Source organism: Diorhabda carinulata, chromosome 5, assembly GCF_026250575.1.
Source record: "Diorhabda carinulata isolate Delta chromosome 5, icDioCari1.1, whole genome shotgun sequence".
In the NCBI taxonomy this organism is placed as follows: domain Eukaryota; kingdom Metazoa; phylum Arthropoda; class Insecta; order Coleoptera; family Chrysomelidae; genus Diorhabda; species Diorhabda carinulata.
Window position 1 is genome coordinate 16,909,566 of NC_079464.1, and position 53,922 is coordinate 16,963,487.

Sequence of the window (53,922 nt, forward strand, 5' to 3'; positions counted from 1 at the left end):
AGCGAATAAACTCAATGTTTTAACTTGACAATTAGTTTCTTGAAGAAGTTTTGTTTCTTTGTTCTGAATGTAGAGTGGGTAGGGATCTTGTGCTATTTAGATGACCTAACGTCAAATTTTTTTAATAATGTTTTACACAATTTTGACACAATTAAGTGACTAAATCACTAAATAAACAACTAGTTTATTATTTTTTCGTTCACACGGTTTTCCATAGCGACTTCGAAGATTTCGTTCCAGATGTCTCTTCCGTGTAAAGGGAGAAAAGTGTATTTTTACTTTATGGTTTTTATATTTTATGTACTTTAAACAATGATTTTATAAATAAAATACTCCAGAACCTATAATATAGAAGAGATTTATTAAATTTGACAAAACTATAATTTTACAAATAATAGAAAAATATATAATTCATAAACTATCATCTTCATTCTGCCACGCTAAAATAGAATTCATATTCGCGATACTTTTCGTACTCCACGGTTCTAATGGATCAGGAGAACTTATATTATCAGAATCATCACCTCCATTAGTAGTTTTAGCTGATTTACATGTTCTTTGATCCAGAGCTGGCGCAACCCTAAAAATAAGAAAAATGTTAATGCATTAAAAACATAAATGGATAGTGAGGGTATGTATTGCATCGTAAATCGCATCAAAAGTTATGTTTGCCATTAAATGAATACAGTATATATATACAGGGTGTCCCGCGACGAGTTAAAGCTATCTGTATATGGCAAAATACTCATAGTTAAATCCTGAAAATTTCTACGTTTGGGTTTTCGGATACTATCTTTTTAACTAAAATATTATCAAAGATGGCCGACTTCTGGTTCTATCGGTAGATTTCTTATTATCTCAACATCATTAAGGTAGATGTATGTTGATGACCGAGCTATTGCTTTGGAGATGTAAAATAAGCATACCCTGGCTAGCTTAAGGCTGGTTGCAAGACAACGTGCAATGCAATGCAAGGTGCAAACTTTTTTTTATCAAAAACGGGCGCAGATAATATTTAGCTGAATGTTTCATGCAAGATCTCGCACTTGCAACGTTATCGGTTCGATTTTTATTACGTGCAAGTTTCTTGTGTTTCTTCTAATTTAATTCCAGTGCTTATTCCACCATCGCCTAGGTGCTATATCTATCCATGAGAATGAAAAATCAAGGCAGCAGTAGATATAGTTATTACGATTGTAACATCGGCTGGTGCCTACAGATGGGAGAAAAGGTACAGTGATTTTAGTTATTCTTAAAGTGGTGGTTAATACAAGAAAAGAAAAATTATCCATACTGATTTTATAACAAAATAAAAATTGAATTAAACTAAAAAAATTATTCAAGTGTAGTGATCAAGAAAGAGTTTGTCGAAACAAGTGATGCATTAACCAAATTACTGTTTAATGAATTTGAGAAGTATTTATAATTTGAAATTTTGGAAGAAAAGACATTGTTCATGATTCGTTTTTTATTTTTTGGTTTATCTAAAAATGTTATCAAAGTTATGTTTATTGCTTTTATTAAATCTTTCGTGTTGTATGAATTTTTCAAATAAAATTTATGGTAGACATAATGTTCTATGACTAATAAAGTATTCTTATAAATAATTTGTGTTCATTTGAGCTTCTCATTCCAATACAAACCAGAAGAAGAATCTAATTAGAAATATGTTAGGCAATCATGATTAGAGCAGTAAAGGAACCATTTATAAGGTTATCCTGATAAGGATCTTATGAAGCAATCCTGATCAGGAACATAAAAAGTAATCCAGTATATAGATCATATAAAGTAAACCTGATCAGGACCTTATTACTGTTCTGCGTTATATCCTCATCAGATCCTTGTCAGATTATTCTTACCTACAACTCACCAGCTTGCGGAATTACCTCATGAGGTTCTTATCGGGTCCTCACAAAAAATTCTATTTGGGATATACGTTATAGATTCCCAATAATATTATTAGATGTCATATTATTGGGTCTTCTCGGCTAAATATTCTTACCGATCAAAACTTCGTAGTAAGTTTATGGATCTTACCTGTTAGTTTTTCCAGTGGCAGGTCTTTTCTTCTTTTTCGTTCTGATTTTTACGTTCCCAGACTCCGTTTCAACACCGCTACCAATACCTTGAATAGTAACTGTTTCGGAGAAAGATATTGATCTAGAACAAATTGAATTCAGTTTTATTGAGCAGCAATTTAATTAGATTACCGAGACGTATTTCTAGACGTTCTATTTAGATAAATTTCATATATCTATGGATCTTTTCCAAAAATCTTGAAAGGCAGGTAAAAATAACTGTTGGAACTTCCTTAGTTTGATAACCCTTGTTAAAATATTTTAGAAAAACGCTAGATAGCTAAAAAATCTTTATAGTTGTGAAGCAAAGTGTCGAAAGACGAAAAAAAATCCATTTACTAGTCAGCTGTACGTGATTAGTTGATTGAAAAAATAGCAATAAAACCAAATTGATTTATGGATGTGTAGAAAAAAAAGGTAAACGATTTAAGTAGTTTACCGCAGTTCTATATATTCAAATGAAGTAAAAAATTAAAAAGGGTAGAAGTAAATATTTCTTAAAAGATTTTGGAACCAAAAAATACTAATTAAAACGCGAAATGTGAATGGCCATGAAGAAAGAACATAGAGCAAGTATAAAATATAATAAATTATATATAAACGGGGAAATATATACAGTAGAGGAAGACGTGAGAAATATCTAGGTGAGAAATAAAGTAATAGCAGATAAAAAAGTAATGAAAAATTGAATAAAATAACTAATACTAATGAAAAAATACTAAAAATGTGGAAAAACAACTAATAAACTACAAGTAAATATGAAGCAGAAACTGAAATCAGCCTATATCACTCCATGAATACATTTTTGAAAATCAATGTTGAAAAATCCTTAATATATAGAGTGAGTTTTATGTAAACGGCTTGTGATATAGCCGGTATTATGGTGGTATCTACATTGTTGTCAAATCATTCCTTGTTCCGTAAAAATCTGCTACAATAACAAATTTGACGTTCCAATAAATTATTATTGTTGAAATTTAGTCAATCTCACAATAGAATCATTTATCTGAAAAAGAATTGAAGTTTTAATGATATTAGGATATGGTGATAGACGTAGAAGTCAACAAGAAACGTGTTAGATCTTTAATAATTTGTATCCTAATCGAAATTCCATAACAAGATCTACTGTCAGTAAATTAGTAAAAAAGTTTAACGAAACTGTTTCAGTAAAAGATTTATCCAAAACAACGAATTGATATTTCAATGATATTAAGATATGGTGATAGGCGTAGAAGACACCAAAAAACGTCTAATATCTTTAATAATTTATATCCCAACCAAAATTCCATAACAAGATCTCTACTGTCAGTAAATTAGTAAAAAAATTTAACGAAACTGATTCACTGCAAGCTTTATCCACATCAGGGCGCAGGAAAACTGCTTTAATTGAAAACAAATCTTTAGATGTTTGTGTCCTGTTAGAAGATGATCCACACTTGAGTACTTGACAAATATCCAGGGAACTTGATATTTCGTAAACATCCGTAATGAGAATTTTACGTGATAATAAATTCCATCTATACAAAGTAACGTTGATTCAAGAGTTGTCATATGACGATTTTGATAGACATGAAGAGTTTACAGAAAATAACAATATTCCAAACGACATTATTTGGCTACAACAAGATGGTGCCCCACCTCACTATGCGTACCTAAATAATGTGTTTCCCAGAAGATGGATTGGAAGGCATGGTTTTATCGAATGGTCCCCGCGATCCCCCGACATAATTCCTTTAGAATTATGGGCAAAGCCTGCCAATATTCACCAATTAAAAGATAGGAGTACCACAAAGATGAGAAGAATTAAGCAGTCAGGGATGTTGCAAATGTATTGCAAAGTTTTAAAAATGGCATGCCTTATTGTATTGAAGTAATTGGACAACATTTTGAGCATCTGCTGTAATCGCTTCCACTGTATGTTTTCTTCAGTTGTTGTAGGTTTCTGTGCGATGAACTTTTTACTAAACTGACGGTAGACCTTGTTGCGAGATTTGTATTAGTACATAAATTATTAAAGAATATTCAAATCAAACTAGTTTCACGCTGTAATCACCCTGAAAAACTTCCTGAGTCATCAGGACTACTAATTTTTATAATTTTCAATGGGACTGACTCTACAGCAAGCTTTTTCTACATATAGTACGACATGAATAGGCAATTTATTTGGACCTCGATGTCCAATTCCTCTACCATAATAGGTAGTCTCTATCTTATTACATTATAATAGAGTAAGAGAAACCGGTCTAACAAACACAAAGTATGATTTTCCAAACTAATTTTTTTGGGTAGAAATTAGAGCTTGCTATCAATTTTGTCTACTAAAAAATGAAAGCAAGTTGCTCGAAATTGTACCCAGAAACATACCAGCAAATAAGTGGCTTTTTGATGAAACTTCATGAATTTTCCCCAAGAATGGATTCTTTCAACACAAATAATAATAAATTTTCAATGTCGTTGTCATAAAACTTTTCTGTTTAGTTGATTCACGAGCTTTTGTTCTATTTGCAAAGTTACAATATTTTGTGATACTCATTATTCGATTATTATTTATTTGTTTTACAGTTTGTAGTTCTCCTTCATTCATTTTTAAATGATCATACGTCTATTTTCATTAAAACTGCTATAACTTTCCAACTTCTCTTGTTATAAAAGAACAGACTCTAATTGTTTAGTATGGATCAGCTTCGAAACCACTATTTTACACCAAATTCTTTACCTTCACCAAAAGTTCTTGAATTGCTTGTTGAGATACTCATATACTCCAGATATTCAAATCAACTCAAACATCGACCTGCTCTTTTATGACATTCTACAAATCTTCTGTTCTATTTTTTAGATTCTGTACTTAGCTTGTTCAAATTTAACAGACATATACGCAGATCTCAACGAACCAATAAGTTAAATAAAATTAAAGATCATTACATTATAAGTAAACAGTAAACAGTCTTTAATTTTCATAGAAATTACTTTTCATGTAAAGTATGGCCATCTATTAGATTTTGTGAAAACATTTCAGTTCAGTGGTAGAGAACATTACGTCCCAGACGGAACGAATTCCCATCGTCGTCTTGCTAAATTAAATATTGACAATCGATTATTCATTCAGTGCACCTCCAGTAGGTGGCACTAGTCAATAGAGCAGTTTACAGTTTGTCGAGGGACCGCTCCATCAACCTAGCAGCCAAATTTCCGGAAAAATTACAAAAATATATGACACGAAAGGATTTTCAATGCTCGTTCTGAAAATCCAAACCCCGAATTTTCTCGTTGATTCGATAAAAAGATATCAATTAAAACCGCGGTTTCAAATTCAGATTAGAAGAAATTTTTTTCCGCCCCAAAGTGTCCTCTGGAAAAACTAAAAATACCTATCAAATACCTAACCCGAAAAAAATTAACTAATTATTCCGGATTATTCATTGCGCACAGGCCTGTGAGTTGGTCGTTTGTTTAGGTGTTTGAATCAATTTGAATTAAGTGATTGAAATAGTGTAGACAATAGGAGATCGTTCTATTTACTAATTAAGTAACGTAATTACACAAATAAATGAATCTCTCAAAAGTCATCGGCGTCATTAGATTATACCTGTACACTTTTTAGAAACCAAGATTCTGTTGGTTAAGGTAATGTTCGGACAATTTCAGTGAATTTCATAATAAGCAAAAAAGTAAAACAACAGCTCTATCAAGGACTTAGGCAAAATTGTGAAAACGTTACTGGAACATGGGGCTAACAGTACAATGCTAAGGTTTAACTCCTCTGCACATCGCCATCAAGGCAAAGTTGCCAAAAGCTAGTCCCATGTTCCAGTAACGTTTTCACAATTTCTAGGTAATTTTTATATACTGCTAAAGGCAAAGGAGAGTAAATTTTGGCTTTTGACTTGTTCATACAACAAAGGTTGTTTTACAGCAACTGAACTATTTTTGGATTTCCATTTCTTAGAGGGGCACACATAATTTCATAATCAATAAAATTGTCATCTATTTTCAAACAAAATTCTTCAACTCTGCAATTCTTTTGTAGTTACCCGCTTTCAAAGCTGATTGTAAAGTTGTACAGTTTGATTGGTTCCTGGTTTTATAATTTCAATTCTGTAAACTGCAATTGCAAGAAAAAGTCATAAAATACACTCCTCTTTTACTGTGTTGTGGATTGGTCGTGGAAGTGAGTTTGCTTGACCACCAAGAGGCCCTGATTTAAATCCTTTGGATTTTTCAATTTGGTCGCAAATGAAGGCATTAGTTTACAAAGAAAAAATTACTTCTCTTCCATGACTGCGACGGAAAATAGAAGAAGCCGCGGATGTAATTAAAAATAATAGACAAGGATTATTTGATATTAAGAGATCTTTACGAAAGCGGATCATAAAGTGTATTGAAGTAAATGCTGGGCATTTTAAGCATTTGCTTTGAAGTTTTTTATTTTTGTTTACAAATTTTTTATTGTTACATATTTAAGGAATAATAAAATTTTTTTATGAAAAAATTAAAATTTATTGAACTTTTTAGAAGCAAATAAATCGATAACCGAATGAGTTACACGAATCAAAGAAGAGTAACTTATTTTGTAGAATTTAACGCTTTTTAATATTTTTTTATTATTTTAGTTGTAAGTTTAGCCCAAAAAAAGTTTTCTTTGATTTAATTAATACAAACAAGTGTAACTAGCGCCCTCTATTAGCAAAGTTAAATTAAAGTGCAAATTATGATTCCTCATGTCAAAAAACGTAAAATGTTTTTCAAAGAGAAATTGCGAAAACAGAAAATTATTGCGAAAATCAAAATTTAAATTTAAACTTTGAGCACCCCACCTCGTATCTCGGAAACTAGCAAAATTTGCAAGAGGCAGAATCATCATATTTTGAGGTCTAGAATCTACAGTTCAAAGATTCAGATATATATATATATATATATATATATATATATATATATATATATATATAAACAGGGTGAGTCAGGAGGAGCGCACCAAATTTTAGGAGTATATTATACACGTGAAAATAATGTAAAAAAACTCATATGTTCTTATCCGATTTTCATTTGTTTTCAAGTTATAGCATATTAACAAATAAACAAATTATTACATAAAAATTTTCTTAATCATAGCGTTCTTTCAATAATGTTCAAAAATACATTCGTCCAAATGTTGCTTGACCTGATGAGTGACATGTGCAGGAGCTCCATCGTGCTGATATCTGCATTCTAATATTTACAGGAACATCTTCTAGTAGGCTTTGTAATTCATTTTGTGAAAAATTTAGGTAGTTGTCAGGCCAATTAAATAACCGTCAATCATACCACACCGCACGTTTACAGAAAACCGATGTTGAAAATTGCTTTCGACTGTTGCGTGGGGATTTTCCTCCGACCATACATGATAGTTACGAGTATTATTAAATGGGTAAATGTAGACAAAATCAACTACAACAAGTATACGTGGCAGATATGTGAGGACATGAAGGTGATTGGAATTTTAATGGGACTTCAGGGAGGGTTTACGAAACACTGCTGTTTCCTTTGTCTATGGGACATTCGGGCAGTAGATCAACACTATGTGAAAAAAATTGGCAAGCAAAAAGTGAGTTTCAACCAGCATCTCAAAATGTTGAGCTCATACCCCTTGTAGATCCCAAAAATGTCCTTCTGTCCGCCTTCACATTAAAGTTGGATTGATGAAAAACTTTGTAAAGGCTATGGATGAAGAGGGTGGTGGATACAAATACCTTAGAAAAATCTTTCCCCATTTAGACTGAAAAACTCTGCACTCACTATCAACTTTACGTTTTTGTGACATTATACTAAAATCGTGAAATCGTAAAAGCTCTAAAAAACTTGATTCTTCTTTTCGTGACACATTGCGATCGCGGGCCTTATTGATATGGCTCGGGGGCCGGAAGCGGCCCGCGGGCCGTATCTTTGAGCTCACTGTAATAAGTAATTCTTAATGAACACCTACGAGGTGGATTTAATGCAATGAAGTGGCAATCTAATTTTAAATTTTATATTTTCTCCCTAACGATGTTAATGGTGGAAAAGTTGAATTTTCTTTATGACGAAAGCGAGTTGTGGACAAAAATATTTTTTTTTTTACTTAGTAAAGAAATTATTGAGAAGCCTATTATGAAATTACTTATTTTAACAATGGGGCACTGCTAGAGGGATAGATCCGTCTTTATTTCCTACTTTTAAAGTTATTTTCTGCTCCTAGTAAAAATAGAAATACTATACAAACGCCTGTTAGATCCATATCAAATAAGCAAAATAAGTAGCAAAAATTGAAAAATATCTTATTTGTAAGCTCTTTTCCCAATGAAATAACTGGTATGTGTTGAGACAATCATTTTTCCCAAGTGATCTAAACAGATTAAAGTTACACAATACTTACAAATCAGGTTCACCCATAGCAACATCAAGTACTTCAAGACCTGATTGTAATACTGCTGCTTCAGTAAAGTTTTTCTCTTTATTTTCTCTTGTCGATATTATCTCGGTAGTATCTGATATGCTGGAATCTGAGTCCAAGAACAGTTTTCTTTTATCGGAATTTCTAGATTTTGCTGAAGAATTCCGCAAATGAGCAGATTGTGATCGCCTAGTTCTGGAAACTTTTCCTAGAAGTGGAGCCTCTGAAAAAATGTCAAGTTGAAAAAATAGCAATATGAAAATTCAATATTTTGGTTATACAAATTTCCTTCCAATATTAGTTGGTAATAAATGAGATTGATTCTTGCTATTTAAGTTTTGAGATGGAAAAATGAAAACAAATATTTATAGTCCGGTCAAATTGGATCAAAAAATAAGAGTGAAGCTACATAAATTCCCATCAATCAGTAGAATTGTTCAAAATATAAATAAAAATTCTCCAAGTTCCCCATTCTCGTATAAGGAAAAAATTTTATTCAAGGTCGAAGGTAAAAAAAATACTTTTTTCCTAGAGGTTATCGTTTTTGAGATATAACGATTCAAAAACTTCGTAATCGTCATAAAACGCATGTTTACGCTACGTATATACATCTCTAGAGTTGTAGTATATTTTTCTATCGGTCATTGTAACTGTGGTGAATATGTAAATTTATACTGCTCGAACTACAACTGAAAAAAACTATTTTCTCCTTAAAACCAGGAAAAGTTCAACATCAAAAAGTTTATCTACTTTTGCAAAGTGTCAAAATCATGTAGTTTTTACACGCAATAACTGGCTGTGATACGACATCTGCATTTTACACTTTTCAAAATGTTTGAAAAACAATATTTAATTGAATGTCCTGAAATTTTTAAAAACAATAAGTCAATTCGACAAGAAGTTATTACCAACGGCATTCGCTTTTTTCTTCTTTCTATGTACGGAGCTCCTAAAAAAACTAGCTGCTTAGAAAAGTATCGATATGCATGTTTCCTTAAAAAAACTAAAAGTAAAAAACAAGTTCAATTGGCTTGTCTTCTCCAACCAGTTTTGATTTCGCCACTTTGTAATTTTGTGATGTCTTGGTGAGATAGTGCGCTATCAATAAACAAAACTGCCTTATTTGGCAAGTCGATTTTTTTATTGAAACAGCCTTTATAAACTCGTTATGAAACCAGAGTTAAAATAGAGCCATGTCCATCCACTCAGGGACTTCATGTTTACATGCTTATATGCCCTCAGATTATTTTATGTACCGATTACCATCAATGGTAATTTATTGTTTTCGGCTACATGTTATCAATGTTCCTTGCTCGTTTTAAACCCGGGTTTCCTACTGTGAAGTTAAACTTTTGTTTGGCAACGCCTTGAAATTTAACTTGGTTTCGTCAGCATTGTAAACCTACTGATGAGAATATTCTCCTTCGATAATAATAACAGTGAACTTATCCAGATAAGCTTGTGCCACGGCTTTATTTGAAGGTAATTGCTCTCCAGTTAATTTCAACTGGCGGACGTCATGACGAACTTTCCAACGGTTCAACCACCCATTGCTTGCAGTAAACGATTGATCACCATTCATCAAATTGTTGAGTTGCACAGCTTTTACTTGTACAAGAGGGTACTTAAGGGTGTTCCTTTTTCTCCCTCTTGGACAAGCTATAAATAGAGAGCTTCACTAACTTTGTCGAACTTAGAAACTTTGGATGTTTGAAGATTTCCGAGAATTTCAATCAGAAATTGTAGCCTTGCCTACTCCAAATTCTACTACTAGTTTTTTAGCACTCTTGCCTTCAACCAAGTGATTCAAAGCATTGAGTTTTTCTAAAGTACAAGTGTATGTGTAGTCTTGAACAACGCAGATAAAACAGCTGTAAGAAAAATGTCTGAGGTAGGAAAGGAGGAAACAAGCACGCGACGCAACATCGATGACTCAACGCATGGTCAGAAATACTTGGTTACATACCACTTTTTGTAGATTCTTTCCATTGTCCTGTTCCTCGAATTCATTCCTCTGCATGTTTTTGGAATTTTTTTATATTGAAATCGATTGTTCGGTTAATCCGAATTTTCGGCAAGCCCCAGTTCCAATTAGTTCGGATTAGCGAGGTTCCAGTGTATTTATTAAACATTAATTAGCAGTGGTAATATATCTTCCAATAAAGAAAGAAACTAGGAAGTAATAAAGATGAAGTTTCACTGGAGAAATATTTCTTACCTCCAAATCCTTCACTGTCGCTGGGATCCAGAGCAGCAAATTTCTTTTTTAGATTTTCTTCAACTTTTTTTATCAATGTCTCTGTGCCTACAAAAATTCCTGCTAAGGCTTTAACATTTATACTAGTAGACTGACTGGATTGCTTCGGAGAAGGTTCTTCTTTTACTAAATTGGCAGCAGATAAAGCCAAAAATTTTAATTTTTCTGGATCAGCATCTTTCTCTTCACACAAAACTAATTCTCTCAATGGATCTTCAACTTTCGGACTATTTATTGGTATTTGTTGGAGTAAATTAGAGTTTACTGAAGACGCTGGGATCGGATCTGGGTGTGGAGACTGTGAAAGACACTGCGATTCACTGAGATGAGTGAAGGCGCCAAACATTGACATGTCTAAAATTAGAAAAATCATAACAAAGCAAATAACGATCTTTTAACGTATATTTTTTACATGTTAATTGATATCCAGGTACACAATGTCAAGTCAAAACTAAATATTAATCAAAAATTTTTTTTATTTTGGATATTAATTATACTGATCCCACTCTAGTTCAGCCAGCCATAAAGTGGTTGATACCCTTTTGATAAGCATCAAGTAAATGCTACATCCGCCTTACCAGTATCTTTTTCATACAAATTTTGTATACTTGTTGTGTTGAAATATGTATGTTCATTACGATCGCTAGGAATAAAAGCACAGATTTTATTAAAAATTTCTAAAAAAATTATAATAAATGGCCCCGCAATTTCAACGACATTGATGTTCATATCGCGACTTTTGAAAGCAAAGTACACTTACAAATCATTGCAAGTAACGGAGCACTTTCAGGATAATAATCACATAACACAAACAAGAACCGGTTTCTTTCAAATTGATGTGAAATTTTGACAGATGTTATCAGAAATACAAATACAAATGTATTCTCTACTTCTGTAAAATTACTTTTACTTATAAATTATATTTATCATATAAATATGTATGGGAAACATCCTTTTATTCACAATACCCTTTATATTTAAAATCAAATTAAAAGGAATTTCATACAAGCTTCATATAGCAAGAACAATCAAAGATTATCATAATACTAATCGCTCCTAACAAAACGAGACATCCGTTGTTTCTAGATCTTCTTCTTCTTCCAGTGCCTACTTCATTCTAATCAAAGTTGGCAATCATCCTTTGGAATTCCTCATGATCTTCAGTCATGCGTATTAGATTCACGGCATCGTGTACATGAAACCAATCTCGAAGGTTTTTCAACCATGAAAATCTTTTTCTACCCAGGCCGCGCCTGCCTTCTATCTTCCCTTCCATGATCAGCATATTTTTGATTTCTAAAAATGTGGCCAAAGTAGGAAGCTTTCCTTCTCTCTACAATGGTAAATAGTTCTCGTTCTCTGTTCATTCGTCTTAGAACCTCGTCTTTGGTCACCCGATCCGTCCATTGTATTTTAAGGATCCGCCTAAAGAGCCACATTTCAAAAGCTTCTACCTTACGCATGCTGGAGACCTTCAAAGTCCAGCTCTCAACACCACAAAGTAGGGTAGTCAAAACATAGCATTATGTTATTCTCCAGCCTGTTCTCAGGTGGTTAAGGTCATTACTTGTGAGAAGCAACTAATTTAAAAAACGTGCTCCTGGCTATCTCTATTCTTGTCTTAATTCCCGCATCTGGGTCCCACTCGTCATTCAGTCAGCTTTCCAAATGCTTAAAACGGTGTAATCTCTCTATAGGTTGGTTATTAATACTAGTTTTCGATAATACCATGAATTTCGTTTTAATGTAGTTCATTTTAAGTCCGTAATTTTCACTAATAGTATTTACTCTGTTTAATAGCTGTTGAATATCTTGAATGGTGTGGGCTAGTATTACAGTGTCATCTGCATACCTAATATTGTTTAAGATTTTCCCATTAATTTTAATTCCAATTTCAATGTCTTCCAGAGCCTCCTGGAAAATTGTATCTGAATATATATTAAACAGGATCGGGGAAAGAACGCAACCCTGTCTTATTCAATTTGATTTTTTATTTTTTTAAATTTAACGTGAATCTGAGTGAATCTCATCGCCTTGTGAATCAGTCTCTTCTGCCTCCGCCATATCCGAAGGAGACGAATCGAAGGTTGGGTCTTCTTGGATTCCGTTTCCGATGGCATCTAATATGTCTGACACGTCTATAATTCAGTTACCGCCATTTTTAATTTATCATTGATCAACTAAATATTTAGCAAAAACCATATCGAAGAAAGTTTGGAGCGCTATAATTGAAAACCTATGCGTTATACAGATAAAGTTTCAAATAAAAAAGATGGAAAATATTATCTACATAATAATGATCTGTACAATTTTTGTCGTACGATACGCGGTTCGCGAGATATCTGATAAAACGTGTTTTTCAAGATGGCGGCTGAAGTGAAGCCTCCCTCATGACGTCCACTTGGACTCCCACTCTGGGGACACCCTTGAACATATTCAAAATAAAAATACCTGTTCCACGTTTTTTTTCAGAACCTACTTTTTTGGTTGGGGATCTTGAACTATCAATACATCGAAAATAACTACACCACACTAACTTACCTGGATTTGAAGTATTTTTATTGTCTAAAGCCGTCATGTTAGAATTAGTTCGATTATTAATCGGCGTAGTTTTCTCTGAATTTATTTCGTTGTAACTAGGTGGTGGTATCGATGGCTTATTAGCACTTGCCAAATTCAAACCTTGCGCCGCTCCATTTATGTCAACTTCGTGAGTAAATGCCATTACGTCCAGAGCGCTCGACAATGCATCACCAAAACCACCTGTTAAATCTGGTCCTTGTGGATTTATAACATAAGGATTATTATTTTTCCTGAAATCAAGTGCAAATATTGATTATTTCATGAAGATAGATTTGGGAAAGATGCCGACAAAAATATAACAGTATTTAGAGATAAAATCAATGGAATATGAGATTTTTTGAAATGCAAAAGTGATAGTGATAAAATTCAAGACTTAGGTGGAAATAATTGAATAAGTAATATTCTCAATAGGAAAAGAGAATAATAGAAACAGTTTATGTACAAGTGTTAGATGGATATGCGCCTTAATATGCTATAAAAAATTCGGGGTCACTGTTAGGCGCTTGTTTGCATTGATATGTGATAGTTGAGAATATGTTTTATCACTGAGGAAAAACATATTTTTTTTGGAAAATTATTTGAGATCGTACAGTACTCGTAAGTTACGTATAGAAAAAAGAGAACAATTTTTTAAAGAGGTAACAACCAATATAGTTAAGCTTTCTATTTCTGAGAAATTTCGTCGTTATATCGATGGAAAAGTTTGGTAGGTTAGTAGATATAAGAAAAATGAACATGACGTCAATTAGGTTGAATACGTTGAATATCAGCAATACTTCGATTTGGCGTTTATTTAAAGACGTGGATGCCGGCATCGAATTCAAGTTGAGGACCGATTGACAAACCAAGATATGGATTCCAGGATTTTATAAACAATTTTTACACTCTATTGTACGATGATCCATATTTCACTTAGTTCACGGACGAAAGTCACATCCACTTGCAGGCTTACAATTAGCAAAAAACTCGCTTGCTTGGTTTTGATAGGCTGACTGCTAATATCCTAAAACCATGTGACGATATGGTGCACTCGTGTGATTGGACTGCATTTGATTGAGGATGGCACCATTTGTTTGGTATTTCAGAAGGCTTCATGGTGCCGAAAACTAGATGTTTTAACAGAACGGAGCGATCAGTTATTTGTTTATCAAAATTGAAATAAAAAAAATGAATTTAGACGATTCTAGTGATAGTGAATTGAAAGAAGAAGAAATTGTTATAAACTTGGAAGAGGAAGAACTAGCTATTAGTAGTGAAATTGAGAATGAAGTAATTGATTCCGCGTTCAAAAATTGCGAAGTTAAACAAATTATCATAGATAATTATAAATACGATACCAAGAAAGAAAACAATGTGATTATGTTCAGCATTATTTTTTATATTTGAAAAATGTGAACTGTATGTTTAATTCATGCAAAGAGAAAAATACTTTTAAAGTTTAAAAAAGATTCAAGCATTTATTCAGTGAGAAGCTCGGGCCCTGCAACCCCTTTGTTCGTTAGAATAATCCAAGGACGAACTTTTCATCCCGCCGGGAGAAAAATTAGTATACGCTCAACGGAAGAGAAGTAGGGAATTTTTGTCACCCCAGCCGAAGGTGAGAATGCCCTAGTTTTCTCTGTAGGTACCTAATATACTAGTCTATCAGTAAATGTGTCAGGTTGTCTGGAGGATCACAAAAAACTCGATCTTTTATTGAAAGTCGCAGTTCGGAGAAGTTACGAACAGAGAAAATCGTAAATTATTTGCCTAACAAAATATGCGTAAATGTACCCACTATTTTTAATACGTACCCTTTTGTTTTAATGGGGGTATTTATGGATTCTCTTCCCCACATTAGACATCTCATTTCTTCACCAGTCATTCCTTTTTTTTTCAAAGCGTTTATTGTTACTTTTCCGACCCGCTACAATAAAATATGCAAAAATATGAAAAATTTGTTCACATATTAACAAAAAAATAGATTTTTTCATTACGTAAGGTAAACAAAATGAAAAAAATAGTGCCAGAGATATAGCAACTGATTTTTTAATGTGCAGATTTCAAATATACGACTACCAGCTCTTGTTTTTGACATACTTAATGTTAGTTAAAAGACTATTTAAAAATTAATAATAAGAGGAATAAATCTTTAACCCCACCAATGCTTGATTCATGCCTCATTTTCACTAATTTTTAAAACCAGAAACTTTTTCTGGGTCATACTTTATACATTGTGTCTAATTAAGTTGGAAAACTTTTTTATTAGTGGCTTTATGAAAAAAAGTTTTTCTCAATAAAAAGCCCCAAAAGTTGAAATGCAACCATCAAATATTATTTTTTGAAACAGTATACGAGGTTTGTCAAAAAGTTTAAATTTTGTGCAATAGTATGTTATAAAGTTGTTTTGAATTAAAAGTTATATTCAAATATGCAATTACAGTCATTTATCATGAAAATACAGGTGTAGTGATTATTTACTAATCATTCTATATTAATTATTCTGGCGGAATAAAATTTAACGCAATCTAGGATGCCTTGACGTGAATTTTTAATAATAGACATCCGTATAGAAATATTAGGCATTCAACAGTTACAAAAATTTGAAATACATTCAAGACTAGTGTATGTATAGAAAATAAATTTAAGAATAAACGCCGTAAACGGGTTGCGAATAAATACACTGAATTTGAAATGATGCTTTCTGTCGTCGAAGACCCAAAATGTCATTAAGAAAAAGGGCCTCTGCAATCCAAAATACTTCAGTAAGTAAAGATACAGTGGCAAATATTTTGAAAGGTAATAAATATAATAAACAAACAGCTATTTGTACATACGTTACTACCAAGGGATTACGATATTCGTTGTGAATTCTGCCCTCTGATCCAAAGTTGGATGAAAACCTGTTTTTCACAAAAACTATAATATTTTCCGTTTATGCAACGTCTTCTTCAAACGGAACTGTCATTATAAAATTGTTTTTGGTGGTCTAACAGTAATCCAAACTTTGTGATAAAAATTCGGAACCAATATTTTTTAAAACAAACGTATGGTGTGGTGTATACAAAAATAGATATGATGAATTAGATGTTACAAAGAGAAGGTGGATATTTCGAAGCTGTAGGACATTGAATTGAAATTCAGTTGTTTGTTTCCGTTTAATGAATAATCTTTGTATGAATTTTATACATTCATTACATATGTAAATTGCGAAGTTGTTCAAAATCGGTAATAACATTTTTCTGAATTGTGAAAAATAAGGATTTTGTAATAAACCTCGTATACTACTTTAAAAAGTTGATATCTAATAGTTGCATTTTAACTTTTGGACCATGCAGAAGTTTTTATCGATAATAACTTTTTTTCATAAAACCACTAATAAAAAAGTTTTTTATATGGTTCCAAATTAAGTAGACATACTGTATAATAAATATTGAGTTTTCGCAAGTCATGTTGCACTATAATATTGCTGACATATTCGTCGTTTTATGATATACTAACAAAACACTGAGTTGCGAGCTCCTTGTGATTCTTGGGACCATTATTTCGTATGTAAACTATATAAATATATTTTTCAAATTCACTTCACAATTTACTTTTCCTGTAGCCATTGCTGGATATGAGATTTTCATCTGTTCAAATTAGGAGAAGGTACGTTCCCTTTCGAAGTACCCACGCAGTTCGAAGCACTCTTCATTTGATGGCGGCTTTCTGGTTCTGGTATTCTCATGAAAAAAACTTGGGAGGAAGAACTAAATCCAACGATGTTTGAACAGTTTTGCACAAATATCATTATTATTCGTTTGTAATTACCTTCAAATATTACCAAACAGGCCAGCTTTTGTAATGGAAAACATTTCCTCTCATTGTCATCAAAGTAAACGTACCTACTCTTACTTTAAACAGACGAAACGTTCAAATCGAGCAATGGCCACCGATTTTAAATTGAATACTACAATACTGCAATTGGGATAGAGTTGATATTATAGAGTATTCGTCAAATATCAAAAATAACAGGAATATATAGGGTATCCCACTACGATTTAAAACTATATGTATATGACAAAATACTTTACTTTACTACTAGTAAAATCATGAAAATTTCTTCGTTTGGGTTTTTGAATACTATCTTTTTAACTAAAATCTTTTCAAAGATGACCGACTTCTTTTTCTACCGGAAGTCGACTATAACTTTGTTATTTTGAATAGAACACCCTGTATCTTCATACATTTTTTGAATCTACGTGAAATTTCAGTTTACTTTTGTCTAAGAACTTTTTTTAAAAAATGCATACTTTTTGAGATATTAATTTTTTTTTAAAATTGACCGTGGCAAATCCTTGAAATTATTTTTTTACGAGGATACCCTCAAAGATATGAAAATTATTTCTATTCGGTTGCTTTTAGAAAAGGTCATACGTATTTGAGGTTATGCTGGAAAATTTTTCACTTTATACAGGGTGTGTATAAAAAGTGTTCCATAAATATCAAATTTCTTAATTATTTTTAAATAGAACTACCCGATTTTTTCTATTTTAATACATTCGAGGATAAAAAATAAGGCAAATTCATGTATACTTTCCCAATATTATGTAAATTTGCTTTTAATAAATGGTGCATCTGAAAAAGTTGTTACAAGAACATGTACTGCAAGATATCCAGATAGACCACGACCAAACTCACAAACTGTTAAAAGAATCCTCAACAATTTGAAGCTATACGGTTCATTTGAATCAAATTTATCGGGTGAAAAATTTAGACCACACCTGCATCTCTAAAAGTTTACAGATATTTAATATCTAGATAACGGTAAGGTTTGGGCATAGAAAAGTATATATGAATTTACCCTTGAATGCATTAAAATAGAAAAAACTGGTTTTATTTAAAAAAATAAAGAAATTTGATATTGATAAAGTTAAAATTGAAACACTTTTTATACACATCCTGTATAGAATGGAAAATTTTTTCAACATTGATTCGAATACGTCTAACCTCACTAAAAGCAACCGAACAGAAACCATTTCATTTTCAATTTCTTTAATTAATAATTCAAAAAGTATACATTTTACGAAAACAAATGTATTAATATACAGGGTGTTCTATTCAATATAACAAAATTACAGTTCGGTTCTACCGGCCATATTTGAAAATATTTGAGTTGAAAAGATCGTAGAACCCAAACGTAGAAATTTTCATGATTTTACTATAAGTATTTTGCCATATAATACACACAAGGTGTCCCTAACTCGAGTACAAACGCTCTAGGAGTCAAATTATGTCTATTGGGATAAGGAAGTTATGTCCGCAAACGCATCCTTTCCACGATACAGGATGTTAAAGATTTTAAAATTAAAACGACTACGCTGAAATTAACCGTTTTCGAGAAAAACATCATTTTGCGACTGCTGTGTTTAAATTTTATAAGAAAGATAAATTTTGATGTTTCGACATTTCTTTAAGTCTTTATCAAAATATGGTATTGACACTAACAATCAGCTTATTTATATTGATTTATAGATCACCTTCCTTCATTATGAATATCAAAATAAGGATAAAATCAACTTAGAACTTTTAGAACTTATCAAAAAAAAATTAATTTTAAAACAGAAGAGACCTAAAATCAAGAACATTTAGATGCGTTAATATATCAAAAGGTCTAAGAAATAAGAAATAAATAAATATATGCACCTTCCAGTTTGCAACAGCTCCTTTTCTTTGTTTGGCTCGCGTTTTATTTTTAGATTTTATAACCATAACTCCCCTCAATTCGGTATTGGGGTCATCTCCTCCCCCAAGCGATATACTATATTCTTGTAAATAATGATGAGCATCAGCTTGAGGTATCGCTCTTTCCAACGCAATTACTATCTTTGCCCACTGCAAAAGATTACTTAAAGTTAGATATTCATTCATAATATTAATGAATGAATTTTATATTTTATAATTTACATTCGTTTTTTTTTTCATTATATTTTGATTCACAAAGACGTCAGGCAGTTAAGTCTTGATATAATAGTGAATGATCAGAACACTTATAATATTTTCCAAATGAAATTGCTTCCTGGATGTGTGAAAGTGAGCACATGAAAAATCTTATAGTATTGTGAATAAGAGATTGCAGCCATAGGCATTGAATATCTTTGTTTCCGTGTGCTATGGGAAACCACAAAGTTCATAGTTTTTAATGTGTACACGTCCATTGTACATTACTTAGAAGGAAGGTTCCCGTTTAATGGTTTTGTATTACCATATTGCTTAAAGAGGAAAGCGATGACAAATCAGTGGAAAAAAAATCAGTTGAATACATTTACGATAAGAATGTATATGTGTAAATATACACTACAAAATTCACAAAGTTGATCCTGTGCCTTGTTCTCGTGATTCTTGACTTATTTAAAATTAGTTTTGACTCAGATATATACCTCATTATTGTGTCCATGAACGGGAAATCTCAGAGGCTCGAGGTTAATTCTGTTACTAAGTACATTTTGTTTCCTGTTGAGACACAGAAAACTAAATATTGCGTTTCTATTTTAACCCGTCAACGTAATTCTGGGCGAAGCGGTCGTCGTTGCCACTTACAATGAAGAGAAAATGGTTATTGCTCTTAAAGTAGCAACCACCGACTCCGAATTTCTGTAGTAAATTTTCAAGATTTGCAGACGTTGCTCGTTCGTGTACTTCACTATGATGAAAAGGTTATGTCTACTGAATAAACTGACAGTGATGTTAAGTGAAAAAGTGCGGTCTCAAACTAGATTCGAAATTGTCAAGTCCTTGATTTTAGGTCTCTTCTGTTTCAAAATTAGTTTTTTTTAATAAAAGACTTAAATAAAAGTCGAAACGTCGATATTTATCTTTCTTCTAAAAATTATTACAAAACAGAAGAGACCTAAAATGAAGAACATTTAGATGCATTAATATATCAAGAAATACGAAATTAAAGAAATGATTATTTTATAAAAAATTAACAATTTCCAGGTCCGTAAATCGTAGATGGTTGACTAATGTGGATTATTCATATAATTAGTTTTTAGGTATTTACCTGTTTCATCCATTCCTTCTCACTTTGTTCAATAACATGAGCATAAGTATTTCCCATCATAGCTATCAACATGTTTAATAGTAAAATAGGAACAAAAACCATAAATAGAGCAAAAACAGTTTTTGCTACTCCAGGGTAAGTTGTCGATCCAAGCTCTTGATACTGAAATTAATTGTAAAAAATGGGTTTCATTCGCTCAAATTGTTGGATTCACGTTTGGCTTACAAATAAAATCTTGATTGAAAACTGAATTTTTTAAATTGAGTAAGAATATAAATATAAAGCATGGAAAAAATTTCGATAAATTTTGATTCTAAACTCTACTTTTTCTGTTAATTTCTTATCAAATTTCAAACCGTAAGTGGCTCTATAATCGAACCACTAATTCACAAAAATTGACTGACCTTTTTTCGGGAATAGCGTTCTCGTATTTTACTATGATTTTACCGATTTTTAACAGAATCGAAATGTTAAGATAAAAATTTAAACAACTGAGTTTAAACGCATCCGTAGAAATAGTATAGGTTACGACACGTGAGGAAATGACATTTTTCTCCCCCCCCCTTTGTTTTTTTTTATTTGAATGAATAATTTTACTTACTTACATCATAATTTCCTAAAGTAATTTGGAACAAAGCCATCCAAGTAGAAGGATAACTATAATATAATGTGGAATTGACTCCAGGGAATCCTTTATATAAGAAGAAAAAAGATTGCGAAAATCCAAAGAGAACTATTGTATAAATAATTCCGAAAGTTAACATATCTCCTGTTATCATACTATAAATCATCGTTACGAAAGGACCAGTTAAACGGACTGCTCTGAAATAATTAAGAATTAATTGAAAATTTGTTATCACTTTATAAGCTTAAATCAAAAATTTTTATTTCTAATAAAAAATGCATGTGGATATACAGAGTGCTCCGGGACTTGAAGCAAAAAATTTGGGAGTGAGTAGATGACGTGAAAGTAATGCTGTGACATGAAAAAAATTTTCTCATACGACCCCTCATTTATTTTATTATTATAGGCATAGTTGCAAGGTCAGAATTTATTTAATTTCAATTTTCAATGTATGTCAATGTAGTGTTTTGGACGAATTAAATAATTCTCTACTATCTGAAAGTCAGGAGCGGATCTTGCTCAATGTTTACCTATCCGCAACTTTTACAGGGACAACCTGTACAATCTAAAAAAGAAATAATTAATTTTTCAATCGATTATTTAACAAAACTTTTCGTTTAATTCGATAAAATTTATGGTTTACGAGATTTTTAGATCGTTGTACACGCCAAAGAAACCATTCGCTATAAAGAGACGTTCTGAAGAAAATTATTATAAATTGTAATTATTCGTGGAAAATACTTACAGGAGGCATTAAAACGCAATCAAAATTTCTAATTGACCAGCATACTGTCGAAAAGTGTAAACTTACATAAGGAAAAAATTGAAATGTAGAAATTTTATTTGATTAGCCTACAGCTAATCAAATAAAAACAAAAAAATATATTAAATACTGAAAGTGGGCACCTGCATTTCTTCACACTTCTGGGGTTTAAGCTAGAAGATCATTCCAAGATTGTACCTTATAGCGTCACAATGGAAGATTTTTTTATCGATAATCTCTTGTATTAACCCGTGCTGCATATACCAAGTTTTTAAGATATCCCCAAAAATCCATTGTATTTTATACAGATTAACGTGATGGCCGTGCAAATAGACCTCCCGAACCAATCCAACTATTAGTAAAAATGGTATTAACATGGGTTTTTACACGCCTTTGCGAATATCTAGAGATGGGAAATCATTCTGGAGAAATTCTTAGTATCCTTGACCACTTAGGTTATTATCAAAAAAATATGGACTCACTAAATTATTACTATTCCTACCACACATTAACTCAACATCGATGTTGATTTTTTTTCTTTGAATTGTACCGTGAGGATTTTCATGTCCATAAATGTAAATTATGGGAATCAATAAAACTGTCTTGTGTGAAACCAGCTTCATTAGTGAACAGTACTTTTCCAACAAATGTATTATCAACTCATTGTTTATCTAGAAACCAACGAGCTTGGGCCAGTCTTGGTGAATAATCCTCTACTACCATGGCATGCACTTTCTGTATGTGAGAGGGTTAAAGAAGTTGCTCCTGGAAAATCTTATGAAGAGTTGTCGTTGATACGTTAAGTTGTCGGATCAGCATCAACTGCATCTAATGCATTTGTTCTTAAGCTGGTGTTTGTATAGTTCATTGTTGCCCTTCGCCACCTTATTTAGATGAGACACTTCCTAAAATATCATTTTATAAAAAATAATGGAAACTAGATGACTCAATTTTTGTAAACACACCTTTTTCCCGTAAGCTGCAATCAACCCTCACAGAAGCCGAATACAATTCTGCCCAGAAAGCGTTCATTATACAACCATTTGGCGTCTGACGAGTTACCAGAAGCCAAACTATACATCAAATGCACTTGAAAATACGACGTGATAATTATTGATGACAGGTTTTGAAAATATTAACAGCAAACTGACATTAACAAATCAAGTCGCTTGCAATTTTTGATTGAATATCAAGTAGTAGCTTATTTGACAGTAGCCTACTAGATAAAAAATTTTCTTAATTTCTTTCAAGTTTTTTCTTATGTCAGTAATATGATCTTCGATAGTATATAGTACAAATGTTTTTATATTTTGTTTATTTATTCATTAGTTCTTCAAGAAACGTCTGATTATGTTTTAATATCTCCTGTTAGTGTTTTCAATGAATAATTACAATTTGTGATAATTTACTTCAGAATGTTTCTCTTTATGGTATGTACAACGATCTAAAAATCTACATATTTCCCAAAAAAAATTAAAACATATAAAAATAATATTTGAATAAAATAATTGAAATGAAATGGAAATGAAGTATGTAGTGGCTAAATACAAAACACAACCACACGTCACCAAAGATCAAGTCAAAATAAATGTTACCGACAAAATAAAACACTTCCAGCACACGCTTCTAAGTTTCATTCATTTTCTTTTTCTAATAAAACATTTTGGAAAAGGACAGGTCTGTAGTAACTAAAAAAAACTTAAAAAATACACCTTGGCTTGTGAACCTTCTTTTAACGTCTTAAAGAAGCTTCTACTTAGAGACCGTTACAAATCGTTATTGGACCACTTCACTTTAATAACTAACTTAAAGGGCCCTTTAATCTAAAAGAACCTTTAGTTAAAGTGCCAGTTAAGGTAGGATTATGAAGCCGGCCGTAAAAAGTTTTAACAGACATTATAATGATTATTTTGTCTTACCCAGCAAAAAACATCAAGAGGAACCAAGACCCGGGTACCGCAAATAATAAGATAGCTTCTTCTGTATTTCTATCTCCAGATAATCTAAATGGAATACAGCAAAGTATAAGAAGATTTGATATCAAAAATATCGTTTTTGGAGGAGAGTTGGACTGAAAAATAAAATAAATTTGTAAGTATTTTTTCAACATAAAAAAAATGAAAAACGATTAGTTTTTCCGAGAGAAAAGATACAATTGAACGCTGTAAAAGCGGAATGTTTCATTTCTAATTAATTTTTTAATAGTTTTTTAAGATTATTAGCAACCAATAGATTGAAAAACGATTATTTTCTGATTAGCAGATAGTACAACTTCTTTCAATCTGAGGTGTTTCAGACACTCAGACCATTTTTGTAAATGACACTAGGGCTGTCTTTGAGTGGTTTAAGTTCAGACTCTCATTGATATACCATGTCTAAGTGATAATAGAACAAATTGCATTTGATCCCACAAAGTATTATTATCATTATTACCCTGCACGATGATCCCCAGATTATCAGTTTATCTGCAGATTTCATAGCCTATGCTGGTTAGCTCTGTAATAAATTGAACGACTATTAATGACCATAGTAGCCGACTCGTAGGTATCCGTCTCCCGACTTTGTAGTTATTGCTTTGTCACCAAGATTGATTTTGTTGTGCCTCTCCAGGGTTGCGGATATTTCATGGATGGAATAGCTTGACGTATTGAAGAACGTACCTTCAATATTTATAAAATTCCAACTCTATAGCATTTTCTAGTTGTCTGATTATGCAGAGCAGATCAGTCGGCTCCCCTCAAGAAGGACGATAGACTGATAGAAACGATAAGATTTAACTTATGACCTGGATCCTCTCTCCGCCTTAAAGATGAAACTCTCTCAAATATCTCTCTTTTTAGTATTCATGCCTCGAACATTTTGATAGAAGATGGTGAACCGATTTTTTTAGGTGGAAAGTTAAATAGTTGTGTCCGGTCATAAGCAGAACCTCCGCTTGAGTCTACAGGACCATTCAAATCCGGTCGTAATTGCTATTTGATGCCAAACAAATCAGATTTAAATTTTAAGAGTTTATCTATAAAACATGGGCATTGTGAATCCCACAATTGGAAATACAATTAAAACAATTAAATGAAGTTGAGTCTGATACATTACAGTCACTAATTTTGTGGTCACCAGCGCATTTGGGACAGTTTATTGCAGCTTTTATCGAAATGCGCAAAACCACAACACTTGAAACACATCCTTAACTCAATGGCGTTATAAACTGGGCAGCAATCATATCCGACCAGTAAATTACCTTCTTGCGTAGCCTTCTTATAGGAGTTATCTTCCAACGATACCTTTGCTTGAAAGATCTTATCATTTCTTTTCAGAGCACAGATGTTTATTACATCAATAATAGAATTTTCCGAGAAAACGTTCCCATTTTGCTTAATTAGAAAACTAATCAAGCTATCAGCTCAGTGCTTCTTTGTCTGTCCAGAGATCCTTATTCGAGGATTCAGTGAACCTTAATATCATAATTGCCAGATAATTCGTCATTTGCAAGCTGTTTAAACTTTTTAATTCATTTAATAATCGTGCACTCAACGACTACGCCACCATCTCATAGATTCTTAAGTTTTGCAAAGTTGAGACCTTTGTCAAGAGTATTCATTAGTAGCAAGATATCCGATCGAGTTTTAGAGTTAGTCAGCGCTGAATCTTTGCGTTTGATCATAACATTTGAACCAGACTTCTTTAAGATCGCTGAGTAATAAGCTCCGCTTATATTGGTAAGGGTATAATCACAGTTTTTTATTACACCTTGCAGCTATGGACTTTATTCTCCACCATATTTGACAAGTGGTTTTTAAAAGATAAGAGAGATTCATCGATTTTTTGGTAAAATTCCTCTATTTGATTCTTGATTATATTCACCAAAACAGTTTCATTGAAACTTCTCTTTAGAGAGTTCATCTTTAAATTTACTAAAATAGGCTGCTTCTGTCACTTTACCTTTTTCTATCATCAATTCATCAAAGCCAGTCCAGTTGGCTGATAAATATGTGAAAAAACTCGTAAGATACAAATGTTCAAAACAACAATTTATTGTTTTCGCAAGATGGATTATTTATACAAATTTAATCATGCAGAAGCGTACATCGGCTCTCATAGACTTCAGTAATTGTTATAAACTCACTAATTAATGTTTTAATATTTATTTCTATATATTTCTCAATAAATTCACTTGTAAACAATGAAACTAAAGGAAACTAACTGATACACACTAATTCTACTTGATAGGGGGATGTCACTCTATGAATTTACTTAACCATGTTTGAACTAAAATATTACAAATAGTACAGTGAACCAAGCAAATCTCTTCGCAATTTTAAAGACCTCCATGGTTAGTTTGAAATGTTCAGAAGCTCAAAAATGATGCAAATAACAAACCTGATTTGGTGCCAATGTATGCTTCTAATTCACCCCAGGGGTGAATGCCCCCCTAATTCGGGCGTGGAAATTTAAAATTTGAAAATAACCGGGAATCGATAGAGAATTGAATTTTATGAAGAAAATGTGGAATGAAGTTCTTTATTTAACTCAATAATTTCTGAGTTATTCGCGATTGAAAATTAAAAAAAAAACACGTTTTTCGACATTTTTTTCATTTTTTCAGAAAAAACTCGAAAATTACGCATTTTCTAGAAAAAGTCTAGTCTAGTCTAATCTAATCTAGCATGAAAATTAAGCGAGTTATGACGAAAATAAGTTAAGTAACTCGAATTTGAAAAAAAAAATGTAACTTTGATACCATGAGCGGCAAAATTAAAATTTATCGTAGCCCATGTGAAATTATCTTTGTTTAAACAATAGCAACATGTTCCAAAAGTTTGAATGGTTTGGAACACGTATATTTTGAAAAAATTTGCTTAATGTGGAATTTTTTCTGCTTTTTTTTAAACTCCCCAAGCTTGAAAATTAAACAAGATTTAAGCGTTTAAAGTATTGATTTCAATGCTAAAGGAGAATGTTTTTACCCTTTTATATTAAAATTCTCGCAAAATCGAAAATGAATTCATGCTTTCAGCCGTTTTTTAAATAACTGTATTAGGGTAGTTTTTTAAGGGTAGTTACATATAAAAAATAAAAATATTACTTACATGTAAAAAAACAACAATCATTTCACATGTTTAAACATAATGAGCCCTATAATTGCTTCCATTTAGTGATTTGCAATTTTTTCCAATCAGAGGGGTGGTTTTTGGTGGTTGCGTTATTAAAAATATTAAGGGTCAGATTTCTTATACTTGAAGAAAAAAAAATTCTTCTATTACGATCCAAAATAAAACAAACTTTCATGGTTTTTACCACATTTTTTAAATAATTTTTGTATAAGGGGTTGTTCTAAAGGGTAGTCATGATAAAGTAAAGTGATAAGGTAAAGTCATGATACAAAACAATCAACATTTATTATATTTGAACATAACTATAGCCCATTACCGCTTTAATTCATTAATTTTCAATTTATTGGAGTAAGGGGTGATTTCCACCCCTTAAAAATAAAAAGCATACTTTGCGACCAAGTCAGGTTTGAAGAGGAGGGTAAGATGAACTTAATTCCAAATTTTCAAGAAGATCAATGAAGGTCTTTAAAATTGCGAGGTTTCGGTCGATTTTAAGCTTGAATGGCTGTACTAAAAGCTACTAAAAGTGGTTTGTATCGTTTGAATCAATATTGAGATCACCTTCTAGGTTTACAACAAAATTTTATAGTTACCAAAACGTTGAAACATTTTTCTAAAAGTATATTGGAGGGCGGTAGCATGTCAAAATAATACTAGTTTTAAGTTAATTCCATAAGAAATGCTACAAAACCCAAACTTTTGAACAGAATAATAATGTTTTAGGTCATATCTTAAAGCTAAGTTCTTCAAAAGTATCTCTGTCATAAAATGCATGTAAATTGATGTGTGATATAATATGAAATCGTATGAAATGAGTGAAGATAAAATTTAAATTCTCGTTAGAAATATTCACTTCCAAAGACTTAATAGTTGAAATAATTGAAACTTTTAATATCAAGAAATCTTAATGTAGACCAAGATTGTAAAATAAATATAGCAGCACAAGTTTGAGAATGACTTCAATAATAAATCGTAAATTAAAGTGAAATGTAATGTACATCTCAATATATTTAAGCATTCTGTTGTTTGAAAAATGGAAAGAAATATTATGCTTTTTAGGGGAAATCATATTTAAACAGTAAGTAATCTAAAAATTTACCTGTTGTTTCAGAAAAGCCCAAATGCCTTGATTTCTGATTTCATCTCCTTGTTGTAAAATTACGTAGCTCAAGACACCTAATATTGTTCCCACTTCCGCAGAATATCTACAATAATTGATATAAAATTGATTGCCCGATATTGTAATCAAGAATATTTTCAGAAATAAGGAATGCAGAATGTGTATTATGGTCAGCTTCGATGCTCGCGGTTCTAAATCCAAACATTTATTTTATATCATTTATTTCCATATCACTTATTGATTTTTCCGAAAATATTATCAAAAAATTTCAAAATTTATATCTTTAACTTTTAGGTATGTAACTTCAAATTTTCATAAAGAAGTTCAAAGACAAAGAATTTTATATCACAAAAATTATTATTTCCAAATGTTCTGGCAGTATTTGTTACGATTATACAGAGTGGGCTAATATATTAATTTAATATATTAAGAAATCTTAAAAAGTAACCGTCCCATTTATAGAAATGGGAATTGAGTTGCTGTCATTCGAAGGAGGTTTGACGTTTGGTCATATTTTCACATTGAAGAGTGTTCATTTATGATTCAAATAGGATTGATGAACTTTATAATTATGTGCAGTCACCGAAATAATTTGTTGTATAAATAACAATGTCTCGTAGAAAATATGTGTGCTTAGTAGGAAGGAAGATAAAATTCAAAAGTTTTTACCTAGCAATAGTGGCTGGATCATCAGACCACTCTAATAAAGGCACATCTGGATCGTCAGGTCTCATATACACAGCCAATGACAAGAAAATTAAATGAACTACTAAAATGAGAAGCCTTTTAAGAAATTGATTCTAAAAAAATTTGAAATTAGTCAAAATAAAATTTGTAAATTAACTTTCAATTATCAGTTATTTATAGAAAAATTTGATTTTATACTACCTTACCCTTGCAAAAGTCTTCCATTTTTCCTCAAGTAATCGTTGAATAATACCACCATCTAACATGTCCAAATGTGCTTCTTTGGTTCCATTCAAAATAATAAATAAGGCGGAATTCCAATCTAAAATATTTTAGGTTTCGTAAGGAAAAATCACCATAACAAAAAATACTTAAACAATCTGAGATGTAGATGAATTTCACTAAAACGAAGTTAATTAAAATATTTTTTGGGTTTTTGAGGTTTTTTTTGGTCATCGTGAATAAAGATTCCTACTGTATATAAAATTTTATTGAACCACATATGTATAAGAAACTTACAAACTGAATAAAACATAATCGTTTGCTTTCAGTTAAAGCCTAAAAATATTATTAACGTAATGTTCTTATATATTTAACAGTTGTTGAAGGGCAGGGTGAATTTATACACACTATGTATCTTACTTACGTAATTCGTTTATAAACTAACAGTAAATACACTAAACTATTCACTAATTCTTGATACACTAGTTTATTGTTTTGTGTGTGTTTTTTTTCATTCATTTGCATTTATAAAGAATGCAATTTTCTATTTAATTCGTTTCAGAACGTACAACAAGAGTTGATGAAACAAACATTCGATTTAAGTTAAAGGGTTAAAATATTAACTGGTCAAAAAAATATTTTGAAAGTTTTGTCTGTTTACGTGCTTTCTTATGAAGTGAAAGATTTGCCCGATGTTCCAACCTCGAAATAACCTACAAATTTGAGAAAATGCTCAATTACTTGATATGGCCATCTCCCCGAACAATCGGAAGAGATGATCATAGTGTTTTTCAAGCCTCAATATTTTCCACATATCCCAAATCGAGACAAAAGAAAGCGGCTGCTAATCGAAGTACCTGGATTGAAGACGATTTAAAAAATGCCATAGAAGAAGTACAAAATGGCGGGATAACTGTTTAGGGGCCTCTTTAATTTACAATTTTTCACGAAAATACTAGAAAGAAGATTAAAACAAAACAATTACATAAAAGAACCTATGGAACCATCATCAACCTTTGGTGTAGACATATAAAAGACACGCGGTCACAAAGCTTTCGTTTGACTATAAATGATTTAAAAACTGTTCCTTTAAAGTAGTTAGGAATTAAACACAGATTTAATTATACCTACATCAGAAGTAAGCCCTACTTTGAAATTCTTAAAAGGACTCTCAGTGTCTATAACTAAATACATAAACCCGACCATATTTACAACATAGACGAGTACGGGTTGCAATTAAATAATCTACCAGGTCATGTTTCTGATGAAAAAGGCTCCAAAGTTGTAGCTATATCAACGTCCACAGAAAAACAATCACAATGGGTTGTTGTAATGCTGAAGGTAATTTTATGTCTTTGGTGTGCATTATGAAAGGACAAAGGGAAAAACCGGAATATAAAGATGGACCACAATGGGTTGTTGTAATGCTGAAGGTAATTTTATGTCTTTGGTGTGCATTATGAAAGGACAAAGGGAAAAACCGGAATATAAAGATGGACCGCTTTCAGACTCAGTAATTTATATGTCCCAAAAATCTGCCTACATAACCTCAGATGGCAAAGTGCTTCATTTGCTGGATGACCATTCTACGCACAGTAGTTCAGTTAAAATGCTAGAGTTTGATAATGATAATGACATCATCTTACTGTCGTTGCCTTCACATACATCCAATCATCTTCAGATGTTTTTGTCTCTAAAAACCTACTTCTATGAATCTTGTAGGCTATGGATGAAACAGAACGCCATCTAAAAAGACAACAGTTTGGCTTCATAGTAAATCAAGCCTGGGGAAAAACAGCGGCAAGTGGAAATGCAATATCAGGTTCACGGCAGCAGGAGTTTTCCCGAAAAATCCAGGAGCCATTCCGGAGTATCTTTTTAGAGGAAACATTGAGCATCTTATTGAGAGAAACATAGGACATGCCGTGCAGAACCAATCAATTTCAGATCCAAGCCCAAACAGATCCAATCAGACGGTGGACCAACCAGCATCTGTAGAATTAAATCAAGCCCTCAAACGAGCCAAACACTAAGCATTCTTTTGACATCTGAAGAGCATATTTGAAAACGGTAAATTGAGGAAAATGAAAACGAAAATAAAGGAAGAAAATTCGAAAATGAAGAAAGAAATTAAGTCTGATAGACTCAAGCATAGAAGACTCTTAAGAAACGAAAGGTAATTCCTAAGTTGTATTAGATTAAATACAGTACAATATTTAAATGCTCTGGGTGAATAAAAATTGTACCAAGTTTGAGGTTTGCTTATTGCGGTCATAAGATAAAAAAGGAGTTAAAAGATCTGATGGACAAGGTAAAGTCAAAGTAAGTACTTATCATACCATCGAAGAGATGGCCAATCCTAGTTTTTTTAAAAGGTTAGAATGATATATTTTTCATTTATTAAAGAGATTTTTCTTTGATTTTTTATGAGGGCTCAATTTTCTGTAGAAATTCAATGTTTTATTCAATAAGTCTTAAATTTACTGGGGTCAGCTCCCCCGGAATTACCCTATACCATTCTAAAAATTTCGTTTACTGGGACTCTCTGGTCCCAAAATGAAAAGTCCTTAGAAATTTTCTATAAAACATAATGTAAACAGGTTATAAAAACAATACGATTCTCGACATCAGCGACAATGTCAATTTTCAATGATTATATAACAGCAGAAATATCGTTCTTCATATTCGAGATATCGTTCTTCATAATTGAAATCTTATCATACATAATAGCAAAAATATCGTCCTTCACGGTCAAAATCTTATTGTCCATATTAACAGAAATGTCGCTCTTCATATCAGAAAGCGTGTCATTCATATTAGCAAAAAATATCATTTTAATAGACGAAAACTACTTCTCTGTGGCAAAAATCAACGAGATTAAGATGTAAGTCTCCTCTTTGAACAGAAATATTTCTGGATCATGCCAATTTGTGTCTTTCTACTAATTTATTCTTCTTACCGGACGTTTTCAACCCGCGATTTTCCATTTCTGATTTTAGTTCTATCAGCTAGTCTCTTGGCCATTTTACGTAACTATTTATCTATGATATTTTACTTCTAACATCAATGTAATGTTTTTATTTATTAAAACAGTTTTTAAACGGCGATTTGTATTTATATACACGGTGTATCTCAATCACGAAAATTCCTTACACTAAATACTCTAAAGTGTTCACTATTCACTAAATTATTCACTAGTACTTAACACTACTTTAAAATTTTTAACTTGAAATGTATTTTTTAAAAACATTATTTCACACAATTATTCACTTAATCACAATCAAAAAAATAAATAGAATTGATTATACTGTACCCACTGTTTACACTACCACTACACCAAAACTCACAATTACACTGTCTGACGCGCGTTTCGATAACAAAGTTATCGTCTTCAGAGATTGAAGGTAAAAAACAGTTTGATAAGTGTTGGAGTAGTGGTGGTATAAACAGTGTGTTCAGAATGAATATCACCAACGGTTCCAGAAATTCCAACTTATAATTTATTATAACTGACTGCAACTGACTAAAAATGTATGAGAAAATATTTTTATATAAATGAAAAACGCTGATGAGGTCTCCGCACTGTGACTCCGTGGAAACAGTAACTCATCGGTTTCTGTAGAAACAGTCGAGATAATTCAGTAAAATACTCACTAATTCTGAACACCCTAACATCAAATTATTTATTGACTGCCACAGCTGCTAGAGCCTAATTTAAATAGTATTATCCCATTCCAAAAATTTCAGTTACTGAAAATTTCTAGTTTTCCGCAAACAAAAAAATCTCCTTAGACATTATCCATACAAACAGTTACCACTTAATGTAAACAGGTTATAAAAGCAATAGAACGAAATTGCCACCTTGTAGGAAATGTACCCGGCGCAGCCGCCAAACATTAGATTCTAGTTATACAACAAGACCCGCTTCACGGTCTATATCAGTAGGAAAGTTCGTTCATTATGATCAAATTGGTTTTAATAGGATCAATGGGAATGGGTTCTTTTAATGATATATTGAAATATTAATAAATGGTCCTGAATACGGATGTTTTGGGAAAGCATGTAGATATGAATTTTTTGCATATTTTTCATTTCTCTCGAAAAAATAACAATATCGTTATCTAAATTTGATAACTCGTATCTGAGTGCAGTAATTACACACTTTTCTCTCCTCACAAATCCCTGGACCTTTTCTCGGGATTATATTTTCAATAACTTTGTCAACCTAGGACATAATACCTACTCAAAAAATAATCCCTCCATTTCTGTTTGAGTATGATTTATTCGTTTCTTTTATCCCATTTTAAATGTTATCAATTTTTTAAATTCGTTTATATTGGATGGTCAAATTAAAATATTTCAGGTTTGGTTTAATTACCATAAATGGTCAATTTCAATCTGGGCAAATTTTCAGCATAGGTTCCAACTTATATCGTTCATAATATCACTAATATATTTCAGGAAGGATAAAGTTTAACGAGTCTAAATATGGACACAAAGTACCCACCCAACTTCTCTCCCTTCTAAGGCAATAAAATCTTTATTTTCCTCTGCAATACGTTCACTTAATAAAGAATACTACATATTTTCTCTACTTTCAGAGGACTACATAAAATAATTTTCCTGACAAGTTCGTAGTATTCGTTAGATTTTTCTTGTGTAAAAGCATTTTTTACAATTTAGAATATTTCTTATGAATTATCACATTTTAATCAGCAATTAACTACTAAACTACAACTGGCGTTCACATTTCTGTTGCTCTGATATTAATTCGACTTACTTGTGCTGCCGTCAGGTAATAAAGTATCTAGAGCATTAAGGGTATATGCAGAGCAAGTAATATTACTGTATCGCCAAAATTCTTTGGCAGAAAGCTCTAACATTTCTCTGAATACTTCAGCCCGACCTAGAATACATAAAATAGTTCACAATGTAAACTTTTAATGATAATTTGATATTATATGCTTGATTACAACTTAAACCAATTAAGCATTTTTATATTTATTTATTTATTTGATGAAATAAAATGATTTGTTTTTAATTTAAAAGAATATTCACTGATTCTAATCTACTTTTCTACTTTTTTATTTTAGGAATAATTCATTTTTGCGAAAAAAAAAATGAAATATATTCGAGACTCAATCTGTTCTGACAAAAACAGCATTGCCATATTTCAGTTTTATGTTTACAATCTAGCTTAATTATTAATAGAAAGACTCAGGGCCTCCGTAAGGGCTACTGGCGGCTGTGTGTAAAAAACTATTTTGGCATTCATAAGGCATTTTTTTATTATTTTTGTTTAAAGTAGGTAGGTAGGTAGGTAGGTGCTCGAAGTGAAGCAGAAACCTGATCTTGCATTACTGACGTACCAAAAAATCAAATTGAAAATATAAAAAATTAAATTCTTATCATAAAAAATACATTATACATTATATAAAATTAACAATAACATAAGAACAGAATGGTTTACGAAATCAACTTGGTCCTCAAGATATTTAAACTTCAATTCGTGTCATCCTATGTTACAAAAAAGATCAGTGATAATAAGTTTGGCTGATAGATCTATCCAACTATCAGATCCTGAATTTAGATGTTCAAAAAGCAAAAACTGCATTGAAAGATAATAATTATGCGGAGAAAATGATAAATAACATACATATTCAAGAAAATTCAATACTACTCTCCACTTATTTTTTAAAAATATGCAGATACTTCTGATGAAAAATACCTAGGTAACTTCGTTACAAAGTCCAAAATAGTACAATAGAGAAATTAAAAATAGCTATTGTAGTAGCGATATTTTCCGAGACTTTGCTATTTCAAATTCATTAATAACATTCCTAGAATTCATACCATCAAAAATTTCTTGTTTAATTGCTAATATTGTTAGCCCAGACAATCTTTCTTGTCGATATTAAAATAATATTTAATTTTGAGAAAGATCACTCGCCAGAAGGTAAAGGAAATGTCAGAAAAGTTCTTAGTGAAATGCCTGCGTTTGGAAGAGTGGAAATTAAATTGTTTTAAAATATATATCGTAAAATACTTGAGTGAGGTCAGTATCTTTAGGTAATGAAAACAACTTTAACGTTTTAATTTCATTAAACAAATTATTGGAGTCTATATCCTTATTAAACTGATCTGTCAGTCGTTCTTAAAGAAAATAACATTTTAAAAGATCGTTGTCTCTCAATTTGAATCCTAAAATATTATCATACTCATTTAAGTCAAATCGTTTTTTTAGAGAGCTTAAAGTTTGTTTTATAATTTTTAAGAAAAGGTAATTTTAAAGGTGGTTTTTCGTGCATGAAGGGTCCCATCTCTGTGTTGATAGTCAGTTTTGGTTTAAATTTTCTCCTCGCCGATAGTAACGGTGGAAATTATTTTTTTTACCCTAGGTATTGGCGCTTCTAAAGGATGGCGTGCATTGCACACTTTGCATATATAATAGCGGGTGCCCTCGAAAAACTACATTTAAATGTGTATTAGAAAACTGAAAATAAAGCCAAAATCTGAGTCTTAGTTAAGCTAGTAGGTAATGTCGTCATATAGTAACGAAAAAGGATCTGAGTATTAATTTAAAAATAAATGGATATAATATTAAGTATTCATGCTATAACCACTAAAACACTGTTGTGAGAAGGCATTGAATTGATTCTAATTTTGATAACTAAATATTATTATTAAGATTACTTAAAACTGTAATTTCCCCACTCTTACACGCCAGCATTTTACAGTATTGTTACGAGAGCTGCTACATAAGTTTTGAGATATGGCAACACTGATATAAATATGTCAAATCTGACATTATCATCATAAAGTTTGACATTCTTAATGGTGCTTAATACACTGTTCACACCACTACTACACTGCCTGACGCGCGTTTCGATAACCAAGTTATCGTCTTTAGACACTGAAGGTAAACTAAAATCTAATAAATTTTTTCCCGTTGGAATTAATTTTTGCGGTAGAAGGTTTAATGGTGGGAAAATTTAGTATAAAACAGGTAAGTCAAGTTATTAGATTTTAGTTTACCTTCAGTCTCTGAAGACGATAACTTGGTTATCGAAACGCGCGTCAGATAGGGCAATTGTGAGTGTTGGTGTAGTGGGGATAGAAACAGTGTATTCAGTATGAATATCGCCAACGGCTTCAGAAATTCCAACTTAATTTTTAATGGTGAACATATGCAGCGCCTGTTGTCATACAAATGCTCACAGATACTTGAAACATTCATCTTCATCCAAAAATGGAATTAAATCATGAACATTTTCGTGCGATTATTTTTATGATTTTCAACATGGATTAAACCAACAGCAGTGTGCCGATCAACTCGCCTCAACTTTTGGTGATGAAGCACCATCTCGAGCTACCTGTGTTTCTCTGGTTTTCCGAATTCAATCGTAGTCGCATTTCGCTACAGAATGAATTTCGTGAAGGTCGTCCAAAATCTGCTGTTGTACCAAAAAGCATAGTTTTTTTCCTATTCCAAAATTACCTATAATGTTAACTCTACCGCCGAGAGTATTTCTAACTACGTAGTTAGCTTTGCATAACCGATGCTACTACGTGTCAAATAGCTGGAGAATGGTTTGGAGACGAAGATAGGCCTGTTACTATGCGTACAGTATATCGTTGCCTTGAAACCTTTGGGGTGTTGTATTAACTGCACCGCAATGATAGTCAAGCGTGCTTATGAAGGATATAAGAAGATAGAGAAGTACGAAGAAGACCAGTCAATCTGGAGGTGCCACCAAATGTTAAGATAGGCTTTTCAAGCAACTATTTCCGTCTTGTTACTATGGGTCAAATTGATGACCTATAGATTGAAGAACCGATACCAAATGTCGAGCCATTTTGTTTTTTCATATTTTATTCTTTCCTCAAATTTTCAAGTTAATACCACGGGCGCTCCCAAAAATCACGCAAAACACAGCTTGGCAGGGTAATTTCTCCTAAATCAAGATCATTTCTCATAAAAACTATAATCCGCACAAAAATGTCTGTCTCTTCCAATAAAATTATCGTAACGATTATATTTTTTTAAGAAATGACCTTCATTTAGGAAAAATTTTCCTCTGCACGGCTGGGTTTGAACTGATTTTAGGGATAGCCCGTAAATTTTCAAGTCAATACATAAAATGAAGGATGAATTTTAATCACATAATTCCAACATGACAGACGTACAGAGTAAGCTGAGTATTTTAATGAAAAATTAAATTTTAGATTTAGTTTCAATAAAATTATAAAATTGAAGAGTATTGTAAGATTAATTACAGAAAAAGTTGTAATTCAAATTTGAAGAATACACAACAAAAGTGATTTATTTCAAGAGAATAAATGAAAGTGTGTCTTACCCAATTTGCAAGCTAACGTCAATGGTGTCAAACCAGCTTTATTAACAATACCATTACTAGCTGGAAGTTTGGGATGTCGTAGAGCATAACCAAACATATCCTGAAAATTTAAAGAATAGTTCGATTATGTTGAATACGTTTCCAAAACAATTAAAGTCATGATTAGAATCAAGCTCCGCCTAGCAAATCACATTATCAAACCTCAAAATATAACTGAAACCAAAGAATTTATCCATCAAAATAGAGATCTTAAAATTTTGAAAGCAGATATATCTAATAAAACTGTTATTATGAAATCAGAAGATTATAATAATTGATGAAATTATTAAAAGATGATACAACTTACAAGAAAATTAAACAAAATCCTATTCTTATCAAAAACAAAATAATAATCTAATTCGATCTTGGGAAGAACAACTTTTAATTTCGCCATCAGATGCAAAGAGATCCATCTTTTTATTGCAAGGTGAAGATACTGTAAATGTAGCTATAACTCCAAAATGATTGTATTTAGGTATAGAGAATATAAGATGAAAAATAAACTGTATGTCTCAAGGATTTCTAAAAACATAAAATACATAGGGGGATCCATTCGAAATAACAAAGTTCGTTATGTTTCCGGAAAAAGAAAAGATCTGAGAACAATGTAGATACAAGCCGTTTCCAAGATAAATGAGGCGCTCCATACGTAAAACTCACTCTGTATAGTCCTTTTGTTAATCTTCACAAATCTAATAGTTTAATGTGCTAGTTTATGAATCTATCACAACTATAGATTGACATATGTCATAAATGTCTTCATTCTTTGCGACTTTGTCAATAGTTGTAGTAGTTTGAGTTTCCATTTTTATAGCGATCGCCCACTATGCCCACCAAGCTGTTCTCATCTTCTACTTTTTCTCAACGATAAAGGTTTCGAATTATTTTCTCTTCTTGTAAACCTCTTTAGCAAGAAAGATTATGGTGAGTGTCTTTTGATATAGACAAAATATGATTCTGCTTGATTCTATCTAATTTGGTAGCACAATAAACTTGGAGCAGTACTTTCAGACTTTATTCACTCTGTAGAGAACAGTTTAAAAGGCAAGTTGCCGTCCAAAATTTTATTTTTGTATGGCAATGCCCATCTCACACGACAAACCGAACTTATTCATTCATATAATAGATTTTTCATCATCCACCTTGAAGTTATCAGTTTTACTTGATTTCTGAGAAATGTGGGGGCGCGTCAATGAGTAACTGAAATCATAGGTAGCTGCAATTTTTTCTTTTACCTCGGTTTTCAAATTCTATAACGTTCCTGATATTCTGTACAGCTCTCATTTGTTTTTAATGTGAATGAGAGATGTTTGACACCATATTTCTCATATATAAATCAGATGGAACAAATCCTTAGTCGAGATGTATAGTTCTTCCAATATCAATTGCAGGTTATAAAAACTGGTTCGAAACTCTTGCCGACAATTTTGATTGATCGATAGACATAGATAACGCATCTTATGAATTTATTATTTTTATATATACTTTTAAAAATATGTATATTTTATGTGAAAAAGTATTCGTTAAAAGACTATCGAATATACGCCGTTATTTAGACAGATGCACTTAATTGTCCTACTTGAAACTTAAAAAAAATCATTATTATACCTCGTTAACTTGCTACAACTGAATATTAAATTATAAAATATATATAGACGAGTAAAATGTACCTGCCTGTAAGGGAGTTTGGCTTAAACAGGGTACCAGACGTGAACGCAGCCCTTTTTGTACCCTATTCGTCTATTAGAACTTCGGTAGCCTTTTATCTGACGCAAATAATCTTGCCGCTATCGAACTATCCTTGACGATTCGGTTATTGCCATCCGTTTATTCAATCTTTTGTGTTTAAAACCACGAAGCCACGCCACTGCTTATCGTAGACTGTCTGGCAGGAATATTTCAAAGAAATTCAAAGAAATACGCCTTCCGACAACCTCGACCAATAGAAATGCATTTATTTTTGTTTACGATTCGATGTTTTGATTGGTAAACAGTGGATTGACGGTTTGTTAGATGTTTACCGAATTTTATACGGGGAGTAAACATTATTTTTCAGTTCTTAATTTGGTATGAGTGCCATGCGTATTTATGAATTATTGATTGTTATTGTTGATATTGGAAGAACTATAATTATTAACTGCAATGTAGTTCACTTTCAATTCCTGTGCGCCAAGCATTTCAATTATTTTTTTCAATTAAATCAAATCAAATTTCAAAAAGTTGAAATACATTATTTTCCCTGAAAATTAACTAGTTAGAGACAAAGTATATTTTTGATAGTTCTTTTCCACGAATTTATTTTATTTTTGTTTTTATTTAAGAAAACGAAACAAAAATAAATGGAAGAGTAAAATGTAAATGAAAATATGAGACATCAAGACTTACCAATTTATCACAGACGACAACCATATGTAAAATCATATTACCAAAATTATCTTGGTAGTCTGGGTTAGCTCCACTATCAAGTAAGAGATTATAAACACTCTCATTTGCGCAACAAGCTGCCCATGCTAAAGGATATTCTCCCAAATATGCCAAACCTTCATAATCAGTATGTTTAGCTGGTTTAGGTCGTTGTTGGTCCCTCGGAAGAAAAAAACTGCCTGGAAATGATATTAAAATACAACAGTGTTCACAAATTTGTTGTTAAGCTTAAATATACTTAGTCACATTAGAAGTGTTACAACCAGAAAGAATAATTTCTTGACCTTGTTTTTTTCGAACATCAAAACTGCAGACTGAGAAAATAATATTGACATTATATCTTTGACTATTGCCAAAAAATCACAATCTTTGACTATTGCCAAAAAATTACAAACATGCATCAAAATGTCACAAATATAACCATAACATTTTGACCAAGGTGAAAATTGTGGTCTATCGAATTTTTGCTTTTTTCATCACGAAATTGTCTATCATGTGTTAACTGTAGTGCACTAACGACTATACGTGTAGGTAGAATAGGGTAGAGAAGCACGAAGAAGACCAACTAGTCAATATATTCGTACCGCCGAGAGTCAAGGCTTCAAGTAGGGCTGCGAGACCGTTTGCCATTACCCGAGTACGAATCCTGTTTGTAACACTTAAGCTAGTGCACATATTGGCAGTAAGATTATCGTACAAAAATTCGTCGTAGGAACCAACGTTATATTTGTTTTACTGTTGAAAAGCATGTGCTCTGTAGTTATAATTTGGAAGACTTATCCAATCACCACTTGTTTTTATTCGAGATCGTAAAAGAACTGAGTGTTATGTTGATGATGTACTGCACATCGCTTTACGCACGTTCACATATTGCACCGACTTTCTTTAAAAAATTGTCATTAATGATTTTCCATGGTCACTTCGGTCACAAGATTAAAATCCCATTAAACAGGTGTGGGATAAGTAGCCCAATTTGAATAACTCTCCTCATAATCCGTAGCAGTTAATTTACAAAGTTGAAGTTGCTTGCTATACACAGACATCAATTACCTACTTTTGTGTTCTCCTAGACATGTATTAAACCAGTGGTCGCAAAACTTTTGAGTTGGTGAGTATTTTTAAACATTTTAGTGAGCTACCTGGAGATATAGGTCCAAAGAAAGTTCACAAAATGGAATTTAAACTAGTTTATTACAAACGAACATTTATTTCTAGTATTAATCAAAAGATATAGAAAGTATAAAAAAAAAATTAAATGTTCATTACAGTGATTACATCTTTTGGGCCATCAAGTATTTTCTTTAAATTTGGAGAGTATGTTGTAGCCGCCTTTCTGATGCAGTTGTCCAAATGCTCATCAATCAATCTGTTTCTATATTTGTTTTTTATGAATTTCATACTTGAAAGAGATGCTTCACGCAAGTATGTAGAACTGAACATAGCTTTCAATCTCAATGTAACTCGAACCACAATTGAATACTTTTCTTTGGGGACTAGAGGCCAGACATTTTCAGTGGTTGAGAGAGAATCAACAACTTCTATTTCAACAGCAGCCTGATCTCTACCAAAATATTTTACAACACAAGCTGAAAAATCTTCTGCATCGATCTCTACAAAGGGAGAGTTGACAAACTATGCCACAATCAATATGCTTGTAAAGTCTTGGATTCGTTGATCAAATTGTTGTTTTGATATGAAAGAATTTCCACGTATTCTTGGTTATTGCTGGGGTGTTGTGGAGGATTTTGTTTGTCAACGATCTGCTTCAGACTAAGAAAGTGCTTGTATTGAAACTGAGATATTCTTTTCCCACAACTCGAGTTTGTTTGAAAATGATGTTACATCTGAAATCATTTCGCCGATGTTCTTATCTTTGCCTTGAAGCTGCAGGTTTAAGTCAATCAACTTTTCAGTTATATCAGTGGGGTGAGCATCTCACCAGTTCGATGAGATGCTCACCCCAATCTTTCAAGAATTTCACCAGTGCAGGTAGCAACTTTTTGAAACGTTGCATAACTCTGCCTCTACCAGCCAACGAACTTCTATATGAAGCAACAGATCACCATACTGGCATTCTAACTCTTCAATTAGTTCTCTGAACAGTCGTCTTTGAAGTGCATGTGCTCTTATTTATTTAATATTTTGACAACTGTTTTCATGACATTGTTCATATTTAAGAACTTTTGCACACAGTTACTGCTGGTGTATGATGCAATGGTAAGACAAAAATGTTGGTATCTCACTGTCTTCACGACACAAGGCAATACATCCTTTCTTTTAAATGCTAAGAACATATCATTTCCAGTTGTATGCCCAGTAAGCGGCACAACATTTACCAGTTTTTCTTTTGTTCCAAATACCATTTTTACAAAAATAGCCAACTGAGCTGTATCAACTATATCAGTTGATTAGTCAAGTTGTAAGGAAAAATAATTACAACGATCAAAAAAAGTTTTAAGCTGTAAAGCTAAATCAGAACTTCAACTATTAGCATTACTGTATTAGCAGAAAGCTAAACAGATTTAATAACAGACATGATCTCAGTTTTGTTTTTGAAGTTATCAAATAATGCATCTGCAGCTACTAAAAATGCATTGGAAACCCAAATGATACATCGCTAGCTGTCTTTTTCTTGTCTAGTGTTTTAAAAAAAATTTACTGTTATACATTTAGCTGAGATTTTAACTGCATCACCTTCTCTCTTCTCAGAGCTAAATTCAGCGGATAATCTTTTTTTCAATTCCACTGCTCAACATTTCCTTTCTTTTCAACTCACAGTACAAAGTATACACACACATTTATCTTTAACTTGCGTAAAAAAGTAATCAGTTTCCCACTCTGTATGTTAGTGATAGGTTTTATGTTTTTTGCTTGAACTAACCATAGTAAAAACAAACAAGGAAAGAGCTTAAATGTGTACACGTGATTTAAACATATACGGCACAGACATAACCTCACTCTGGCCACACGCGTGACAATAACAGTCTGCGAAACAAAAAAGTGTAACTCCGGCAATTACTAATCGGCTGCAGTGCTCCTAGGCACTCAGTGTTGCCAACCCTCTGAGCGTCACCGCGAGCTAACCAAAATTACCCCGCGAGCCACCGGTGGCTCGCGATCGAATGTTTGGCGACCACTGTAATAAACTATAGGATCACTAAACACATCAGCAATTTTTTCCAGAATACCTACATGTTCATAAAATAACTTTGTCTATTACATTATCGCAAAATCAGAGTTGAAATTGAGATTATTCCTTATGAGTTTGATACATTTTTAATATTTTTGAAAAATTTTGTACTGAAAAAACTTTGGTATCAAACAGTATCGATCGTGGCGAAAGTTAACAGCAGAGCCTGAAGAATCGGAAAAAATAAAAAAAGAAATCGTAGAATGCAAGGACAACTATATCCTAGATTGAAATAAAATTCAGAGATTTAAAAATAACCGAAAAATTAAAAAAAAAACGGCGTTTGAAGAATTCTGGTCAAAGATGACGTGGGAAAGGTTCACGTGTATGCTAATCTGCGAAAACAAATTACCAAAGTGAAGACAAGTGATGCAGAAAAACCCAAGGTTCCTTCCTGTATTTCATCGATGATGGCCAGAAAACAATCAAGTTTGAATACATTTAATCTTGGGATAATATGATTCGTCAGTAATGGGTAAATTCGAGTAAATGTGTTGGAATGCATGAAGTTACCGAAATCAAATTGTTGCCAAAAAAAGTTGAAAAAGAGAACAAAAATCAATATCGTTATTTTTTAACATCTTGCCAAAACTGCCATCGCATTATTTGCGGAAAGATTCAAGCAAATTATTTTTGCAGCCTGAGTTTCAAACACTGTCTGACGTCCATAAATTATACAAGGAAAAATGCGCTGCGGATAATAAAGCTCCATACAGCATTAAAATATTTAAACAGAGATTCCAGCAGAACAAATTCTACCGTGAATTTTATAATACATTTCTAACTTTTTGACCTAATTGACCTTTTTCTATTTGTAAGTGCGAAGTGTTAATAAGTTGATATTTTTAGTAATAGGCTTTGTATTGGATATCTAAGTAACTTACATCGAAATAACAGAATCAAACTTATCACATTATTTACATTTGATTATATTAAAACTTTTTCCAATATGAAAAAAATATCCAGATTAGACTTTAAACGGTTTTTTGACGTTTCATGTTATTATCCTATTAATAATAGGATTTATTTTATGGAATATAATTTTCAATTTTTTAGATAAATTAATTAATTGTAAACTGAGTCGTTTGCTTTTTTCTAGTATACTTTTGATCGAATCTTCAAAATGTTTTATTTCAAAATACTCACCAATAGCTCTTTGATTAACATTCGCACCAGCTTCGACTAAATCTTGAACTAATTCGTTATTATTGTATGCTATAGCCAAATGTAGAGCACTAGCCCCTAAAATATACAATTGAATGATACATCAAAACAATCAATTATGTGTATAAGAAATTATTGTAGTTCAGTGAAAACCTCAAATATTTAGAATTATGGGTCACATAACTAAGAACCCTTCCTCACACTCTCAAAAATACTCTCGCCAATAAATTTATTAGCTGGGAAAGTTCCTTCACATCCGGGAAACTATGAATCATTTATTCCACTCCGTTGCATACAAGGAACGAATTTGTTAACAAATTCAATGTGTAGTTTTTAAAAAATCGGGTGGTTATTACAAGCTTTGATTTAGTTCCAACTATCCCGCTGGGTGTAATCAAATCTTGCAAGTTAAATTTGATCCACTTCCCGGTCTCCGATTGTGCCGGAATTTTGCAGGCATGTATAAATAGGATGACAATGGAATATTATTGTGAGCTGATCTAATGATGGGGAAGATGGCCATAGGAACTCGGAAATTAAATTAATGACGCTACCCCATCGAGTTTGGGCTCATTCCATTCGTCTAAACGAGTACTTTGTTATCAGATGGTAACCAGGGTCTGATGATGAGTAAGATGGCCATAGGAACTCCGAAATTAAATGAACGACGCAACCCCATCGAGTTTGGGCTCATTCCATTCGTCTTGACGAGTACTTTGTTACTAGATTGTAACCAGGGTTTGATGATGGGTGAGATGGCCATAGGAACTCGTATGTGGGTTTATAAGTTATATAAGTTTTAGTATAATATATAATTATGAACTGTTATATTTCTTATTAGTGTTTATTTTTAACTTTTTAGTTCATTCTATTAACAAATAATAAAAGCTTATTTTTAAAAAAGGGCTATTATCTTTAATACAATACAATTGATAGGCGATAGAAACCACAAAACCTTCATTGCTAAAATCTGTTCTCCCACAATCTGATTAAGTGTCCATGTTCAACAGACATATATTTTACTGTAACTGTTGTTCTTGAACGGAACGGAATACAAATATTTGTAACTAAACTAATTTCGTACCCCAATTTCTGTCATAGGAATCGATTTTTATATCAATCGAAAATTTTAATTTTTATAGCATAAAGAAATATTTCAAACCTAAATATTCTTCTCCTTCCACTACATCCAAGGCTAATTTGGGGAAGCACTTTATTAACGTCCTAGCTAGTCTAGTATGGATCTTCGTATCACACATAATAAGGACATGAAGAAGAGTTTCTCCAAGTGATCCTCGATACTGCATCTGCCAACAAGCTTCGTGGTCCTCCCATTTGCCCAGTGGATCATATCTAAAATAATAAAAAGAAAAGAATTAATTTTTTAAAAACAAACACTTATAAATTAAAATGAAGTCATCCTAAAATTACTGGATAAAATCAGCTCATAGTCACTGAAGGCTAGATCTGTAGATTATGGTGAGTTCGTAGTCCAATTAATTTAATTTGACCTTTATTTTTATCTCTTGGTTAAAGAGAAGTGGTTTTTTCAAATATACGGGACTATCTCTATCTAAATATTCATTTTCTATCGGTGCAATGAGGTATAATTCCGGTCACTGTTATTTGTTTGTCCCCTTTGCAAATAGCACAAGAAGAAGTTATTATTAAAATGTAGAATTAAAGATCTTTGTTCCTTGAACGACAAATTTGGAGGTTAAGCACTATGAAGTAAATCATGGGTAAACATCATTAAATCGGATTGTGAGACCTGTACAGAGATATTACTTCGTCACCTCATTAGATTATAGGTACAAGTTTACTTATAAATATTAAGTTCGTGGGTGATCACACTCACTCCACAAAAAGTGTGTGTATTATAGCACTTTTTACTGTAATTATACGGTATTTAAATTCCAATATAATATAGAGTTTATGTGCTATGCAAAGGACATCCATTCGATATATGACAATAAAAAACGGTCTCTGACCTGTGATGGTATGCAATTCAGTTCACTGAACTTTGAAATAATAAGTAAAAATCGCTCGAAATAGTCGCAGGAAGTGTTCAAATTAAGTATTCCATAAAAGCTGAACCATATTTGTAGTATAAGCAATTTCAATGTCTATCTTTCATTTGTGGTAGTTTTGTGATAATTAATAAAGAGTAGTAAGAGTAGTTAAATCAACATGTGCGTTTGGTTTGAGCAGAGTCGAACCTAAGTCCAAATTACACCAAAAAAAACTAGAATATTACAGGTTGTCCATATTATTGCTATTATTTATTTTTCTACCGTTGAGTATTTAGATTCTGATTCATTGTAATACCAATGGTTCATAAATACGAGAGCCGTTGTTTTTTCAGCCTTCGATCGCTCCGTGTAGTCGCTACTCGGGCAAAAGAGAGCGGGCATGCGCTATAGGCGACTGCAAAACTCTCGCACTACACTCTCCTCCATTGTTGACATTAATGCGTCAGTCGGCATTGTGCTATAGCTACGTAAACATGTCCGCCTTTATTGACGTTGCCGCCAAGTGTGAATTGCGAAGTGTGATTGGTTTTCTACAGTCTGAATGCCATTGTGCTGCAGAAATCCATCCAGAGATCCATCGGAGTCGTGTGTATGGGAAAAGTTTCATGAGTGGTGGTGTTATGCGTGATTGGTGTCGAAAGTTTAAAAATGGAGGGGGCCAAGGACGCAAATCTATCGTTTCAGATGACCTGGTTCAACGAGTTGACAGAATGGTTAAAAAAACCGCAGATTCACCGTTTCTGCTTTGTCTATCGAATTTCCAGAACTTCTGTTTTGTACTTTACTTGAAATCATTGGGGGCAGCATTCTTTGAAGAGGGTATTTAAAAGATTGTCCACGGATATGACAAATGTCTCAATCTCTGTAAGGTATTTGGATATTGAAACAATTGACCGTTGGTTAGGAGATTCTCACAGAATGTATTTTAGAGTAATCTTAATTTTTGTTTGCTTCTTTATGCACGTATTTCCAAGGTCTCATTAATTCAAAACGGTGTGATTTGATATAGGAAGGAATTTCATATCGTGCCTGATATTTGTGAGGGATGTTTCTGACATTTGTAAATATTTTGTATGACTGTTCCTACTTGTTCTTCTGGATTAAGATGATAGGCTCTCAAAATATATTCAGGATCTTTCTTCTATTTTTAGATGTAATATCGGCTGTATATATATAATGATATAAATTTGAGTTCTGTCTTACGTCACTTACAAAAAAATATGATTTTTCTGTGGCTCTATGTTGCATTTTTTTTCATACGGCATAATTACTTGAAGGTAATTAAATTAAATGGTCCCTATTTGTAGTAGCTCAGAGCTTCTCCTAACACCTTATAAAAAACAATTTATTTAACATCCTCTTCTTTCAACACGTCATTCAAATAAACTATTTAGGCTTTTACATTGTTTGATAATTTATTAATGATATTATATTATTAAAAGAATAATTCTGTTTATAATACAAAGAGGCCATTTAAATAAGAATATCATGTAATAAGAATACAATTACGTACAATTTAATTGAGTATCAGCCGGGAAGATGACACTGCAGTCGGTATCAAGACTATTTATCTATACTGCAACTAAACGGCTGGAACGATTTGAATGAATTTTGGCATTCAAGTGCGGGCCTAGATGATTTAGATTCTCAAATTAGCCCAGCAGATGACGCTGCAGTCGGTATCTAGATTATTTAGCTCAGGTTTTCCTCTCAAATTTAGGGGGAAAAATGTGGGATGGGGGGTTTTTAGGTATATTTTTAGGGATTTTTATATATTCAATTATCGATATTTCACATTATGAAAAATAAGCTGCTTAACAGAATAAATTTGATTGAAATGTTATAAAATTTGATTAAAGTTCGATCTACACTGAAACGGAATGGTGAATCATGCACAACATTTCAACCATCCGCAAAAATTTTGAAATTATTCTTGTCAATATGTATGATTTTAAAGAATCAGAATATGAAGAAAATGATTTGTTACCTGAAGTTTTCGATAATTTATGAATAAAGAATTTGAAAAAATGACGTTACCGATTGAAATTATCTATTGATTGTTTGAAATTTAATATTTATTTAATGTTATTTTATTATTTGTAATGTTATTATCTTGAAAATATTTAAATATTTATTTTATAAATAATAAAATTTCTTAGTAATTGTGGTGATTTGAAGGGTTTCTGATTGGGGTTATAGGGTGATAAATTATTGAGAGTTGGGAACACTGATTGATTATATTTCGTTTATTATTTGACATTTTAGTGTATTATATTAAATTTGTTCAGTTATTATTACATATTACATTTACGTAAATATTGAGCGTATTATACTCAGATACAAGTTAAGTGCATAGGATTTCCTCTATTTTTCGACATTTTAATTTGATTGTATTATATTAACTGTTATTTAGACAATTGACAGACAATTTCTGCAACATGGTAAATACGAAAGATGGTTTCATTGTAAGCATATTTTCAGATTTACAAGCTAATTATATTAATAATGAACGAGCTATTTTGGCCACAAAAAATATCGATGTTGACTCTATTAGCTTCAATTAATACAAAATACAACAGTCATTGCCCGGCAATGAGATATTGTTCAAATCGATCGACACTGTTAGCGATCCTGAGTCAACTTTCCTGAAACCACTTAACTTGCGATTAAAAATTGGTTTACCTATTATTTTGCTTCGGAATTCAAATGCACCTAAGCTATGCAACGGTCATAAAATTAGTAATAAAAAAAATTATGGGCAATGCTATTGAGGCCACAATTTTGAATAGCAAATTTGAAGGTAAAGTTCCCCTGCCACGAATCCCAATGATTCCTTCTTCAACTCAGCCGTTGCATTCAGATGTCTGCAATTTCCAATTCGCTTATCATTTGCCATGACTATTAATAAGTCACAAGGTCAAATAATGTCGAATTGTGGGCTGGATCTAGAAAATCCGGTCTTTTCACACGGCCAATTATATTTGACGTATTCCGCGTTCAAAATCGTCAAGTTTATTAATTTATACTCCTCATGAATTGATTAAAAATATTGTTTGTCAGCTCGCATTAAGATAGTATTAAACAATCATTACTGATTAGAACGAATTTTGTAGAAAAATTGAAGTTATTTAAAAATAAAGAATAATGAAAGTTTTAATTATTTGTCTTTCATTTCATACTTTGTTTATTTAATAGACAACGTCTGCCTTGTTATTGAATCTTGTTGGAGCATCCAGCCAAAGCACCTCGCTGAGCGCTTCCACAGCAAATATCCAGAACTTTCGTAAAAAAAGCTTCAAAAGTAAGTATTTTTACAAAAAATTTTTATTTTCAGGTAATAATTTTAGTAGTGCTTATTTTAACCAATTATTGTGGCCAAAATAACTTCTCTTAATGAAAATAGAATATTAAGAACCAAAAATACATCTATTAGGATATTGAGGATTTACTCACAATAAGAAAAACAACAAAGCAGAGTTAAGAAAAGAAGGTAAAAAGGCTGTAAAAGTCCACTGACATTTCACATTACAAAACAATTGCCATAAATTGTCAAAATGGAGCACTTTATGAAAGATAATGGCTGGGTTCTGTATGATAGAATAAAAGACAATTGTAGCTTGCGACAAATCATTTACCAAACATAATTTGGTATACAGAATTAGGTTAGATCCTTCACAACTTAAATTTCTAATAAATTTACTACTAAATAAAAAAAATCATGCAACTTTGTTCACCTGCTTAAAGAAGCTTCAATAGGTAATGTAACCTGTTCGTAGTCCCTAAACTTCCATCGAAGGTACTCGGATCGGTTGATTATTTGACTTTTTCCTTCTTGGTACATCAACTGACCAAACTGTTCTCTGATCAATTTCTCAACTTCAACTTGTCCTCCTTGATTGTATGCTTCAATCAATTCTCCACCTAATTATTATAAAATAGAATTTAGAGGAATAAGTTTATATGTGTATACAATCATTGATAAGATGCTGAGTAAAACTCAGCATATTGTAATAGGTTAACACGTTTAATGCTAATAAAAATCCTATAGTTAATTAACCCTGGGCAGTAACTATCCAAAAGTGTATCACGGGATCAATCGGCACCGTGCTCTTTCCTTAGTTTAAATGTATTCAGCTTGCTGATAATTTATTAATTTCGGCATAATCAGTTGTTTTTCCATTCCATAGATTTAGGTCAGTATACCATTAGCAGGACATAACAACTTTTAATAAAACTCACACTTTTATTTTTATTCTAATATTTTTACATGTAATTTACAAAAAACATTTATTTAAAAATAATTAGTAGTTGAGAAATACAAAAAAAAAATACAAATTGAATACAATTAAACAAATACGATAATTGAAACAGTTAAACAATATAAACAGTAAGAAATAATAACTAGGGTATTGATACGTGACTATCATTGAAGCACGAAAGACAAAGAGCTGGCTTCGTATAGCACTCCTCACAATATGTGCGAACTTTTCTCACTTTGCTATCAATTTCTTTGGAGGTCATGGTTTTCCTGAGCTTCTCGTAACACCCTGAATATTTTTTTCTCTTCCTCTCAACGGTATGAGCTAGCGTATGGATGCGTTTAGGCGTCCTGGACCGTTCCAACATTTCTTGTTCTCTTTCCTGAGAGAATGCTTTCGACAATACCTCCTTGAACTGCAGATATGGTACGGATTTCCCTGAGCATTCGTTGAACATAAGGCATGCATTGGTGTTTGCTAATCCAAACATTAGCTCTAATGGAACTTTTCTCCACCAAGTACTATGATAACATTTGGTCACTAAAGTCTACTCCTTTTTTGGCTCTTTTATAATCTAGTAATGACTTTCTACTGTACTCATGATAAGGACATTTTGTCTTCCTGAGTTTGAATTAATATAAATTCACAAAAAGCAATTCTTCTTTGATCGTCACCTGGTTTTAAATTTTGTACCGACGAAATTGAATACGGATGGAACTTCTGATTTTAAAAAATCCTGTCAATACTTATCTCTGATATTCCCAAATCTCTTTCCGCATCGGTTAATGAATTTTCAGGATACACGCTCTGAAGTATCCCAAGACTGTAATTTCATTGGCGTCATTGCCTACGACAGGTTTCAATTTGCTGCCCGTGTAAGTGTATCAGGGGTGGATCGTGGTCTATCCGGATATTGCAAACGGAAAGTATCGCAGGCTCGTTTAATAACCCTATCACATTCCCCGTATATTACCAGCATATTGAAATAATCTTCATTAATAAATCATAAACGGGACAAACTTTGGCAACACTTAAACGTCAAGCTGTTTTCATTGTTTGTTTGTTTGTTGATATGTTAGCTTTTGTTTTTTTTTGGTCGCTTCAGACAACCGACAATTAAAAACCATAAAGATTTCAGTTTTTTCAAATTTCTACAAAAACCGTTAATTTGAGATATATGAATTTACTGCAGAAATCCCCTTAATTTAAAGCGTAGAATCCAATGGTAAAAAGAAAATTGGGGGTTGCCATTGGTAAAAATTAAGTTTTGGTTAAGTTTTTAGCTCAAGCGAAATTCGGCATCATTTTCTGAACCCCTTATATATATTTTTGTCAAGGTTTTCACAGATTTTGAAAGCTGTAAGTGTTACTTGTCCAAAAATTTCTAAAATGTAAAATAATTAAAAAATGGTGGACTTTATATAAGGCATATAATGTCTTATATAAAGTTATATTGAAATTTCGCGTTGATTCGAAAAATTTAATAAAAACTAAAGCATTCCGTTTAAAATAACGAAGTTTGGGTCCACTTCCGGTATAATCGGAAGTTTCAGAAAACTGAAATTATTTTAGCTGAAACGAGCATTTCGGAAAACTCATGCAAGCAAATTTTCAGAACACTAGTCGCAGTACTTTCCCATATACATATCAGTTCGTCGTGAAGTACCCTGTACATGTACTTTTTGAATATATTTTATCACTCACTTTCGCTCGATTTTTATCTATACTTCACTTGTATATTCGTTAATGCGTAATAATTATTTATTCTAAAAATTAAACGTAATAAGTATATACGAGGATATATTGAAAAATTCCTATAGAACCAAACAAAATTTTAATGTCAAAATATTTTATCACTCCTCTTAATTGGATACATGTATGTATTACAGCGAACCTGCAGCGTCTCTAGACCTTTCATAAAAAATGTTTCTTCTGCTCTGCAAACCAGACCTGCACAGCTTTTATTACCTCCTCGTTGGAAGAAAATTTACGACCTTTTAAACTTTTTTATAGTTGAGGAAAGAGATGATAGTCGGACGGAGCCAAATCTGGTGAATAAGGGGGGTGCTCTAGTAATTCACACCCTAAATCACGATTTTTTGCATGGTAACATGAGATTTGTGTGCAGGGGCGTTGACCTTTGGATAGTTTTCCGCGTATTTTCACTATAATTTTTTCCCATAGAGTGGTCAGTAATGTGAAATAGTAATTTCCAGTTATTGTTCATCCTTTATCCAAAAATCAAGCATGATTACTCCATAGCAATTCCAAAAAACTGCAGCAAGAACTTGGATCGTAGAAATGTATCCAAGTCTCATCCATAATAACATAATTCGGTTTAAGAAGTCTACATCGTTTTCAAATCGAGCACAGATCGAACGCGATGCTTCTATCCCTGCTCGCTTTTGGTCAACATTCAAACATTTGATCCATTTTGTAGCAATTTTTCTCATGTCCAAATTGGCATGAACTATATGATGAACGCGTTCGTATGAAATATTCAGTGCTTCAGATATCAGTTTTATCCCAATTCGACGGTCTGATAAAATCATGAAGTGCATCGATATTTTCGGAGACCGATACAGAAACTGGCCTTCCCGATCGGTCATCATTTTCAATGGAAAATTTACCTCTTTTGAAGCTTGCAGTCCAATTTTTCACGGTCGCATACTAAGGACATTGATCACCAAGGGTATTAAGCATATCTTCGTAAATCTGTTTACCTCTTAACCCTTTTAAATACAGGTACTTGATGATGGCTCGATACTCCAGTTTTTCGATTATCGCAATTTCGGTGGAATATCTTTTTTCTTTTAATTAATTGCGTAACTCTGGTTTACTTTTTGACGTCAAACTTTACACTGACACTTCTAATAAGTTATTGTTCGTTGCTATGGTAACGCAATATTTTGTTTATGCATGGAACTGGTCTAGGCTAACTAGATATCAATACATCCTTGAATTTCTTCTTAAGTAAGAGAATGTACTTCGGCTTATATTACTTACTCATTACAACCACAAATTTTTATAGTGCCTGAATACTGAAGCAAATTCCTACATCTTATAAATTCCAAAACACTCACATTTAGAGACAAATACGCATATTTCTTCATATAATCCCATCAAACCAAAGAAACTTTAGGACTATTATCCCAAGCACATCTCTCAGTCAAGACGCTTCATAATAAAAGATAAAATTAACAGCACTCACCTTTTTTATAATTTGCAAGCTTATATAACAAACATTGATCTTGATTAGAAGATTGACTGATGACTCTATCGAGGATGGATCCTCCTTGCAAATTTTTTTTCTTTTTTCTGCATGGTTTGCAATTACTACCTCCCATGCTTGGGGAACTATACACACTGTTTTTGTATACATCTCCTCAATCAATAGAGGTCATGGTGAAAAAATGTATGTCAAGGTGTACATTAATGGAGGATTAAGTTGGTACAGCCTGGTACAAGACGTCAAATGTGTATGAATGACTATTATATTGGAATATACAGGTTGAATGATTAAATATATAAAGTTTATGTGCTCAATTTTTGCCATATAAACGGAGAAAATTTTCAC

At 32.2% G+C, this 53,922-nt stretch overlaps 1 protein-coding gene across 1 annotated transcript; it reads right to left on the reverse strand.

The window, feature by feature from the left end:
- Nucleotides 1-353: 353 nt before the first annotated feature.
- Nucleotides 354-53,692, reverse strand: LOC130893886 (uncharacterized). The gene is made up of 21 exons (XM_057800324.1): nucleotides 53,557-53,692; nucleotides 49,821-50,007; nucleotides 45,216-45,406; nucleotides 44,036-44,131; nucleotides 39,661-39,878; nucleotides 37,237-37,336; nucleotides 33,660-33,785; nucleotides 28,864-28,979; nucleotides 28,640-28,770; nucleotides 27,950-28,055; nucleotides 23,656-23,807; nucleotides 20,954-21,170; nucleotides 20,349-20,510; nucleotides 18,992-19,180; nucleotides 15,118-15,230; nucleotides 13,268-13,554; nucleotides 11,051-11,095; nucleotides 10,658-11,014; nucleotides 8,467-8,707; nucleotides 2,038-2,160; nucleotides 354-580 (listed from the first exon to the last, which is right to left on the reverse strand). The coding sequence occupies exons 1-21, from the start codon at nucleotides 53,690-53,692 to the stop codon at nucleotides 412-414; spliced, it is 3,462 nt and encodes a 1,153-aa protein (XP_057656307.1). The 3' UTR covers nucleotides 354-411.
- Nucleotides 53,693-53,922: the final 230 nt, after the last annotated feature.

Excerpts from the sequence above, each read along its gene's own strand:
- LOC130893886 (XM_057800324.1), bottom strand. The coding sequence starts at position 53,692 with ATGGGAGGTAGTAATTGCAAACCATGCAGAAAAAAGAAAAAAAATTTG. Across the intron at positions 39,879-44,035 it reads TGTTAATCAAAGAGCTATTG|GCAGTTTTTTTCTTCCGAGG; the intron begins GTGAGTATTTTG and ends TATCATTTCCAG. Across the intron at positions 28,771-28,863 it reads AATGGAAGACTTTTGCAAGG|AATCAATTTCTTAAAAGGCT; the intron begins GTAAGGTAGTAT and ends AAATTTTTTTAG.